Source organism: Lynx canadensis, chromosome F1 (assembly GCF_007474595.2).
Source record: "Lynx canadensis isolate LIC74 chromosome F1, mLynCan4.pri.v2, whole genome shotgun sequence".
Lineage (NCBI taxonomy): Eukaryota > Metazoa > Chordata > Mammalia > Carnivora > Felidae > Lynx > Lynx canadensis.
The window spans coordinates 65,555,158-65,627,246 of NC_044319.2; the positions used below are offsets into that span (position 1 = coordinate 65,555,158).

General features: G+C 41.8%; 4 protein-coding genes across 4 annotated transcripts; 2 read left to right on the plus strand and 2 right to left on the minus strand.

Moving 5' to 3' along the window:
• Positions 1-17,859: 17,859 nt before the first annotated feature.
• On the minus strand, positions 17,860-18,803 carry LOC115504879 (olfactory receptor 10R2-like). Its single transcript, XM_030302076.1, is given in 3 exon segments — positions 17,860-18,627; positions 18,629-18,706; positions 18,708-18,803. Coding segments are annotated over 3 exon segments (942 nt in total).
• A 6,695-nt stretch (positions 18,804-25,498) lies between these two features.
• On the minus strand, positions 25,499-26,440 carry LOC115505524 (olfactory receptor 10K1). Its single transcript, XM_030303167.1, has one exon. It carries the CDS (start codon positions 26,438-26,440, stop codon positions 25,499-25,501), a length of 942 nt encoding a protein of 313 aa, XP_030159027.1.
• Positions 26,441-42,567: 16,127 nt separating this feature from the next.
• Positions 42,568-43,512, plus strand: LOC115505714 (olfactory receptor 10T2-like). Its single transcript, XM_030303473.1, has one exon. It carries the CDS (start codon positions 42,568-42,570, stop codon positions 43,510-43,512), a length of 945 nt encoding a protein of 314 aa, XP_030159333.1.
• Positions 43,513-56,998: 13,486 nt separating this feature from the next.
• On the plus strand, positions 56,999-57,943 carry LOC115505593 (olfactory receptor 10K2-like). Its single transcript, XM_030303249.1, has one exon. The coding sequence runs from the start codon at positions 56,999-57,001 to the stop codon at positions 57,941-57,943; it is 945 nt and encodes a 314-aa protein (XP_030159109.1).
• The last annotated feature ends 14,146 nt before the right edge of the window (positions 57,944-72,089 follow it).

Here is a 72,089-nt window from a genome sequence, read left to right on the forward strand (position 1 = left end):
GTAATAAAGAAACGTCCAGACCAACCAAATAATTGAAAATAATAAAAGCACAGAATAGATTGCAAAACGACATTCTTTAGCTAATGTAGCTCAATTCCAGAGCCCGGCTGACTGTTGATCCCACACCTCTGGGGGATCGTGCCTTCACCCACGTCAGCTCTGAGTGCATTCGTGTTGGGTTCCCTTGCTTTCACGAGAGCACTGGAAGTGCGAGTGTCCGCTTTATTTTTCCATCTATGATTCTGGATCCTCAAAACCCTTTATGCATCACCTGATGGCTAACAAAAGATCACCACCAGGGTCTTCCCTGAGGAACGTAACTCATCTACCTCCTCAGTTCCCATCTCTGAGGCTTAGATGCTTTGTCCACACAACATTTGGGTGGTGAGGTCTAAAGACAGCAGAAGGTCTGTAAGGAAAGACGTCTCAGACACTTGCTTCTTTCACTCTTTGGTCACCCATTAGGCTTTTCTGGTATACCACTGTCGCTAGAGAATAGTTTCATGAGACATTTGAGAATGGAAGCTGAATGAACTAAATGTTGAGTGATGCCCTATTTTATTTTCTCTCCCCAAAGCCCTATACCGTCCTCCATTTTTCCAAACTACCACACATGTGCGTCCCTTACTCTCCTCACATGCTCTTTGTAACCCTCACTAACGAGACAGACAGACTGAAGCTCATGGGATCGTTAGGACTTTTCTAAAATTATCGCTGGTGCCTGGCACTTGTCTATCACTGGACCCAAACACTATCTTCACTTGATTCCCCACGTAAAGTAACCCAACGGGGGTTATTTCCCTTTGCTCCCTTAGCACACAGCGAGTAGAATCCAGTAACACCCAGATATCTCATCAAAGGAGACTAAAAAAATTAATGTTGCTATAATTGTTTCTATCCTGAAATGGCTTTATCCTCTTCCTTTCTACTACGGACATCTCCATGCGCCAAACTGTGTACTCCTACTTCCTCTACTGAGAATTCTGGGAAGTATCCCCTGAAGCATCATAGAAGAACTTTTCTTTTGTCTCTCATTAGCTGTGGTTCCGACATGCTGGTTTATATTTATACTTTCCCAAGCTCCTGGGAGCCATTATTACAATTTTATTTTTGGCACGGTTCCAATCCTTACAATGAGGAAAGAGGATGCAGGCAACCCCGTGGACTCAAATCTCACAGGGCCAGTTGGATAAAAAGAGAACAGGAAACAAACCCTGACGATGGCAATTAGTTGGCAGTTAGTCCCAGGTTGCCTCGTAGCTCATTAGGAGCTGAAAGCCGTGGCAGGTGAAGGACAGAGACGTGCATGTGAAAACCCATATGGTAGGAGGCGACGCAGGGCTGTCTCTTCCGGGGTCTTTCGCGTGAGGGAGAAGCCCCTTCCTTGGACATCCCCAGGACAAATCAAGTCTTGTTCTGGCGTTGCAAAAGAAGAAACAAAGCTCTCTCTGTCAGTCAAGGTTCCTCTGAACCTCTCAAATTACATTTCTGCACCAAGGAGAGGGTGTGGGAGCACGGCGTGGTGTCTTAGCTGGCAGAACTGAGACCTCCACGAGCAGCAGTGAGGAGTAGATTTGAGGACCAAGGGAAGGGGTGGGGTGTTTACACGCAGGTCACATATGTGACACCACACTTTTCCTAGCTTCCTGGAGATGACAAGGTCTCCAATCAGTGTCAGCCCCAAGGGTAGGGAATAGGACCAAAACCTGTGGGTAATACCTTCCAGGGCTTGGCGAGCCCAGTGGTCTTCATTCTTCCCTGTAACTCTCTCTCTTTTTTTTAAATGTATTTTTTTATTTTGAGAGAGAGAGAGAGAGAGAGACAGAGAGAAAGGGAGACAGAGAATCCAAGCAGGGTCCACATCGTCAGCACAGAGCCCGACGTGGGGCTTGAACTCACCAACGGTGAGATCGTGACCTGAGCCGAATGACCAGAAATCAAGAGTCGACGCTTAACGGTCTAAGCCCACCCAGGCACCCCATCTTCCCTGTGATTCTCTGATAGCCTGACCCAAGACAGACAAGTTCCTTGGGAATCATTATTCTTTCTCTTCAGTGACATAATATAAAAATTCCACCGTCTGTACCTTCCCTCATGAATCATGACTGAGTCACACAGGGATGTCTGAGAGCACTGAGTGCACTTGACAGGGAGTGTTGCTGCAGGTTCAGGAGTGGCCCTGGGCAGAGATGTTCCTATTGGCAGGTCCCAGCCTGCAGAGCAGCAGAAATTCCTAAGTGAGCTCATTCCTGACTCAGACTCCTCGTCTTTCCAGTTAGATCATTTTCAGAGGCTACCAGCTGAGATCTGACAACAGCTACTGCTGCTTCCAGTAATCGTCAAATGTGCACATGAGCCCCTGGCAAGAGCTGCTGAATCCCAGGGTTCCTGGGACATCTGGTCCGCTCAGTGCATCTTCCTGAATAAACGTTTCTGCACAGGGACGGGGGCCTCGCTGCGGCACAACACCTGTTCAAAGACCTCCAAGGTTTCCAAGCGGGAAGAAATCTGAAAAATACCGCAGTTAGTCACATTTCCGGGGTCAGTTTTGGACACAGTTATGGATTTAGTCCCTCCTTCAGGCACTGGAAGATACGTTTTCAGGAAGTTAAAATTAGCCGTTATTTTTTATTAGAGCTTAAACTCAGGTTTCCAGCAAACGTAGAGGAAACATACTCCATCTCAAATATTTCAGTATGGTCCATGCATGCAATCAAAGCAATAGCCCTGGACAGGCTAGTTGCACATTCACAGGAAAGATTATCAACTAAATTCAAATGGAGACACTTCGTCTTGAGGAAAGTTTTGTTTGCAAGTGCTGTGTATCACCCCCACTGACTTCATCCCCAAGGCTCTAGATCCTCGCGACTACAATGGTGGCTTTCGTGGCCATGGAGACACTGTTATCAGGCACCAATCCCAAGTTTGAACAATGTGAACATAGGAAGCATAGGTTTCAGTTATATTTTCCAGCAACTGCTGTAGGAAATTACTTCTAATTTTTATATTTACATTCTTTAGGATTCTGTGAGACGAAAGCTCTCAAGAATCTGCATTTCTGTTGCTTCTCTCTCTGCACCTTGCCTTGTATTAAAGTAAAGGGAAAAGATACTAAGTGAAGAAAAAGAGGATAGTATATAACAAAGGTACAATTTAAAATCTTTTTAAAATATGGGATCTCAAAGAAGAAAAAGTAAAATGAGAATTTCTTTTTTTTTTAATTTTTTTTTATAATGTTTATTTATTTTTGAGACAGAGAGAGACAGAGCATGAACAGGGGAGGAGCAGAGAGAGAGGGAGACACAGAATCTGAAACAGGCTCCAGGCTCTGAGCTGTCAGCACAGAGCCCGACGCGGGGCTCGAACTCACGGACCGTGAGATCATGACCTGAGCCGAAGTCGGACGCTTAACCGACCAAGCCACCCAGGTGCCCCAAAATGAGAATTTCTAATACATAAAGTTGTAAACAGTTTTGAACTAAGAAAGACATCTGTGTTTTATATAATAAAAGCAGCTGTTAGAAGAAGCTGTTAAACTTTTTTTTAATTTTTACTTTTTTAATGTTTATTTATTTGAGAGAGAGAGCGTGTGAACACACATGAGTGGGGGAGGGGCAGAGAGAGAAGAGACACAGAATACAAAACAGGCTCCAGGCTCTGAGCCATCAGCACAGAGCCTGATGTCGATGCGGGGCTTGAACTCATGAATAATGAGAGCATGACCTGAGCTGAAGTGGGACGCCTAACTGGCTGAGCCATTCGGGTTCCCCAAAGCTGTTAAACTTTAAAATTACTATGTAATATAAAAACTAACAGGATATGATGGTTACTTTTTTCTATGTAAATTTGACTGGGCCACGTGGTACCCAGATATTTAGTTGTATATTATTCTGGGTGGGTCTGTGAGTTTTTTTCTGGATGAGAATAACATTTGAGTCAGTAGACTGAGAAAAACAGATTGCACTCCCCTACGTGGGTGGGCCTCAACTAGTCAGGTGAACGTCTGAATTGAACAAAAAGGCTGAGTAGAAGAGGTTTCTTTCTCTGAGCCTGGCTACCATAGAGCTAGGACATTAGTCTCCAGCCTTAGCATCTGCACATGGACTGGAATTCACACCACTGGCTTTCCTGGTTCTCAGATGTTCAGACTTGTACTGGAATGATACCACTGGTTCTCTTGGTTTTCCAATCTGCTGACTGAAGATCTTGGGAATTCTCAGCCTCCATAATTGCTTCAGCCAAATCCTTATAATAAATACCTACGTATTCATCTATTTGATGCATCTAGATGATCTATCTATATAAGATATATGGATATTCTACTGATTCTGTTCCTCTGGAGACTCCAGACCAATGCACAAAACAGGCTATGCACATAAATCATAGAAATAAAAATAGAAAGAAAAAAGAAAAAAATCTTTCAAACTACACTATAAAAAGAAGACTGTGTTATGTTAGTACCTTTGGCTTTCAAGAGAAAGAAGTAAAACATGATTTAGCATAAGGAAAGGGAATCTGTTAGCTTAAACAATGGGGAAGTTCATGACAAACCTGATCAGATATGGCTCAATTCGGGAACTTGCATTATGGGTTATTCTGAGTCTTGACTCAGAGGCCAACCTCAGAGAAATGTCTTTATCCATAATTTACTTCTCTTTAGCGTGTCCCACAATTTATGATTATTGTCTATTAAATAGACAATATAATGTCTGTGATTATATCTCTCTTTTCCAACCCTGTGGGGATCTCTCCCTCTGTTCTACTAAATGTTTAAACTCCATATCTAAGATATTGCCTGATACACAATAGACATTCAATAAATATTTGTTGAGTGAATGCATTTTGATTGAAAAAATCTTTTTCCCATTCTCTTTCACTTGACCTAGCTTTACTCCTTGTGCTAGATTTCTTTAAAAAAATTTAATGTTTATTTATTTTGAGAGAGAGAGAGAGAGCTAGGGAGGGGCAGAGAGAGCTGGGGAAGGGCGTAGAGAGAGGGAGAGAAAGAATCCCAAGCAGCACAGAGCCTGATATTGGGCTCAAACTCACAAACCGTGAGATCTTGACCCAAGTCAAATCAAGAGTCAGATGCTTAACTGACTGAAGCACCCAGGTGCCCCTTTGTGCTAGATTTCTTACTCCGTGAGCTGGCTTTATCCAAATAACAGGATAACAATGGAGACAAAAGTCTTAAACCTCCATTTTTAGTGATGCAATTCAAAAGACTGAGAGATTCAGTCTACACAGCTATATATGGAATTTAATCAATGTTCCTCCTCTATAGAAGAGAAGGCGGGACACTGTGTGATCGATTTCATGGACCTTTTTAACCAGCCCTATGCTGAGGAATGGAGGGGGTAGGGTTTGTCTCAACAGGAACTCTTGAAATGGTTCCTAGATAAATTGTTTTGTTGTACTGAAAAAAGTGAAAAATAAAATCCAATTTAAATTGGATTCACTACATAAAAACGAAGAACCATCCATCACACCCATATCTGAACATACATCAGCACATCAGGAGATTAGCTCAGGCAAACTGTGAGTCACAGACCATGATGTCATCAGACCGTGAAGTCATCAGAACTCAGTCTGTTTTCCTAGCTCTCCTTTTTTCTCTATTTCAACTTCACCCTCCCTGGGGTTTTCCTCATTATACTGAAAACGGGAGGCAAAACTGAGGCCATCTTTCTTTTATATTGCTTGTACAGAGAAGCAAAATAGTAAGAATCTGAGTATATTGTAGGAATTAGATTCAGTTTCTGCTCCCAAGTGTTGTACTCAGAGAAAGCAGTTAAATAGTGACAGCAGCATTTCCTTGGCTACAGATTGCAGCTATTGTCCTGTGTCCTTGAATCAATGATGCCAGTGACAGACTCCTGACCTTTTCAAACATTCCGATCACTTATAGTTTTTTAATTAAATTTTCTTCTAACAACACTTACATAATTTCCTATTTCCTGCGTTAATTTCCAACTGAATCACTGATTAAGTAGTAATTAGGGAATAATTTTATTACATAAAAACATTTCATTTCTATTATGAGGTTAAAACTTTCTTAAAAGTAAAGGCAAGCAGCAATTCTGCTTCTGGTCTCACTGAGTAAGTCCCTACAAGACCAACCCTCCTGAAGACAATTACTACAAAATCTGGAAAAAACACAAAGGGCAACTAGCTGAAGGCACTAAAGACAGGATAACAGCAGGCAGATCCAGAGTGTAGTCAACACTTGGAAGTAGGTAAGTACACAGCGTAAGTTTTCAGTTTTAATGAAGGCCACAGTCAGCACTGTTTGTGAAAAGATTAAGGCTCAAAAAGGAAACCAACAGGTTTCCCAGCACAAAGAACCAGGGGATAGCGTTTGGGGTAACCAGAATGCTTGGAGGTGAAGATAAAATCCTGGAAATGGGAGAACCAGAGAGAGAGCTTCCTTCCACATATATGTTCTGCCCAAATGTCTAGCTGGTCCCTGAAGTCCGTATGTGTGGGAAAGACTCAAAGCAGCCCAGAGTCTGAAAGGATTAAACAGAGATTTGGACCACCACCCCAGAGAACAAGTGTTGAGTTTTAGTCCAACCAAGTTACTTGCCTCCTAAAACTAAAAACACCAGCAATTGTCAAACTATTTTAGCCGAGTCTCTACAACATAATATTCATCAGGTCACGCTTCATAAAAAATTTAATATTTATTTGTTTTTGAAAGGGAGAGAGACAGAGCATGAGCGGGGAAGAGGCAGAAAGAGAGACACAGAAACTGAAGCAGGCTCCAGGCTCTGAGTTGTCAGCACAGAGCCTGACGCGGGGCTTGAACGCAAGAACCGCGAGATCATGACCTGAGCTGAAATCAAGAGTCAGACACTTAACCGACTGAGCCATGCAAGCATCCAATCACAGAGTTATTTCTATCACTCAGTAATAATGTTCACTGCTTCCTTCCTCTGTTACCTCCATTCTGATGTTAATTTCATCCTTTGAATTTTTTTTTTCTTTTTTTCAGATAATGTATTTTCAGTTCTACCTTTTTTTTGGGGGGGGTCTTTTTTTTGTAGTTTCTGTTTTTCCTCTGAGACTTGTTGGATGGTCAACATCACAAGAACATTTTATGTACGTTACTGGACATAGTTATCATAGCTGATTTAAAATCCTGGCCTACTAATTTCAACACTGAGTTACATCTCAGTAAGTCTATATTGATTGTCTTCTTTCTCAAGAATGGCCATATTTTCCTGGTCTTGTATATGGAAAGTAATTTTGGATTTAAAGTGTGACTTGATGGGGGCGCCTGGGTGGCTCAGTTGGTTAAGCGTCCAACTTTGGCTCAGGTCATGATCTCACAGTTCTTGAGTTCAAGCCCCAGGTTAGGCTCCTCACTGACATCACAGAACCTGCTTGGCATTCTCTGTCTCCTTCTCTCTCTCTGCCCCTCCTCCCCTGCTCATACTCTCTCTCAAAATAAATGAAAAAAAAAAAATGACTCAGTGCAAACAAGACAAGAAAACAATGAAAACAGACACACAGAACCCCAAGCATATGGGGAACCACACAGATCAGTCTGACTCATGTGTAATTCGCATTCTAGAAAAGAATGAGCTAGAGAATAAGGCAGAAAAATTATTTGAAAAAAATAAAGGCCAGAAATTCCACAAATATTTTTCAAGACATGAATTTACAGATTCAAGAATCCCAACAAATCTCAAGCAGGATAAATATGAAGAAATCCATACCTTGGTGCATCAGAGCCAAACTGTGGCAGCAGAGAGGGGGGGAAGCATATCTTGAAAGCCAATCCCTCCTCCCACCCAAAAAAAAATTAGGGCCAGAAAACAGTGGAACAGAAACGTAAAAATGGTAAGAGAAAAAAAATTAATAAAACTACTAGTTTGGAATTATATTTCCATTGAAAATACTCTTTAGGACTGAAGGTAAAATAAAGACATGTTTACATAATGGGAAAATAAGAGAATTTGTCCCAATAAGCTTGGATTGGGCTAGCTTAAATACAGAAGGAAGGTTTTCAAGCTAAAGGGAAATTGTACAAGACAGAAACTCAAGTAGCGGGTGTTAGAAAGTACATATGTGAATTTTCCCTCTGTGAATAAACCTGGCACCTAGCTTGAGGGACAAGGCTTGAAATCTAGAATATGCTAAATAATTAGTGACAGATTGGCCTTCTTGGAAGTATGTGTTTCCCGACCTTGGAACTGGGTGTTCATCTTCCAAAGGACTGCAAATAACAAGGGAACAAATGTTCTTCTCCCTCTGTTAGGTTGGGAGGGTAAGAACTGTTCCACTCCAAATAAGCTCCCAGATTCCTAACTTCAGGGTTATTCCTATGCAGTACAGACCTTAATGTGTGTTCGTCAACATCTGGCTCTCATCACACAACCCAGAAGGATTAGGTCAATAGGAAACTCGTCAGTTAGTGCTGTAAGTAATCATCTATTCACCCTCCAAAACTTCCTAAAGGATAATATGAACAAATATAGATATTAAAGATCTATCATCAAAAAGAAATCAATATTACAATTATAAATATTTGAGTAAACACAAAAGATGATTTTTTTCTTCTTAATGTCTTTAGAATACTTATGAATAAAGCAAAAATTACTACATTTTCCTATGAGTTTTTAATGCACACAGAAGTAATAGACTAGCATAAGGGATGGGGTGGGGATAAATGGATCCAAGTAATTCCAAAGCTTCTCCATTTCAAGTGTAGCCACACCATTAACTCTAGTGGGCTGTGAAAATTATGGATGGAATTGTGTTTCAGCTCTAAAACTTCCTCTAATTGCTCTCATTGTGATACTGGAACACTTCTCCCTTGTCAGCCAACATGACACTAAGTTTTGTCAGTAGAAGACGCTGAGGGGACAGCAGCACTAGATGGGGACCCTGTCCCTGGTTCTGCTGTGCTCTCTTTAGCTTGGAGGCCTACAGTGCAAGGGACACCCAGTGGTATTCCCTCCCACCATTTCAGCTGCACTGTCCCCACCAGCAATTCTCCCAGAAATTTCCATAGCGAGGCACTTCACATGAGTGGCTTCTGCAGTGCCACCAACAGTGGCTCCCCAGCAGGTTCAGAGGTATAGCCCTTCCCATGGATGGCTTCCCTGAGAAACCTGGAGGGCAGGATCCAGAGGGAATTGCACTGATTCCAAAGCTACCTCTAAAAAGACAGTTTGGTATTAATAAATTTAGGCAAACAGATCCAAATAGAGTGTCCAGAAATGGATCCACGTTTGTGTAGGCAATTAATATTCTGCAAGACTGCCAGGAATTCAGTTCAATAATCTTTCCAACAATGATGCATTTGGATAGAGAAAGAATCTTGCCATCTTCTCTTACCATATAAACATTTAACTGGAAATGAATCATACCCTGCCTGGAAGAGCTGATATTATAAAACTTATAAAAAAATCACATGGGAAAAAAATCTTAGTGAAATTGGGTTTTGTAAACATTTCTTAAATAAGACTCAAAACATATGAGCTATAAAATTCAAAATCAATAAATTAGACCTTATCAAAACAAAACTCTGTTCTTCAAAAGATACTGGTAAAAAAAATGAAAATAGGGGTGCCTGGGTGGCTCAGTCGGTTGAGTGACTGACTTCGGCTCAGGTCATGATCTCAGGGTTGGTGAGTTCAAGCCCTGCGTCGGGCTCTGTGCTGACAGCTCGGAGCCTGGAGCCTGCTTCGGATTCTGTGTCTCCCTCTCTCTCTGCCCCTCCCCCACTCATGCTCTGTCTCTCTCTGTCTCAGAAATAAATAAACACTAAAAAATTTTTTTAATTAAAAAAAATGAAAAGTAAACCACAACATGACTGAAATATTTTGATAATACATATGTGACCAAACAAAGTACGTGGAAAATAGAAAGAACTTGCACAATTCAATTAGGAGACAAGGAATCCAATCCAAAAATTGGAAAGGCAGATGCGTTCCAGTTCAGAAATGAGTACAAGATGTTAGAAAGAGGCTCAACTAAAGAAAACACAGAAATAGCCGATGGACACACAAAAAGATATTCGGCATCATTAGTCGTGAAGGAAATTCAAATTCAGCCACAGCCAGTTCCATTACGGATCTACCCGATGGATGAAATTAAGACCGATCCATTGTGTTGAGTGTGACGGGCAGCTGGTACCTCTCACACATTGCTGTGGAGAAAGTCGGACGGCAAACTTCTTTGCCTAATTGTTGGGCAATCTTTTAGAAAGCTAACTTATATGTGCTACATGACTCGGCAATTCCACGCCTAGATATTTGTTCCACAGAATAAAAACATCCCATATGTTATGGAAATGTGTGAAAATTGAGAAGGTCACCATGATCGGGTGCCTGCACAGACACTCTGCAGTGTATTTACACAAAGGAGCAGAAACAATGAACTCCTAGGTCACACACAGTGTGGCTACATTTCAAAAAATGTGCTTCATGGAAGAGACCAAAAAAGCAAAAAAGTATGCACTATGTGATTCCATTCATATGAAATTCTAGTATCAGCAAATGCAGTGGTGTCTAGGAGACTGACCAGGAGGGGGCATGAGGGACAATGTTGGGGTGACGGAATGTTTCCTATGGATCATGCCAGTGGTTACATGGTATATATATTTGTCAAAACACCTAAAACCATACACTTAAAGTGCGTGTCTTTTATTATACATAAATTATGTCTCAATATCTTTGGTTAAGAGATGGAACATAAATGAACCCAACACCATGTATAAAAGCTCATGGTAGAAACTTGCTACCAGCAAATGCAAGAGGAGTTTTCCCCAACCTTGGTTTAGGAAAATGTTTTTTAGACAAGACCCAAGAAGCACTAAAAATGAAAGAATAAATTTATGAGTAAATTTAAGCAAAATGAAAAAGCTCACTTGCATTCAAAACATTACTGAGAAAATAGAAATGCTGGCTACAGACTTGTTTAGAATATTCACAATACACGTATCTTACAAAAAAAAAAACTTTAACCCAGTGTCTGTCAATAACTCCTGGAACTCAATAATTAAAAAGCCAGTCTACGCCTGGGTGGCGCAGTCGGTTAAGCGTCCGACATCAGCCAGGTCACGATCTCGCGGTCCGTGAGTTCGAGCCCCGCGTCGGGCTCTGGGCTGATGGCTCAGAGCCTGGAGCCTGTTTCCGATTCTGTGTCTCCCTCTCTCTCTGCCCCTCCCCCGTTCATGCTCTGTCTCTCTCTGTACCAAAAATAAATAAACGTTGAAAAAAAAAATTAAAAAAAAAATAAAATAAAATAAAAAGCCAGTCTTATCAACATAGAAGTCTAGAAAAATGTACTAAAAATATATATAAATAGCTAATCAGAAAATGGAAAAAAAAAGCATTCAACATAATTAGATATCAAGGTGATACAAAATAAAACTAAATGAGATGGTACTTGCCCCACTAAAACTACCTATGTTTAGAAAAACAAAACAAGAGCAAAACAAAACCCATGTCAATACCAAAAGTTGGAAAGAATGTGAAGCAACTGGTAGGGGTATCACGTGCCACACCCACTTTGAAAAACACTGGGCAACATCTTATAAAATTAAATATATATCTACCCAGACATAAGAGAGAGGAAAAAAGGGAATATCCACCAAAGACTTTTACAAAATATGTTCATGGCAGGTTTATTCATAATAGCAAGAAGAGGCAACAACCTAAATGTCTACCAACAGATAAATGGATAAACCTCTTCTGGCATATTCTTACCACAGAATTCTAAACAGCAATGAATGCCATGAGATTTTTTTTCAGCAATGAAAAAGGAGATCCTGCCATTTACAACAATGTGGATGGATCTTGAGGACATTACACTAAATAAAGTCAGACAGAGACAAGTACCATATGGCCTCACTTGTATGTGGAATCCCAAAAAGCTGAGGTAACAGAGTCAGAGAGTAGGAGGGTGGGAGCCAGGGGCAGGAGGGTGGGGAGGAGGGAGTTGTTGGTCAAAGGACGCACCCCTGCAGTTATGGGTAAGTTCTAGGGTCCAAGGTACAGCTTGATGACCTTAATTAACACCGCTGTATTATATACTTGAAAGTCACTGAGAGAGTTGATCTTAAATGTTTTCACCACAAAAAAAAAAGTAATTTGTGAGGTGATGGAGGCGTTAGCTAATCTGACGGTGGTAAGCATTTCTCAATATACACGTATATATCATTGCATTATATACCTTTACCTTACACAATGCTGCATGTCAACACAGCTCAATAAAGCTGGAAAAAACAACATCACTACTCTGCTGTCGCAGGGCAGGAAGCCAGTTGGAAAACGGCATGGAATAACGTTGAGGGTGACAGATCTGTCCTATTTCTTGGTTGCTCTGGTGGTTAAGTGGGTGGATGTATTTGCAAAAATTCATAAATAACTTTACACTTAAAATATTTGCATTTTATTTATGTAAATTATTCCTCAATTTAAAAGTAAGTTAAGGGAAAAGTGAATGCAAAAGGACGTTAAAACTCCCATGACCACATTTTAAAAAACTCAACCCACAAAATATACTCAAGAAACTCAAAATACAGCATCAAAATTTTTGAAACAGCAGAGGAAAAGAATGATTGTGGGGTTTTTTTGTTGTTGTTTTTTGTTTGTTTCTGGTAGTCCTAGTATCGTGAGAACAAGAACAAAAAACAGCCACCAATTGTAAGAACCTAAAAACCAACTGGCCAACGTGAAAACATGATACCAAACAAGGAAAGCTTATTGCTGTGTTAACAGTTGGATCCTTTGCGATGGCAGCACAGAAGGAGCTCTTGTTATAAGACTAGGAGGATAATGGCGGCCCAGCCTCCCCTTTGGGAGGGCAGGTAAACCAGTCTCACACCAATGAACTCAGACAAAGATCACACGGAAAAACCCAGCAGAACAACATCCCTGGAGGCATCAGCGGAGTGCCTGTGTAGTGACAACCCAGATGCAGATTCTCCTCCAACTAAAGGTTTGTAGAGATGACCCGGATGCAGATTCCCCTCCAACTAAAGGCTTGTAGGGGTGACCCGGATGCAGATTCTCTCCACAAAGGCTTGGTGCCCCGGGTGAGGGCCGTGCTGTGGTGGGCAGACTTCAGCTGTGTGCCTCTCCGGGCATTTCATCAGCAGCTTAGACACCTCACCCTAAGTAACAACGTCTCCGGCAGCAACGCACAGCCAAACCCTGACTGATGTGGGTTCATAAAGTCCTGGCCATCTTGGCCCAATGCAGGGGGCCCCCCTTGCATGGCCATTGTACCACAGAGTTCACACACACACACACACACACACACACACTCCCAGGGATGGCTGACGCTGTCACTGGGAGTCCCCCAGCCTGACCTCTTCCTCAGCCCAAGAGTCCCATCCCACAGGTGTTAATTCCATGCGTTTACTAATAAGCATCATACATGGCCGCACCCTTTCCCAGTGTGCTTCCTGGGGAACTCGCCGTGCAAGAGCCTGGACGTCCACAGAACGGATGGAGACTTACACCCAATATTTCAGAATACGCTGGAAAGAATTAAAGAAGTAATAGAATGTGCAAAATAATAGTCAAGATCGGCATTTAAAAGAATTCCATTACGGGTGACTGGAGGAAGAGAAGTCTTGGAAAGCGAAAGGACAGATTAGGAAGCAGCTAGAAATGAATGAAAAACCACTTCATAAATGAGGTCTAACCTTGAAAGGGCATACACGTGAATGAACGTGACGGATGGGGCCATAACCGGAAAAGCAGATGTGAAAGAGGGAAAACTAGAGAAAGGATGAAAAGAAGTGTAGAGACCGCATCCTCTAAATTCTATCCTTATAAAGTGTGAAGCCAGGCAAACCCTGAGGCTGGGAAGAGAAGCCACAGAAGGTGTTTCTCGTGGAGAAGGCAGGGCAACCAGATGTTTGCGATGGTCTATTTTTGACCTGTGTAGGTTCACTCTGAAAATGCGTTGATGTGCCAATCGCGATTTGTACGTTTTTTTCTGTTAGTGAGTTTTGTTTCTGTAAAAAGTGAACATGATACACCGTCCTTTCATGAATGCAATATGTTTTATATAGAGGTGTCAGTGTTAATATTTTTTGGTCCTGTGCACTTTTAGATTTCCTCTGAAAATGTTTTGCTCTTCTGTTTTGACCTCTGTGTTTCACGTTCAAGCCTTCTTCAAATGTCTGGCAAGCCTTGGATGTTGAAATCTACTCTGGGCTGTGGCACCAAAAAGCTTCTAGAAGCTCTCCGTGTGTGGGCGAAACTAAGACTGGGGGGGTGCCCAGCAGGAGAGCCAGGCAGAGCAGAGTCACTCATTTATTTTGAGCTAAGTGATAACATCCAGTCACCTTGGGCGGAAAGAAATCGTCCCGTTTCTTAAGGGACTTGTTTAGGATAGCTGTCACCTTCTGGGAGTTGAGGGAGGAGAGGCCGGCGACACCCTGTGCTGTGATCACACTCGGGCTCACGCTCACCGCGGCTTCAAGTGGAGCTCCTCGAGTGAGGCCTGGTGTCTCTGCTCCGGAAGGGAAACCTTCCCGTCTGACCTTGGCACGGAACAGAAAGGACTAGAGGCCAACACTCTCAGGTGAAGCGTCTGCAGTCTAGTCCCTGAGCTCTTTGTTACCAACTCGTGGTGAGACGGGTATGAAATGCGACAGGTTGGGCAACTGTTCCAGAACGTGATATCACTGAGACATCCCATCAGTGGACACACCTTTCAGGAGACAGAACGGGACACTCAGATGTTTTCCCTTTCATTTTTCAAGTACTTTGTTTTTACTGTGTTCACTGAAGTATCAGCTGGTGATGATATGGACCAAGGAAAGAAACCGGTCCTTCCTGCAGATCCTCTGAGCCGCATCGGCTGAGAAGCCGCTCTCCTTCCTGGGACATGAACCAATCTTGCTCTTTCCCGAAGCACCAGGGAGGCCTGATTGCGAGGAGAGAGTCCGCACACAGGTCTGTGCTGTCACTGGTTGCTCTCCGACGGTTTCCCACCTTCTGCAGGTTTCCCACCACCTTTCTGCTTAGAACCGCTGTTTCTTTGGCCTCTATCACTTTTTTACCCCTCGTGTATATTATTCTCTCTCCTGTTTGCTTCTCGACGAGTGCTTTCGTGTTTACCATTCTAGTGGGTTCTGGAATAGAATATATACGTTGGATTCCAAAAGGTCTACTTAGCATTCGAAACACACAGATTCCAGGGGTGTCTGGGTGGCTCGGTAGGTAGAGCATCTGACTCTTGATTTCAGTTGAGGTCATGATCCCAGGGTCGTGAGATCAAGCCCCATGTCAGGCTCTGTGCTGGGTGTGAGGCCTACTTAAGATTCTCCCTCCCTGTCCCCTGCTTGCACTCTGTCTCTCACAAAAGTTTTGTGAATTTAAAATGAAAATAAAAAACAGATTCTGTAACAAAATCCCCAAGTCAGTATCGCTAGAAATAGAATAGGGAAGTATTTGAAATCAGCCCAATGAAACCATGACAAATCGTATACACACACAGCAAATAATGATTTTGCATACTAAAAGGGTTTAATTACAAAATTAAGATAACACCCATACTATGCATCCTATTTCAACCTAAATAAAAATACTTCATAGGGAATAATTCAGAAAAAAACTAATAATAAAACACAATGAATTGTAAACATAGAACTTAATACCAGTCACATGGTCTCACATAACACACACAAAAGCTAAAAATAAATAACAGAAGTTATTTAAATATTAGCCAGGACATATCTATAATAAATTAGCAAATATTCCATTTGTAAATAATATTTGGTCAATCAATGACAGTTGCAAATGTGTTAGGAAGAAAAGAAAAAAGAATGGCATGAAATAACAGAGACAGACCATCCCATACTTAGGGATATGTTGTGCTTTAAAGGCCTTGGTTATTTAACTAGTAAGAATGAAAATAATACAAGACCTAATCCAAAACCTGAAAAATGGGAAACAAAACCAGGGAGAGAGGTAGTAATTTTGAAATAGAATTATTGATGATTATACACTCTAATTTGAAAGTCTAAGTAAACTTAACAAGAGAGAACACAGTTAACGTTTCACCTGAAAATGCAGTCACACGTGAACTATGAACGTCACTTTCATTCGGTATGCTTTAAAGAGAATACTGATAAGCTGCTGTGTGCCCAGAAGCCTGCACCCAAGGAGGCATGGTGTCTGAAATTCAGGTGGGCAGTGGGAAATGTCCCGATTGTAACTATCTCCAACATCTGGGAGCCAAGATTGGACTCGGGGTATGACACGAGAGACAGAGAACGTGAAAATCATAGAAAGGTGAGTATCCACTACAACGATGAGGAAACAACAGGTACCCAGTCAGTGCAGGCTTGGTTCCCCAGGAGGTACTGGGTTCCCCAGGAGGTACTGAGGAAGGACCTCTGAACAGGTGAGACGTAGGACACGATGGCTACCCAAGTCATTCTCTTGAAGTACATAGTCTGATGACAACTTTGACACTGGGTAGCTTCCTCTCCTTAATGGATTCAGTGTGCAAGGCCACATAGACCCCTCTCCTCCAACTTCTTCATGGAACTGGATGGTTGACTGTTTTTTCCACGCATTTACATAGCACTTCTATGCTAAATAAGAAATGGTTCAAAGGGGTGGTCAAAAAACCTGTGAAGTTGGGGCGCCTGGGTGGCGCAGTCGGTTAAGCGGCCGACTTCAGCCAGGTCACGATCTCGCGGTCCATGAGTTCGAGCCCCGCGTCAGGCTCTGGGCTGATGGCTCAGAGCCTGGAACCTGTTTCCGATTCTGTGTCTCCCTCTCTCTCTGCCCCTCCCCCGTTCATGCTCTGTCTCTCCCTGTCCCAAAAATAAATAAACGTTGAAAAAAAAAAAAAAAAAAAAACCTGTGAAGTAGAAGAGGAAAATTATCTTTATTTTCCATATTTTAAAATTTAGAGGGGCGCCTGGGTGGCGCAGTCGGTTAAGCGTCCGACTTCAGCCAGGTCACGATCTCGCGGTCCGTGAGTTCGAGCCCCGCGTCGGGCTCTGGGCTGATGGCTCAGAGCCTGGAGCCTGTTTCCGATGCTGTGTCTCCCTCTCTCTCTGCCCCTCCCCCGTTCATGCTCTGTATCTCTCTGTCCCAAAAATAAATAAACGTTGAAAAAAAAAATTAAAAAAAAAATTTAGATTCAGAAAACAATCATAACTTTCTTTTTTTTAAGTTTTTTTTAATGTTTTTATTTATTTTTGAGACAGAGAGAGAGCATGAGCAGGAGAGGGGCAGAGAGAGGGGGAGACACAGAATCGGAAGCGGGCTCCAGGCTCTGAGCTGTCAGCAGAGCCCGACGCGGGGCTCGAACTCACAGAGTGTGAGATCATGACCTGAGCCAGAATCGGAAGCTCAACCGACTGAGCCGCCCGGGCGCCCCAATAATCACAACCTTCTTAGAGTCGCGACTTAACCAGTGTCAGGCTGAAACCTTATAATTCCTAGTACAGTAAATGATTTCCCCAACATGTCACACCCCCACATCTAAGCCGCCTTCAAACCCAAGCACCTTGTTTTAAGCTAGACATAACCTTAAACAAAGAGTATAATCAGAGCTTTGGGGCAAACAAGCCAAAGAGAGAAGAGGTAAAGGTTTCTAGGAGCCTTTGAGAACTGTAAATTGGAAGAAAGAACAGGAGGAGGAGACTTAACCTCTAGCGACACACACTGTGCTGTCTCCAGTAATCTTTCCAACCACCTTGAGAGGCATAGATTACCATGCCTGCTTTACATAAGAGAACAGATAGGCCCTGCAACGTCAAACAACTCGACCAAAACCACACACTTATATAGGTGAATATTACTAGAAACTTTATGACTCAGTGGCACATTTGGCCCAAATGTGGTCGTACCGTATAAAACATTCCAATTATAAAGTCTTAAGAGAAAACCCCGTCTTTGCGATCATTTCCCGAATGTCCAGCTGCACACCTCTGTTCCTAAGGCTGTACACCATAGGGTTCAACAGTGGGGTGACGATGGTGTAGGTCACTGTCACTAGTCTGTCTTTGCCTGATGAGTATTTGGCTGAGGGCCGCAGGTAGACAGAGGAGGCACAGCCATGGTGGACGATGACCACAGTGAGGTGGGAGGCACAGGTGGGGAGGGCTTTCCGCTTGCCGTCAGCTGACGGGATCTTCAGGATGGTGTGGACAACGAAGCCGTAAGAGGTGTGGAAGAAGAGCAAGGGTACAACTAACACCAAGGCGCCACAGATGAAGAAGACCAGCTCATTGGTGTACGTTTCAGCACAGGCAAGTCGGATGACTGGTGAGATGTCGCAAAAGTAGTAGTTGACCTTGTTGGAGCCACAGAGAGGGAGGCTGAAGACCAAAGTTGTTCCCACCAGAGATACTAGGAAGCCACTAACAATACAGATTGCTGCCCGCTGGGCACATACCCTCCAGTTCACGAGAACCAGGTAGCGCAAAGGCTGGCAGATGGCGGCATAGCAGTCATAACCCATAACTCCCAGAAGCAGGCAGTTGGTGACGGCAAAGCCAAGGAAGAAGAACGTCTGGGTGGCACAGCCCACGAAGGAGAGTGTCCTGAGGACAGAGAGCAGGTTGATAAGCATCCTGGGCAGGGTAACAATGGTGTAGAAGACCTCTGAGGTTGAAAGGACACAGAGGAAAAAAGGACATGGGGGTGTGGAGGCTGCGGTCCAGCCGGATGACGGACAAGAGGGTGCGGTTCCCACTCGGGATGATCAAATTAGAGGCCGAGAAAGAGGACAAACAGGACAGGCTGAAATTCGCCGAGGCTGGAGAAACCCAGCAGCAGGAATTCAGTGACCCGGGAGGAATTGGCCATGGAGAGCAGACGCCACAGCCAGTGTAATCAGGTCCAGAGACCCTTGGGATGGAGGAACCAGGGAGACTTACCCTTCATACCGTAGCCAGCACCAGTCTGGGGCGAATGGGAAACAACTGGCAAGAAAGAGCGAGAAAAGATTGTAAGTCAACCAAAAATTATCCTAAACAGATATGCACCCACAGCGCTGTTTTTCTGCCAGTGGTTTTGGCAGTGAATCTGCGAACAAGTGTCCACATGAAGGCACAGACATTTGCTCCAATAAAGCCTATCCTATAGCCCCCCGCCCCCCGACTCTGCTCTTGCAGACTTATGTAGTTTCCACTTGATTTTTTGGTAATCTAATATTCCAAAGAAACTTCCCGCTAGCTATGGTTTCAAGTGGTCGCCATTTCATCCATATTACTAATCCATGGATTCCACCAGCAATGGTACCAATGTCTGAGGGTCCACCTCTCACCTGCCTCTAACACATTCCTCAGCTGAGGAAGCACTCTTGCCTGTCTTTGTGTGGTTGGCCTCTGAAGAATACAGTTCCTTTTCATGAGTAGCCTCTTACTCTCTTTCCATGCAGTTATTCATTAAAAGTTAATTTGATTGAGGGGCACTTAGGTGGCTCAGTTGGTTAAGCGGCCTACTTCGTCTCAGGTCGCGGTCTCACAGTTCGCGGGTTCGAGCCCCGCGTCAGGCTCTATGCGGACAGCTTGGAGCCTGGAGTCTGCTTCTGATTCTGTGACTCTGTCTCTCTCTCCTTCAAAAATAAACATTAAAAAAAAATTGTTAATTTGGTGTAGAACCACTGTTGCCGTCTCAGAAATAGCTTTATGATTCTTCCACACACTCTTGTAGGACAGTAGGGGCTGATTTCCCTAGCAGAAAATATGCAGCTGGAAGAATTTAGTTTTGCTTCAACATTCACATTCACTGGTGGCACATTTGGTTGCACATCTTACCCTGCTACACCTAACTTGGAGACTCAACAGACCAACGTTCCCCGGATGTCCCTGAATTCCTAGTAGGGAGGCTTAGATACTTCCCCTGATGCTTCTGATAACTTATTGTCACTGATGCTAGATTACATACATTTCATTAAATATTCTTGCCCTTTCCCCTCTCTCTCCCAGATCTGGTCCTTCACCTGGATCCTGTATCTCAATAATGAGTTTCAAAATCCTGCTAATCACATCCGCTGTGGATTTGTGAGACATGTTGAAACACGTAACTTTTCTCCTCGGCCACATCCAATCTATTTTTGTTCTGCAATACTTCTAGGATCCATTTCTTCCTTTCTTTAGGAACTTACCACCTGTCTGGACTGCTCCAAGGACATGATAAACCGACCCTCTGGATTTTATCTTGTTCCGCTCTAAGCCATCCTCCACTATGGCCCCAGAGTTGTCTTCATACAGGACAAATCCTAACCTCTTACCAAAATTAGATGACCCCCAATTATCTATGAAGTTAAGACAATCATATTCTGTCTCTCATACTTTTCCCAAATGTAAATTTCCACTCGTAACTGCCACCGTATTCCCCCACATGCACTTCAGCATTGAGGAACTTTGAACAATCAGGTCATTTTTCAATCTACCTTCTAAATCTGGAAATCGTGCATACTTTATGTTTGTGGGGATTGTTTTCTTCTTCTTTTAATTGTATGAAATTCTCAGTTAAAGTAACATGCACACATTGACTTCTCCCTACAACTTCCTAGTCATGCTTTATTATCACTTTGTCTTTGTCTCTTCAGCTATCCCTAGAACCTGATTGTCACCACCGTTATGAGGTCATCTTTGATTTCACAAACTGCAACTTATCAGAGACCAGAACTTGCCTCTCTATGCATACAGCAATGTCTAGTTTACAGCAGGGGCTTGAGAGCTTACTCAAAAAATAAATAGTCATGATCCCAGGTTTTCTTCTGAATTATTTCAGAATGCCCAGGAGGTTTGATTTCAGGCGTCTTCCAAACTTGTTCCCTTAATATTGATTTAACATATATTATTAACCTTCGGCTTCAACATTTTGGGATGAAAAATGTCTCTGAAGCCATTCTCTAAATGCAGAGACAAAAGAGCCATTAAAAATTGTTGCTTTTTGGTTTATCAAGTGATTTTTCCCATTATCTCAATTAGCTAAACGTTTTGATTTTCATTTAAATAACACTTAGTCTTGAAGATCTTTTCAAATACTAAAATTTCTATCATGGTTTGCTCTTTTGCTTAGACACAGTGGCAAAAATTTGAAACGGGACTAAAATCAGGAGCTTTCACTGGAACAAAGTCCAGTCAAAAGTGAAATGTCAATTCCACTTTTCCAATGCCCAGGCTCCATTCTTTAGTGCTTTCTCTTTTATGGGACCATCCCCAGGAAGAGCAGTGACTAGTTAGCCGAAGACGGTTGGGGTTCTGAAAGGAACAAAAGGCCACATTACTGGGTGACCATGCCAAGACCCTCCCCCGTAGCACTCACAAGACATCATCTGCTTTTTCAGACTCATCCTTGGAACCTATGCCTGAACTGAAATTTGAAAATAAATTCACTATAAAAAACTTCATTTCTCTTTATCCTGGTTGGTGATGCAGCATATAATATTTGATAAATAAAAGACAGCGCCCTGAGCTTGGAAAGAAGGATGCTATGAGTTCAGAGAAGAGCATTGGGAAGATAAGGAGTGTGGGGGGTGGCAATAAATACAAGGAAGAAGTGGGTAATTCAATTGTATTCTTAACAAGTGGAAAAGGTGAATTGATTTTTCATTACTTTGTTCAAGGACTTCATCAGTGTCGGTGAAGCCAATTCCTTGAGCGGGTTAAAAAGACAGCTAATTCTCCACTCTTAATTCCATTTACAGCCTCCTTTTCTAAATTTCCATCACACAGGAATTAACTGACATACTTACAGTTTTCTATATACACTTTTGCGTTTCAAGACTTTATGCTGAGACAGTGGGTGTGTAAGACATAGAAACAAAGAGGGAGGGAAGGAGAGAGAGAGAGAAAGAAGGAAATCTCAGCCTCTAATATTCTCTCACCTTCATCTGTGGCCCTCCCATCATTCATTTTTTTTTTTTCAACGTTTATTTATTTTTGGGACAGAGAGAGACAGAGCATGAACGGGGGAGGGGCAGAGAGAGAGGGAGACACAGAATCGGAAACAGGCTCCAGGCTCTGAGCCATCAGCCCAGAGCCTGATGCGGGGCTCGAACTCACGGACCGCGAGATCGTGACCTGGCTGAAGTCGGACGCTTAACCGACTGCGCCACCCAGGCGCCCCTCATATTTTTTAAAGTCACTGAACTTCCTCTAATATATATAGGGAGAGTTTGCTGTTTCTACTATATTTAATATTTAGTATATTTCAAGCTTGTTTCCTGTGTCTTTATCAAAATACTCAACCTGTTATATCCAAACTATTTCATCTTGATTTTGTCTCCAGTAGATTTGAAACCCTCAGGGATAAGGACCATGCCTTATTCCTTCTGTATCCTTGAAACTTAACCCAATATTTAAATGAGACATAAGTGCCTGATGAATAAATAAATTGAATAGTCCATTAATGAACTGTTTCCCTGTTGACCTCCACCTTTATCCCCAGTTTCCACTATCCACTTATCCTTTCTGTCATTTGATCACATTTCCTACTACTGATGATGGGGAAAACTCGGTCAAAGATTCATGAGACAATGCCACGATTTAAATATTTACATATAAGAAATGACCGGCGTGTCACTGCTCTTTTCAATAAGGAAGTCGAGGTCTCTAAATAAAGATAAAAATTTTACAATCCCTCAAGTCAGAGGGCTCTTTCCCAGTGACATCCTGGTGTCTTCATTCTCAGACACTTCCTTGAAATGTCTATAAAGGTTTCTAGGTGAAATTTGCCAAAACTATCTTCTCTGTCATAATGTGCCAGAGGTCTTCTTCCATTTTCCATAAACTCTCTGGACCAACATGAGAAGACTCTCTACCTGACTCCACAGAAAAATATAACCTTTGCCTCTTCTCTGTGGGTAGTTTAGCTAATGCCTCAATGAGTATCACCGATGGTCTTTTCTTTCTACATTGGCCTCAGTGCCTTGGTGGTAATTAAGATCCTCTCCTCCACAGGGAGCTAATTACCACGTTGTGCCCGATGCTTGTCCATAATTTCCCCCATTAGCAACTATAGTAATACACTATGAGAGTTTGTTGGCCAAAGAGAAGGTCTTTTCTAATACCCCATAGGGATTAGTCAGTTTCCTCTTAGAAATTCTCGGGGGACTTATTGAAAGCTGGAAGTTTTCTGGGAGCCATTTGTTAAAACAAACATCAATGGAATGGCTTCCATGGAGGTTCCTTCTCTAATGACTCTAAATTTTCATTCTTAGGTGGAATAAAAATGTAAATTTTACATTTTCATTTCTGACATCTGTAAGAGTTGAAGAGAGATACAAATTAAGGACAATATTGGAACGGAAGAGGTAACATAAGTGTTTCAGACACCTGTTAAACATACGTGTTCCTAGAATACAATGTGAACATGATCAGTATTTGTTCAATAAATAAATTAATTAAATTTGGTTTACGGAGAAGAATGTGGTAGTGCCCTGGTGTAGGTAGGTTTTTGTTAAGACGTCTCCTTTGGTAGAACTTCCTCCTAATTTCAGATTGCATATTTATTCCCTCTGCCAGTGAGTCCGAACACTTGGGCTAGAAATAGGGCCCATGCTAGAGACTGACGAAAGTGATTCAGAAAGACTAAAAATACAGAGTTAAGAAATCATGTACAGCACTCACAAACAAAACAAGCAAGAGAGGTATCTCCACGTTTGACAATTTAAGGTTCAGGCTGGGAGTATTAAATTAACAACGAAAGAGAGTAATAAAACAAAACAAAAATACTTTTAATGCCAGCAAGTACAATTCACAGTGAAATTGTAATAGATGTGAATTTATGTCCTCTCCAAAAAACACTGATGCAAACTTCATAAGAAAGAAACTGTACAATGTTTACAAGGACACACACTAATAATGGGTAACTTTCATATACCACTCTATTCAAACAGGTCAGGAAGAAAAATGTAGCTAAGAATTTAGAAGGCCTAAGCAGCAAATTAGTGAAGTACATCTGAAGAGCATTTATTGTACTTTATGTTCTAATGAAAAAGTACACATGTTCATTTCAAGCACATGAAGTGAGTAGGTATATTGGCTGTGTATTAAGCCACAATAAAACCTTGAACGAGGGTCATAAAGTGGTAAGAATACAAACAATATTCCTTAATCCCAGCATAATACTCTGTTAACGAAAAACAAAGTTAAAAGCCTCTTCCATCTGAGAATTTAAAAATCTATTAAATAATTATTGGTCAAAAGGGAAATACAAAGCAAAAGGAAATAAGGTCCCATAAATAATACCAACTACATACTGTTTAGTAGAATACATGGGTTAACTTTAAATGTTTTTTTAACATTTTACTTACTTATTTTTGAGAGAGAGGGAGAGAGACAGAGCACAAGCAGGGGAGGGGCGGGGGGTGGGGGTCGAGGGACACAGAATCCAAAGCAGACTTCAGGCTCTGAGCTGTCAGCACAGAGCCCAATGTGGGACTTGAACTCACAGACCACAAGATCATGACCTGAGCTGAAGTCAGATATTTAACCGACTGAGCCACCCAGGCGCCCCTACATGGGTTAAGTTTAAAGCAGTGATAAGAGGAAATTTCACAGCCTAATTATATATAAAAAATAAATCAAAAAATAAAAGTACATAGAAAGGATCAGAAAGTTAGAAATAAAACAACAATTTACAGGAAAATTCAAAAGAATAATAATACAAATAAAATTTCAAATAACGATATGGGGGGAGAAACAACCCTAGAATTCATCCATTTATTCACACATACATTAGCTCTTTGAAAACAATACACAAAACTTACAAACTACTATATGAACCAGAAAAAAAAAAAATTAAACCCAAATATACATAGTATAAAATGACACAGAAAATAACCATTTCTAAGATATTTTCAAAAGTCAGAACATTTGTGCACAAATTTTATAATTTTCAAAGCCTAGCTGAGATGAATAATTTTGTAGAAAACTGAATTCCAGATGTGATCCGCTCAAAATAAAAATGGCCTTAGAGGTCAATTTTCTTACAAGGAATATGACTATGGCGCTTTCCCTCAGAAAAGACACTCTACCTGTATCTTTCACAGAATTTCAACAAACGTTCAAACATGAGGTGATCTCAGCTAACATACAATAACAATTCAATAAATACTTCTTTAACAAACAGGGAAAACCCCGTTTTAATTTTCAACTTATGTAATGCTAAAAAATCTTGTGGATATGTCAGTAAAATGCAAAAAGCTAAATGCTTAGAAACAATACATATCACTGAATGAAAAACTTGGAAACTAAGCTTAAAGATAATGACAGATTCTCAGAGTAGCAAGTAACCGAAACTTTGACTGTAAAATGAAAAATGTCCTTGAAACAAAAGCACGATGGAAAATATTAGAGAACCAACAAATGAAAAATTCCTCAAAAATAATTAAAATGTGAATACAAACTTATTACAAGCTGATGGATAAAATGACTAGAACTGTAAAGTATGAAATGATTCTAGGCATCCCATTTATAAAATAAAAGTTGCACAAAAGGCATACAATTCACTGAACAGTTCAAATTTAATTTTAATGAAATAGTTTAGTTAATAGGATATGAAGTATGGCCCATTACCCTTCGAAGGGCTGACTTGAACTCCTGATTTCTCAGACTGTAAATCATTGGATTGAATAGCGGAGTCAGGATGGTGTAGGACACAGATATGAGGGTGTCTTGACTTGAGGAGTAGCTGGACTTGGGCCTTAAGTAGATGAAAGAGGCACAACCATAATGAACAGTTACCACGATGAGATGAGAGGCACAGGTGGAGAAAGCCTTGTACCTGCCGGTGGAGGATGGGATCTTCAGAATGGCGGAAATGATACGAATGTAGGAGATCAGGATAAGTAGCAGGGGAACGACCAAGACAAACACACCAATCATGAATATGATCAACTGGCTGAGGCGTGAGTGGTGCGATGCCACCGCGAGGACAGGGGCGATGTCACAAAAGTAGTGACGGAGCTGGTTGGAGGCGCGGAAGGGCAGGTGGAATACCATGGACGTGATAATCTGTGCAATGGTAAAGCCACAGGCACAGGCAGCAGCCACGAGTCCCACACACACCCCGTGTCCCATGAGCTCCGTGTAGCGCAGAGGGTTACAGATGGCCACGTAGCGGTCATACCCCATGGCCGCCAGCAGGAAGGAGTGAGAGCAGCCGAGGAAGAGGAAGGTGAACATCTGGATGGCACAGCCCAGGAAGGAGATGGTCTTCTTCTGGGCCAGGAGGTCAACCAGCATCTTGGGTATGATGACGAAGGTGTAGCAGGTCTCAGAGCAGGAGAGGACAGCGAGGAAGAAGTACATGGGGGTGTGAAGGGCTCTGTCTAACACGATGGTGGAAACGATGATGGCATTGGTGCCCAGAGTGAACAGGTAGAGGGGCAGGAAGGCAACAAAGAGCAGCCGCTGCAGCCCGGCCAGAGAAGAGAAGCCGAGGAAGACGAACTCTGTCACCAGGGTCCCGTTGCCCCGCTCCATGGACAGCACCTGCAGAAAGGAGAGTCATGGACAGAGACAGAGGCCAGGATCCGGGAAATGTATGGGAAGCTCAGCACAAAGTCTGCAGGCAGCAAGAACTTCATTCCTCCTCGGAAAGCTCTGCTAAGAAAAGGATTAAGGCGAAATATACAACCAACCAACTGACGGCCAACTAGGAAGCATTCTCTAAGACTAAGACCATGTTATCTCTCTAGCCAAGGATTAAGGAACTGTCTGTTTCCTTTTGCATCTTCCTTAGGGATTATTGTGTTTCTCTTGCCCACTCCAAGCCCAAGGAAACTAGCTCTCCAAAAGGAAAAACTAAGTTTAACTTCAGCCATCTGAACTTGGAATGTGGAATGAAGGAATGAGTGGCGTTGGGACACAGCGTACGAACCTCAGTTTATCCAACCATAGGCAGGGAGAGGATGTCCAGCAAACGTGTGAGGGGAATTGTGTTTGTTGATGACTTACTATATGCTAGGATATGTGGTAAGCACTGCATATATCCATGTCGATTATTCATTACAACAATCTATGGCAGTACCCCAAACAATAAGGAAAGAAACACCTTTAGTGTTATCTCTGGCAGACTAAGCCAGCGATTACGGACATTACTGGAGGCTCCACACTGGACCCCTGAGCCAAGGGGGGAACAGAAGACAGCACTGCTTTAAAGAAGGTCTCCTTTCCTAGGAAGAGAAGAGTCACCAGGGTGGTGAAAAGAGATTCACTACCTTTGTGGCATTTGCAGCTCGCCTCCCTTTTCCCATTTTCCATGCCTCAGAGAAACTCAGAGAAGAGAGTTCTCCCCAAAATGGTGCAGAGCTTGTCACAGAGCATGAAAAAGAATGCAACAATTGGTCTGTTTTCCAGGTTCCTGTGTCCCATCATAACTCACAGGCTTTATGTCTTTTATATATTATTGTCAACAAGATTCCTTTTGAATATTTAGCTACTAAACATGGTCTGCAAACTACTAGAAAGGAGCATTTCTAAAGTCATTTTTAGCGCTTATATCAATTCATTTTTTACTGGGTGTATTTCCCAACTTTCTAAGCCTAGTGAGTGAAGAAAGTGTTCTCAGGAAGCAAAATCACCTAGCCTTTATTTAGATTGCATCCAATCTTTATTTACACACCTTTCGGTGTATTTATATACTTTTAGGTTGAGGAATTATTTCCATCTGCCACCAGAATTGTTTGTTTTTGTGTTCTTTTAGCCAAGAGAAAACCTTAGATTCTTAGATTTTAAGGTAAATGATGGGAAATTTCTGAAACTCATTGTATCTATGCCTAGAATTTAGAGATAATACATTTTTGTTCTTTCTTACATGATAGAAACTGGTTCTAAACTTCAATAGATATAATCATTCATTCATTTGAAGTTAGTATTAGGATACTCACATATGCTGGTTTTAAATTTCTTTAACAAATAATAGGAATTTTTAATTCTGCAATTATAAGGATATTTCTGTTAAATAAAATATGAAATATGTATATACCCCATCTATCCCCACTATATACATATGTATGTAATAGCTATATGTTTACTATACTAAGAAAAACAAAACAATGAGACGATATCTGTACATGACACCCTCACCAGGACAAATGGATTTCCATCTATTTCAAGACACTGAGGCAAATCTGAATTTATGCTCATTAGTTATCCTTGTCTTAGCCCCTTTCAAAGATCTTTCTGGATCTTCTTTCACCTAATCCATGCTGAATTCCCACTATACCCTCACTCCACTCATATGATATGTAGAATTCCGGAGGCTTGAATTTCCTTGATTGTGAAAGGGTACCCAATACCAAAATATTCAATACCAAATACCCAGTACCCAATACCAAATAATCTGCCTAATTACAAATAACGAGATAATTTTTGGTATCTACCCAACACCAAAATAATATTTTGGGTTATTCGTCACTCAGACCCATGAGAACAGCTGATTTCAGTCAAGTGGACTTTTCTTATATACTATGAATATAACTGCACCATCTAAGTGAGTTGTGTGATCAGTATATATGCCCTTTTTGTGGTGTCTGGGGACCCAGAGGCACAGTCCATCTGAGAAAGCAGTGCTCGTCCGCCCAAGAAAACATCAGAGACCACCACAGTGAGTTAGGTCTATACTATGGATGGAAAGATATAAGAGTAGAAAAATTTTAAGAAGGTTTTCCAGCCCAATACCAGCACGCTATAAAATTAAGGTAAAAGATCCTTCCATTTGATGTGAGAAGACCTATATGTTAGGTCTAGCTTTGTGTGACTTTGGGCAAGGCACGTCATTTGGATATTTGGTCTCTTTAAAATTAAAGGGGCTGGAGTAAGCAGTCACTGTAATGAACTGTCAGGATGCATGGAAAAGTATTTAAGCAGAAATTCCTTGAACAGTGTCTTGCAGAAGGACTTTTGACTTAAGGTGAGAGTGGAGTACCAACCCCTAAGAGTCCTTTCCACTCAGGGAATCCAAGATTCTCTCAATGGTGATCCCTAAAGTGCCCTTATATTCTAGAACTTATGGATGGAATTCAGGTTATGATTCTAGGATATGACACTCGCACAGCTTATCTTTCTAACTCCTTAGATGCCTCCTTGGGATATTATGTAACTTGGATTTAAATAGTGACTCGACACATGAGGGTACTGGATACCTGAAAAAAAGAGGACAATTCTACATAAAGTTTGGACGCAAAACTTTTGAGACATTCAGATATTTATTTTAGGAAAAGCCCCAATGAATAAACTGAGAGAAACTATGGAGGCAGCATCAGATAGTAAAGAAGTAAGATTTTATCTTCTTAGATACACATGAAAAACCTGAACTTGCCCTATTAAAATGTAGTCTAAGCATCAGATTTCCAATATAGCCAACAACAGTCATCCATGAGTACACAGCAGAGAGACAAGTGGAGGCTCAGTATCTGTTTCTTTTAATCCATGAACCGTCCAATCGAAAAGAAAGGAAAAGAAAATCTAGCTAGGAACAAGACTGACCCAGTCTGGTCATTAAGAAAATTCAGAGAACTTTATGGAGCATACTGAATCACTCTTAGGACTTTGAGTTAAAAGTAGCCCCTGATTCTCCTTCTCAAGCCTGCCACTTACAGGAGCTGCCATCACTTGATCTCCTTTGTCAGGGGTGGGGTTGATGTTCACAAGCACCACTCATCACTCAGGTTCATGCACCACAAAGCCCCAGACTACGTCAACATCCCCGCTGTTCAGTAAGTACCTACATTGCCCTCTTCCTTTCAATTCAGACAGAAGGAGCTGTTCGGTATGTGGGAACCCTTGACAACTAGATCCTAAGCCAAAGATTAGAATCTGAAGAAAGGAAAGCAGAGAGAGTGAACCTGCCCTACGTAGAAGCTCTTATCTGCATCAATATAGGAAGCCTCTTTCACCCATCAGGACCCTCGACCTCTCCAGCCAAAGTCACTCTCTGTAGACATTCTGGTGACCAGCAGGCAGTGTGGTTATTAGCAACATGTACTGTGATTGTTGGACTCCTGAGGCTGTATCTACTACTGGAGACATCGTCTTGGGGTTAATTAGAACATCAAGCCTGTTTGGGAAAACTAATGTCACCAATTTCTTAAAGGTACCCTTTGCCGAGGAACCTGGGGAGAAGGAGCCATGAGCAAAATTAGCCCGTGTCTTCATTGGAAGTTCAGTCCATCTGTGATAGATTGTGAAGGAGAAACCACCATAATAAAACATGTATTGCAGGGACCATGTGGAAATGTTTCATTGAATTTCTGTCAGGGAAAAGAGTATCTTATGTTGGGAATAACAGTATATAAAGTTACTTCTCAACTTTAGTGTTTGTAAGAGTCAAAATAGGACTTAATTACAAATTCATCTTCTCGGGTTCTTGCCCATAGATATTCTAATTAGAGACATTGAGATATTCTGCCAAAACCTAAGTTTTTGGCACGTGTCTTCAGCGTACTTGAGTTCTATCATTAAATTGTTTGCTGTCTACAAATGTTTTTTTACTGGAGTGACTAAACAAAGTTGTCACTTTCAACCAAGTGAATCCAAAGTGAGTATAGTTCCAGGCAAACTCCCAGCACGAACTGTGAAGGTAGACTGACCATCAAAGTTCTAAGGTTTACCACGGAAGAATAAGACACTGTTGAGAAACGACGGGTAATATGGAGGCTCACCCTTCCCAGGAGTAAGCCGCCTTAGAAATAAAAAGAGCGTGCTGTGGGACAGGAAGAAACCAATAATACAGAGACCCAGAGAGGACCGCTCAGGAATTAATGTGTGCATATTTGAAAGTCGGGCTTTGACAGAAGTGACCTCTCACGTCAGTAAGAAAACGGTGATTATTTAGTGAATCATACTGGCAAGCAGGCTCCCTCTCTGTACCCCACCACTCAAAGGAGGTGTCCTGGTAGAACAAAGAAGTGGCTTCCTGCAGCCTCACTAGCAGCACCAACAGTGTGACCACCCTGGATGGAGTTGTGAGTCTCTTCCGAACTCGCAAACAACGTACTGTGCCCCTGGGCCAGCAGCCAGCACGTGTGAGTCTGGGAATCCGTGTGAGAGGCGACGGAAAGAGTTCCTTCCTTTGCACCCTGACCGACACCCATAAGGTTGGGCTTTGTAGTTCAGAGCTATGATTTCTCCCAGGAGTGTTACCTGTGCCAGGAAACTCGAGACGGGAAATTGAGACTTGCCCTTGGCCGCTTCAGTCCGCTTTGGTCTACAAACGATCTAGAGGCAGAAAGGGGTTTATTCCTCTAGCTAGGGTAATTGGTCCGATTTCCTTATGCTTGCCACAGAATCGATTTTATTTTTCGGGACGCGTTTCCTCAATCTAAGAATTTAAACTTAGCTTATCTATCTGTAAGTTACAGGTAGATGATTTTTGCGAGTATCCTTTAGCAGAGGAACATAGCTACATATTTCAATGAATATGTAGATTTTTTGAAAGATACACTCCTCAGTGTTTAGGCTTATCAGTTCCAGAGGTTACCTGTCATTTGTTTCCCCCATGACAGAAACAATAGGTATTTTTTCTCTCTTTAAAACATTTTTAATCTATTTTCACTTTTGATTTGGAAACTTTTTCTAACTTCACAAAAAACTGTACGTATTTAAGATATACAATATGATGCCTTGATATACGTATACACTGTGAAATGGTTATCACAATAAAGCCCCTTAACATATCAGTCACGTCACATAGTTACAACCTGTGTGTGTGGTGAGAACACTTGTGATTAGCATATACAATATATATTTTTTCTTCATATATATATATATATCTGTATATATATACACACACATATGTTTTCTTCACCTATTCATCCATTGATAATATAATTTAGCTGTGGGCTTTTCATCTATGGCCTTTATTATGTCCTAGTAAATTCCTACTCTACCCAATTTGTTGAGAGTTTTAATCATGAATGGATGTTGTACTTTGTCAAATGCTTTCTCCGCATTTTTGTTTTGATCATGTTTTTTCTCTCCTTTTGTTAGTGTGGTCTATCACACTGATTGGTGCACTTTGAACTTACTGCATTTCAAGAGTAAATCTCACTTGATCATAATGTGTAATAATTGTAATGGTCCTTGCATTCAGTTTCCCAGGAAACTGAATTGCTGAGGACTTCTGCATCTGTGTTTATCAGAGATACTGGCCCATGATATTTCTGTGCTGTCTTTGCCTTTGGTGTCAGGGTAATATTACCCTCATGAAAAGAGTTTGAAATTGTTCCCTCTTCTCTTTTTTGGAAGAGATTAAAAGGATTGGTGTTAATTTTTCGTCACACGTTTGGTAGAAAGTACCCGTGATACTATCTGGTCTGGGCTTTTCCTTGCTGGGAAATTTTTGATTACAGATCAATTTCTTTATTTGTAATTGGGCTTGTCAAGCTTTCTGTTTCTTCTTGATACAATTTCGGTGGGTTATATGTTTTTAGGAATTTATCCAATTTGTAGCAGTACGATTGTTCATAATAGCCCCCTATGATCCTTTCTGATTCTCAGGCATACGTTGTGCATGTCTCTTCTTTCATTTTTTATTTTATTTATTTGAGTCTTCTGTCTTTTACTTCAATTACTCTGGTGAAAGTTTTGTCAATTTTGTTTTTATTTTTGTTTTCAAAAAGAGTAGACTTGGTTTGGTTGATCATTCTTTTATACTGGCTTTCTAGTATCCTTTTGGTGTGTTTCTTCTCTAATAATTATTATTCCACTCCTGTTAACTTTGGGCTTAGTTTGTTCTCTTTTTTCTTCTTCCTAAAAGTATAGTGTCAGTTTGTTTATTTGAGATCTGTACTTCTTTAGGCATTTATGGCTACAAACTTTCCTCTTAATTCTACTTATGCTGCATCCTATACACCCTACTATGTTGTATTTTCATTTTTTGTTTGTCTCAAGATATTCTTTAAATGCTCTTTTAAATTCCTCTTTGCCCCAGTGATTATCAAGAGTGTGCTCGTTTAGTTTCCATCTATTTGTGAATTTTCGCATGTTCTTGCTGTCAGTGATTTCTGATTTCATTCCATTGTAGTCAGAAAAGTTACTTGGAATGACGTTGATTTTGAATTTGTTGAGACTCGTTTTGTGTCCTAGCATGTGATCTATCCTGGAGGATGTCCTGTGTGCACTTGAAAAGGCAATGCATTCTTCTGCAATTGGATGGAGAGTTCTGTATATGTCTGTTAGATCCATTTGTTCTATACTGTTGTTCCATTCTTCGTTTTCTTGACCAACTTTCTGTCTGAATGATCCTTTTATGGAAGGTGACATTTTGAAATCTCCTCCTATTATTGGATTGCTATTGTTTCTCCCTTCAGAGCTGTCAATATTTGTTTTACATATTTAGGTGCTTTGATGTAGGATGCATATATATCCATAATTGTTATATCTTCCTATTAAATTGGCACTTTTATCATTATGTAACGATAATGATACAATAGGTATTTTTTGTCTCTTGTAGCAGTTTTGACTTCAGTGTATCTTGTCTGATATGAAGAGAGCCACCCCTGTTCTTTTTCTGTTTACCATTTTCATGGAATATCTTTTTTCCATCCCTCACTTTCAGCCTATATGTGTCCTAAAAAGCTAAAGCGAGTCATTTGCAGGCAAGACATTATTGGATCTTGTGTTTTTATTTATTCAGTCATTCTGTCTCTTATTTGGAGAATTTACTCCATTGACATTTAAAGTGACTAGTGAAGGACTTACTCTTCCCATTTTGTTCGTTGTCTTCTGATTGTCTTGTGGTTTGTTTCTTTCTTCCTTTCTTCCTCGCTCGCTGTCTTCCTTTATGGCTACTGTTTTTTAAGGAACACTACTAAGGCAGGGAAGAGTGTGTCTGGAATCTAGGAGAGAAGATAGGGCATCTTTTATTACTTCATATACAAATTTTGATTGAAACAACCTAAATTAGGCAAAGTCACAATGGCTAGTTTGTTTGGAAATGTTGAGGTGTTGGCTAAGTTCAAAAGACTGTTCAATAGGTGAAAGAAAAAAATCATAAATAACTATGACAGTCTTGTGATAAATTCCAGAAATGAGGGTTGCAGTAGCTGTGTTTTATTTTCTTGCTTGCCTAATGATGTATATATCTGTATATGTTAACCATACTCCCCCTTTTCTTAATAGACTAGTATGTATAAGGTGTGCTGCTGGTGATAAACATCATAATTCAATATTTAAAACAAGGCCATCAGGGAATACTTAACCAGTGGCACCATGTCCCCTTTTTTTGAAGATGAATGTGGGCATACTATGTGAGGTATATTTGCATCACATTAGTTACTACTGTTTGGAAATGGAAACAAGAAAAGAAGGTTATGTATGGATGTTGAATATCCAAAAGGAAAAATTGGGCTGGTTATATTTTGTTGATACTTCATATCATAGTTATAATTCTAGGCTCTCTTTACTGTACTCTTCTAGAAGGACAGAAATCCTCAAATTCCTGGAGTCTGTCCAGATTCTTTGGGTCAAGGAGCAAGAATTCCTATACCTCAAAGGTCCTTCTAACTGGACTAAAGAATTGACATGAGATAGATTAACAGGAGAAAATCAATTGAAATTAATAGGTATACATATGGAGAATCCCCAAAGACATGGAAATTCCAAAGACAGTTAGGCAAAATGAGGTCTATAATGTCATTCCCAACTAAGGAGAAGGGGTAGGGGTCTGGGATTTCAGAAAAAAGGAATGCACTTCAGAAGGAAATAAAAAGAGCAGATGTTTGGTAATTACATGTTTGCCCTACCAGGTAGATGGGTCACTCAGATCAAATTTATCTGTTAATAACCTTTATTTGGGGGAATCACCACCAGTTTAGATTCTTCTGTGTGGTTAAGGCAGGACAAAAGTTTCTATTGAGCCCACAAGGTCTCAAGTGCCTTCAGCTCAAAATAACTCACATGCCAAAGTGGTACATTCTGGGGGAGTGAAGGGAAGGGGGAGACTGCCCTGAATCCCTTCACTTGCCAGGAGAATTTGAGACACATTTAGAGCTGTATAGATAATGGAAGAGAAGGAAAGGCAGTGTTTTCTGGGAACATGTTATGCCAGCAGATGGTAGGTACAGGCTTTTGCCCTTGGCATTTGGATTTCCTGAGAATCACTCTCTAGGGCTGCATCAGCCAAAACCATAGGTGGGGCCTCCCTATAATCCTTTTAAATGCTGAAAGTCAAGAACAACCCTCCTGACATTCCTTCTCTTGGCCTTCAACAGATATATATCTCTAAGTCCTCTATCAAATCTTTCATTACTTTAAATACCTCAAGTGGATTTGCTCTCAGAAAACAGCTATGTATGATCTGACATCAATCTTTGCAGTAGATGCGGGAGCTTTATAATATTGTTATAAATGTATACTTTCACTAATTATCTGTGGACAAGTCAATTTCTCCATGATATACATATATATATGTATATATATATATATATATATACACACACACATATATATGTATATACATATACATATGCATGTACCCATATACATATGCATATATACATATACATATATGTATATACATATATATATATATATAATGCTTTTTTTAACCTTTCAGTTCTAGTCAAGATGAAAGATAAAAATGTTATTTGCCTCTTTTGACATTCCTTTGATTACATCTTAGTAGGGGTAAAACATTTCACAAAAATTTATCAGGTATTCCTTCAACTTTTGGAATTTTTCTACTTATAACACTTTCTTATTTTTCCTTTGCTTTTGGTCTTTATGGATTTGTAAGACTACATGGTTCACAAATTACATTTCGACTTTGAATTAAAAGGGTTCCAACTAGTTTTTAAATTTTTATTAAAATATTTTCTGCCATTGAAAACTAACCTTACAGAGATTCCTTTATATGCCATAAAATGTTTCCAATTTAAATGTACAGTTTGGTGAGTTTTGAAAGATGCATACACCCAAGCAATAACCACCCCATCAAGATATAAAACATTTCTACAACCCCCAAAAGTTCCTTCCCATCTGTTTATGGTCAATTCCACTCAACCCACGCCTGTAGAAAAACACTAAACTTGTTTTTATTGATATGGTTTGATCTTTTCCATAATTTCATAAAAATGAAATCAAATAGTATGTTCATTTTTGTGTCTTCTATCTTTCACTGAGCGTAAGGTTTTTGAGACTCACTTATTTTGTTGCATTTATCGTTTTCTGTTTATTGCTTAACAGCATTCCATTTACAAATACACCACAATTTATTCATTTGTTGAACTGTTGGAGGACATTTGGCTTATTTCCAGTTTGAGGCTAATCAGAGTAAAACTCTTATGAAATGAGTCTCCAATTCATTATGCAGACATATATGTTCATTTGTCTTTGGTAAGTATCTACGAGGGGGATGGCTGTGCCAGCTGGTAGAGGTAAATCTAACCATTTATAAAGTGTCAAACTGTTTTCCAGAAAGGCTATATGGTGACTAATTTCTACCAGCAAGGCAGGAGAGCTCCAGCACCCTCACATCCTGTCTGCTTCTTCTACTGTTCATCTTTTCAACAGCCCACAAGGGTAGTGACATTTCACGGTACCTTGATTATGCATGTACTTGAAGATTAAGTGTGCTGGGCAGTTTTTCATGTGCTTCTGGCTATTTGTAATTTCTTGTGAACCAAGTACGTGTTCAATCCTTTGACTGAATTTTCATTAATTGGTCTGCCTTTCTATTTTTTCTTCTGTAAGAGATACGTTTGTATTCTGGATAAGAGTCTATTATTAGATATAGATTTTGCAAATATGTTCTCCTACTATGTGGTTTACCTTTCAATTTCATTGATTATGCCTTTGCTATACTAGTCTTAATGAAATGTAATTTGTAGAGGCGCCTGGGTGGCTCAATCGGTTAAGCCTCTGACTTCAGCTCAGGTCATGATCTCACAGTTCGTGAGTTCGAGCCCCGCGTCAGGCTCTGTGCTACTAGCTCAGAGACTGGAGCCTGCTTTGGATTCTGTGTCTCCCTCTCCGTCTCTTCCCCCACCCCCCAGTTTCCTCTCTGTCTCTCTCTCAAAAAATAAATTAAAAAACAATAAAAAAATTTTAAATAATATAAAAAAGAACTATAACTTGCAAGCCATTTTATTTACAGCTTTAAAGTACACAGCTCAGTAGTTGACCATATAATCAGAGTTTTGCAACCATCAACATTATCTAATTTTGGAATAGCAACATTTTTGATGTAGGTGTAGTTCAATTCATCACTTTTTTTTCCTTTCGTGATTCATGTTTTCTATCTTCTGTCGATCTAATTATTTGTCTACTCAAAGTTGCAGAATTTCTGAGTTTTTCCCCCCAAATTTGCATACCTTTGATATTTGTAGGTTAAATTGTGTATGACTTTTGGTAAAGGTCAAGGTTTGTATTTTTTAATATGTACATCCAATATTTCCATCACAGTGCATTAAAAAGACTGTCTTTTCTTCATTGAAAAACCTTAGCATTTTGCCGAAAATCAGTTGGGCATATGTGCATGGTGCCATTTCTACAGTTTGCGTCCGTTCCATTGATTCAAGTGTTCAGTCTTATGCCAATATCACATGGTCAGTGTTGCTCAGTAGCTTTTCTTGGTATCTGGGTCCTCTGTTTCTAAATTGTGTTCATCATGTGTGATATTTTAAATTTTTTAATTATTTAGTATCTGGAATATAAAAACAACACAAAACAAACAAACAAACGAAAAGAAACGGAAACAGACTCATACATACAGAGAACAAACTGGAGGCTGCCAGAGGGGAGGGGGTGAGAGAGGGGTGAAATAAGTGAAACGGATTAAGAGATTCAAGCTTCCAGTTATGAAATAAGTAATTCATAAGGATGAAAAGCACAGCATGGGGAAGAGAGTCGGCCCTACTGCAATAGCCCTGTAGGGTGACAGGGGGTGACTACACTTGCCCTAAACTGGCCCATCTCTCTGGTATCCTCCCTTCAGAGGACAGATGCTTGACCTTCTCAAGCTTTTCTTACTTTGCTTCAATTTACACTCGTCAGCTCAGCAGGACCACCGTGCTCTCCTTGGGTTCCTTCGGTAAATGCACATAATATGGTCTCAACCGATGAGCTCATTATTGAGCTCAATGCACTGATGAATGGATACCGATGCTTGCCTAGTAGATGCGCAGAAAGGTGCTCATAATATCGGAGCTGCAGTATGGAAATTAGTGGAAAGAAAGCCTTGCTGGTACAGTCCTTCACCCCTCTCTCTCTGAAATGACCTATGAATTTAAACAATTCTTACCTTTTTTTAAATTTTTGTTTAATGTTTATTTATTTTTGAGAGAGGGAGAGACAGAGTGCAAGCTGGGGAGGGGCAGAGAGAGAGAGGGAGACGCAGAATCCGCAGCAGGCTCCAGGCTTCGAGCTGTCCGCACAGAGCCTGACGCGGGGCTCGAACTCACAGACTGTGAGATCATGACCTGAGCCGAAGCCGGCCGCTCAACCGACTGAGCCACCCAGGCGCCCCAACAATTCTTCCTTTTAGACTCTTACTTGTAGTAGCCCGATTTCTTTCTTTCTTTTTTCATGTTTATTTAATTTTGAGAGAGCGTGCAAGCAGGGAGAGGGGGACAGAGAATCTGGAACCGTCTCTGTGTTGACAGCAGTGAGCCCATTGTGGGGCTCGAACCCATGAACCACAAAATCATGACCTGAGCTGAAGTCAGACGCTCAATCGACTGAGCCACCCAGGCACCCCTCTCATTTGTATTAACCCATAGCACACATCTATCAATGAGAACCTCATATTTCTCAGAATTAAAAACTAAAACATGAGAGAGAAATCCATGATTTCTTCCCTCCTTAAATAGCACAAAAATCCTGAGTCCTTCAGAAAGAGATGTGTTGTCAGGGAGAGACGCGGAAGAGGAACGTGAGGAGTTGGAGACCCCAAGCATGAGTAAGGATCCAGTGCAGTGTCCTGAGAGCACCTCAGGCTTAGCCCTCTTTGCCTCACTTCTACATCTGCCCTTCTAAACACCAACCTCTTTTCAGACACAGAGCTGTAGCTCTAAACTTAAGAATGATAGAGATCCCTGGAGCCAATTTCAAGAGTCCCAGCACCTACCCCAAAGAGTCCTCACTCAGAGGATCCTGGGTACAATCCCGCGATAGGTGGCCTGTAAACCACCACCATCGTGGACTCCTCCATTCCCTACTTTGTGAAGCCCTCCCCACCGGAACAATGGAAACAATCACCAGAGTGCCTGGAACGACATCAGTACTCAATGTGTAAGGATTAAAGCAACGAACTGATGGATGCGTAAAAGGAGGTCTGCATTCACTCATGTATTTGAAAAGATTGATCTAGCAGAGAAGCGTCGCAAAGGTTAGAATTTCCGCCCCTTTGGGTTGCAGGCGTAGCTGAGATGCACTGAAGCAGCAGAGACACGGGAACAATTATCTGGTTTGTTCAACTAGCATCCTTGAAGGAGGAAGAAACCATATGAGATTTGTCAAGGATGGCATTTATGTAACCCCTTAAAGCAGTTCATCTCTATCTAGACTCTACAAGGCCAGTGATTAAGAGAGTTACAGTTCATTACTTCATTCAGCAAGTGGAACCTTGAGCCAAAATGAATGACCTATGGGGGGGGGGAAATCATAAGATTCAGAGCTCTCCATCCTTTACACAGATCAAGTCAAGCACAGAATGTATTTGATTTTTTTCTCAAGGTTTTAATGCCCACGTTCCCCAAACTACCTCCCCCCGAGGCCTCACCCCCTAGAGTATCTGCTCTACCTTTCTAAGACCCAGGGATTTCACTGGGGTGTCTGCCATCAGGCACACAGAGCTGGTGAAGTCAAGGCTGTCCGCTTGGCTCCCGCCCATCCAGCTCACAAAGCTGTCTTTCCTTTTTAAAGGCTTATAGCCCTGCACTTCCCGCAATCAGTTCTGGGGGGAAAAATTCTGCGGGATGTGTTTACAGTTTACCTATTCGTCTCTCCGTTTATATTTTGCCAGGGTCTAGAAGGGAACCCGGGATTGGGCAGGAACCCTGCCTCTAAATGTAAGTGTTTCTCTTGCATTGGGGCTGCAGCACCAGCCTTCCCTCTGAGCGGCATCGTCCGTCAGTCACACTACAAATGTCCTGGGCACCAAAGAAGGACTCAGAGGCAGCATAGCTGGTGGACGCCATGCACAGGTGAAGCGGGTCAGAGCATCGGGATCCAGGGGGGAGATACAGGGACGAAGACAAAACGGGCCGGGGAATGGGTCCTGCCACCTGAACATGGAGAGAGCAGAGGGAGGGAAGCATTACGAATGTAAACCAGCAAGCTTTCCAAAACAGACTGAAACCAAGATGTAGGAGGAAACATCCTGGATGACAGGACAGATCTACACTTGAGCTGATGGAAAGCATCGGTGGCACCGTAAAGGTGGGAGAACAAGAGGCGGGAGGGGGTGGGGGGCAGGCTACCTTATGGGGCCGCACAGAGTCAGGAACACGCTGATCTGTCTCCTCAGCCACCGGTACGTAGGCACACAGCACAGAGGAGATGGCAAACACAGGACCCAGGTTAATGACAGGACAGAGCCCTGGATGGGGGAGCTCACGATGTGTGACACCCACCCAGTCTCATTTCTGCTGCGAAGCCACCTAGATCTTTACATGGTGCCTCTACGGGCTTCAGCTTCCTGACTTGTCAAGTGAGGCAGGTGGATTAGATAGAGCGGACACTTCCTCAATATTCACTATGAGTCAGGGAATTGATTGTGACCATTTGGTGCTCACGTAACGGTTTCTGCCCTTATCACTGCCATTTCAGATGGAAGCCCGAGGCACGAAGACGGGATTTCCGCGGAGTCACAAAGCCGGTCGGTGTCAGAGCCATGGTCTCAGCCTCACGGCCTAGCTCCTGTGTCTCTTTGCTTCCGTTCCAACCAATGGTCCCAGAACAACTGACAGAGAAGTAGACGTGCACGGTAATCAAAGCCTTCTTAGCCACTCAGAGAAGGCTTTCAGGAGATAAATATGAAGCAGGGGATGAGCGGCCGGGCTAAATATTGACTGCGGGGGGATAAAGGACGGTGGGAAAGGAAATGTGATGTTATTTGTAAAGACGGAGGGACAGAAGTTAGTGATGTGTGATGGCCGTGGGCCAGCCAGCTTGTCTTACAGTTGAGGCCAGAAGTGTGATCTAATGCTCAGGACCAAAGCACCTGAGATGACGATCCAGACAGAGAATTCCAGAAACAACGTCAGGAGAAATAATTGAGAGAACTAGGAGTGTTAGTCAAGAGAATAATAAGACCCGGAAGAGGATTATGATGGCTCTGCTGAAGTAACTAAAGGGCTATCCTTGATGAAAACTGATTAAGCCCCTTGCAAGTGTCTGCAGAGGACACATCCAGACCCACAGGTGGCTGAGTCGAGGAGGAATATCTGGTTCATCTATGAATCCGGAGGTTCTCGACAATTAAGGCGCCTAGCCAGAGAGCAGCCTGCACTGTGGCTGTGGGCTTCTTACAACTGGACCTTGACTGTAGTGACAGGACATACTTCCCAGATTTCCACAAAACATTCACAGAATTGCGTGCAAATTGACCAAGGAGGTTCCCGAGCTTTTTTTTTTTTTTTTTTTTTTTTATATTTTGAGAGAGAGAGAGTGCGCAAGTGGAGGAGAGGGGCAGTGGGAGAGAGAGAGAAAATCTTAAGGAGGCTCCACGCTCGACACAGAGCCCAACTCAGGGCTCGATCCCACGACCCTGGGATCACGATCTGAGCCGAAATCAAGAGGCAGACAGATGCTCAACTGACTGAGCCCCCCTGCCAGGTGCCCCCTGAGCTTTCTCTGACATAAAGACTGTCTGTCTGGTTGTCTCACGTTTCAGTACTATGTGCTCTTAGATCGAACGACAGGTCTACCCCCAAATAATGGTGAGAGCTGTTCTTAGAACATTCTGGAGGCAATAGAGACCAAGGCAGCGCTGGAGGAATGGAGGCTTCATCACCCTCTGTGCAGAGTATGAGCTGTATACTTAGGCTCTTAATCCCAAATTCCCATGCACTCGTGACAAGGAAAACACCAGTATGTGGGATCATTCTAAGCCCATCCCAAAGGTTTCGCAGTTGATTATTTATCATCAATAAATCTCTACACTTCTAAATAAATGAGAAATATCACATGTAAGCAAACAGTATTTGAGCTAAACATCTGAGGGACTGGACAGAACTCTTTTCATTGGTTTTTGGGTTTTTTTCTGAATCAGATCCTCATAAGATGATTCTTCAGGTAAGTGATTTTTTCGAAGGCTATTGCTCTCATGTGGGTTAAGTAAATGGCTTAATCTTTTCGAGCCTCGATTTCTTCTTCCATAAAATGACAGGATTAGGTGAGATGAGCTCTCAATCATCACCTCTTGATTTAACACGCTGTGTGTGAACCGTCAGATGTCCTTGATGTGGGACATCTTAGGTCACTTCTCCTCACACCTCCTGCTTTCCCCGACCCCATGATCAGTGTGATTAGGGTTTGTTACTCGTTTTTCCAAACTAGTGTTTTCAGCTTTGTGCAGAAACGCATCGTCTCTTTGGGGGCATTTCTCTTTTGTTGAATTCTTTGTTCACAATTTCAGGACGTCTGGATCAGATTCCCACTGACCGATGAAGAGACAGAACCAGAGCATGACCACTGAGTTCATCCTCGTAGGCTTCTCAAATCAGGGGAATCTGCAGATCCTTCTCTTCTTCGTCTTCCTCCTGGTTTACCTGACCACTCTGATGGCCAATGCCACCATCATGATCATCATTCGTCTGGACAGGACTCTGCACACCCCAATGTACTTCTTTCTCTTTGTCCTCTCCTGCTCTGAAACCTGCTACACCTTGGTCATTGTACCAAAAATGCTGACCAACCTGCTTTCCGCAAGCCAGACTATTTCTTTCTCCGGATGTGCTGCTCAGCTCTACTTCTTCGTGGGCTTTGCCTGTACCAACTGTTTTCTAATTGCTGTCATGGGCTATGATCGCTACGTTGCCATCTGCAACCCTCTCAACTACGCACTGGTTGTCGGCCGAGCCACCTGCATTCAGCTGGTCCTCGCCTCCGGCTTCTGTGGCTTCCTCATCTCTGCGGTGGTCAATGCCTTGGTGTTTAGCGTGCCTTTCTGTGCCTCCCATCGGATCAACCACTTTTTCTGTGACATTTCCCCGGTCATAAAACTAGGCTGCACGGACACCAACCGAAAGGAGATGGTCATCTTCTTCCTCAGTATTCTGGTATTGCTGGTTCCCTCTGTGCTGATCTTCATCTCCTACGTCCTGATCGTCTCCACCATCCTCAAGATGGCCTCGGCTGAGGGCCGGAAGAAGACCTTTGCCACCTGCGCCTCCCACCTCACGGTGGTCGTCGTCCACTACGGCTGCGCCTCCTTTATCTACCTGAGGCCCACGTCCCTGTACTCCTCAGATAAGGACCGGCTCGTGGCAGTGACCTACACTGTGATCACCCCACTGCTCAATCCTCTTGTGTACGCACTGAGAAATAAAGAAGTAAAGATGTCTCTGAGTAAAGTTCTCAGCAGGTACTCATTTCCCAAAACTGTATGAGTTGGTAAATCAGGAAAGTTATATTCGTGAAAGTGTCCTGGACAGAAATTTAACTTCATAAACAGATCCGTCACTCTCCTTGGTCAAACAAAACAGGAACAGATAAACCAAAAGACAAAAAAAGGAAGAAATGAGGACTTCAAGGTACCTTGATTCTTTATTGGAAAGTCCTTCTTCATGGTTAGCCTCTATCCACTGTGGAGGTTATGCCAATCGGTCCCCAGAAAGTTATGTGAATGTGGAAACTCTTAAGCACTCAAGTCATGCAACTTTTGTGCACTGGAAATGTCGGTTTTCTTGGCTTTCACGACAAATGATACATTATCCTTCTGAGAATGCCCAGCCTTGTGATATTCTCCTCACACTGAAGGAACCAGTGGCAAAGGTCTTTTAAGTTTCTGGATGCTTTTCTATCTATTTGGGGGTTTACAGAGAAAAATTTATAGGTGAAAAGAAATGAATTCACTTATAGATAAATGAGAAAGGAATTCAAGTTCTAAAAGACCAATGGTAGAGTAGAAAACACAGCCTTTGGACTCACAAAATCCTGGATTTGAATCTTGATTTGGATAATTTTCCAGCTAAATGCCCTGAGGCAGGTTTAACCTCTCTTATGGTCATTTATCCCCTGGGTAACATGAGACGCCTAGCACCTCTTCAGTGGGGCATTTTAAGAACTCAATAAATTAAAAATGCAAAGCAATCCCATGCTTGTCTGATAGAAGGCATGGGTATTCACATTTTTCCTTCCCTTTCACCTCTCCTTCCTTTTCCTTTCTTACTTCCATAAACTATGATTGTACTAAATGTCAGATACAGTGGGAATTTTAGTTGAACACTCAAAAGCTCTGTAGGGGCACCTGGGTGGCTCAGTCGGTTGAGTGTCCACTTCGGCTCAGGTCAGGTCACAGTCTCACGACTCGTGAGTTCAAGCCCCGCGTCGGGCTCTGTGCTGACAGCTCAGAGCCTGGAGCCTGCTTTGGGTTCTGTGTCCCCCCCCCCCCCCTCTGCCCCTTCCCCACTCGTGCTCTGTCTCTGTCTTTGTCTCTCAAAAATGAAGAAACATTTAAAAAATTTTTTTAAATGAAATGAAAGCTCTGTTGATGCACCTGCTACTGTGTGCAAAGCAGTAAAGTGTTGTGGGCAAAGAATGAGGTGCACCCTTCTTTCCTTCATGTCCTATTATAGGAAGTGACCAACTTTCAGTCACCTGTTTCAGTACCTCATACATATTCCACTGAATTTACTGTGGTTTTGGTTGAAGGCGAGTTTCAATAAAACAAGTGAATTCTATTTAATAATTTCACAAATTTTCATTTCTCAGCCTTTCACTTGAGCACACACTAGGCTTTCAAAAATGTTTATTCAATTAATAAACGATAGTAACAGGCAGGTCATTGAGGTCTTCTAATTTACCTGTAAATATAAATAATCGCATCACTGAATGGATTTTTTTCCGGATCTTCAGTAGTACCTTTACTATTGATTTAATGAGATACTGAATAAAGATTCATTATATACGCTAGACTCAGAATGTGTTTTCTACTTTCATTCATTTATCAAACAATGAATTATTTGGCATCTGCCACTCAATAGGCACAGTGAGGGTAATCAAGACAGAGAGGTGAAAAACATTGTAGACAAAAAAAAGAGAATTACAGCGCGGTGCGATAATTACTTGGGACGCAGTGGCTGCATATGTGTGAAGATCTAACTCAATCTTGGAGAAATAAAAATACAAATAATAATAAGATCTAACTCAATCTTGGAGTAAGTACTATTGAAATTGAGGCCTGAAAAATAAGTAAAAACTAAGGAAGTGAAGAGTGGCAACGAGTGTTTTGGGCCGGTGCACAGACTCAGAGAAGGATTGTATAGCTTAGATGAGTACATTTATGTGTTCCGTGTGCCAGAAATAGACCTCCAAGGTGACAGACCGAGGTGACAAAAATAAGGCAGAAATGGAATCCTATTAGGAAGGACTTTGCAGATTAAATTAAGGCAGCCATATTGAACCCAATTATATGAACAAATGGGGTTTATCCAAAGGTTGCTTGACTTAACATACTTTACATTTCAAAATGACTACATTCATACCAAAAAAGGACCAACAGAATGGTAGATTTATTGATTAAATTAGATAGGTATATAGAACAGATAGGAGTAGATACAGGATATAAGTTGTATATATGTAATTTTTTGTGTTTGTCAAGGCAATTCTATATATAATTTATTTTAAAATATGATTTGCATATTTATGATATAATTGGAGAGATGCAGAAAAATTCAATAGCAGTTAACATGCAATTATAAATAAAAATATATAAAACTAAAAACAGACTTTCTTAATCTGATGATGTTTAAAAATTGATAACAAATTTCATTTTTAATGATGAAAGAGGAGGAAATGTGCCTTTGATTTCACAAATAAAACAACAATGCCCACTCTCTCTACTTCTAGTCAATACTGTACTAGAGGTCTTTCCTAGTGTAAGGGAAACAAATAAAATAATAGTAGTTTGAAAGGAAGAAATTAAAGTGTGCATCGAAAATATTCTTAGGAACATAGAAATTACATAAGAATATACAGATGAAAATGAGAATTAATAAATGAACCTATTTACAAGGTTACCTGCTACAAAGTCAATCATACAAAAAAATAATAATTGTATTTCTCTGAATCAGCAGAAAAGAAAATCCCTATACCTAGGAATATGAAATACAGAAATGCAAAAGAACAAAAAGTCGAAGCAATCGTTAAAAAGCACTGGTCTAGAAGACTTACATTTCCAATGAACAAACCTATATAATAATGTTGCAGTGATAAAGATAGTCTAACGCTGGTGCAAAAACACATGCCTTGAACAATGGAAGAGAAAAGATCACTCAGAAATAAGCCCATATCTATATATTCATCCTATGATGGCAAAGGTGATATGGCAAAAGTTCAAGTGCATCCTCTCATATCTGGAATGAAAGATGATCTTTGCAAAAATAGTGCAGGATCGGTGGATAGCCACAGAAAAAGAGAATCTGTGTCACGTATCGTACACAAAGTCAATTCCACATGCATATTAGAAGTAAGTGTTTAAGGTTAAGCGGTACATTTTCTAGAATATTTAAAAATATATTTATATTTAAAAATATATTTATGATCTTGTGGGTGGGAGAGGGTGAACGGGATGAGCGAAAGGGGTGAAGCGGGGTGAGAGGTATGGCAGGGTCAAGAGAGACAGGAAGTGAGCAGGAATGTTTCCTTTTGTCGTCCCTCACTCCCAGGCCCTGAATAGGTAGTTGAGTGTGAACTGCACAGGCGAGGGTCTGGACAGTCTTAGTCCAGACTCATGACCCAGGTGGGCTGAGATGAAGAAAATACAGTTCCGTTTTTCATTTAGGCTCCAACTCTGAGGTTTTAGGTGTGATATGGCCTCATTGTTTTAAAGACCTTCTTCCATTCTGCTTAGATGTCCAGTAATTAATTATGGCTTTGTTAATATGATCAGTGCCCCCATGTTGGAAACCACAGGGCTCATGTGTTTCATGTCTTGTGAATAACATGATGCTTAGTTATTTTCATCGTCTCTTGAGTGACCCAGTGTAAACTTTGGTGCTTAATTCTGAAACCAAACTTAATACATACATGTGGCCTCAGTGTATACATTTCTGTGTCCTCCTTTCAAATGAGTCCTTAATGACTCCCTCTCGCCAATTCACTTTATTAATGTGTTATTATTTTATTTTTGCCCTAATTTCTTATATGTTAATATAGCTATGCCTGCCTGAATAGCACATACTTAAGTCATCTCAACTCCATCCGGGAATGTGACAAGGTCTTATAATTTAAGATCTTTGGGTTATAAATAAAAAGTAATCCAACTCAAACTAATATTAATGAAAAATAAACCTATTGGCTCAGGTAAGTTGAAAAGTCCAGTGTCGCAATGCTGTCGGGCACAGGCTGGCGCAGAGTTCCAGAAGGTCGTCCTCAAACTGTCTTCAAGATGTGTCTCAGAGCTCTGCTTCTTCAGACGTGGCTTCATTTTTAGCCTAAACTCAAGTCTCCCGACACCTCCAGCTCATAGTTCCCCACAGGAACTTTAAAATGAAGCAAATGAATGAAAGTGAGGCCAAAATTTGAAAAACTAAAGGTAGTAACAGTGGCCATTAAAATATCTTGTCTGGAGAAATGTCTATTCAGGTCCTTGACCCATTTTTTAATGAAGTTATTTGGCTTTTGGTGTTTTGCTTTTGAGTTGTATGAGTTCTTTATGCATTTTGATTAATCGCTTATCAGATACATTGTTTGCAAAAATTTTCTCCTAGTCTGTAAATCGCCCTTTGGTGCTGTGGATTATTTCTTTGCTGTGCAGAAGCTTTTTAGTTTGATATATCTGATTTTTGTTTTTGCTGCTTGTGCTTTTGGTGTCATACCCAAAAAATTATTGCCAAGATCAATACCAAGATAATATTCTCCCTGTTTTCTTTGAGAAGTTTAGAGTTTCAGGTTTTATGTTTACGTTTTGAATCCATTTTGAGTTGGTCAATGTGTGTGGTGTTATATATGGGTTCAATTTCATTCTTTCATATATAGATAGCCAGTTTTTCTCAACACCATTTTTTTTAACGTTTATTTATTTTTGAGACAGAGAGAGACAGAGCATGAACAGGGGAGGGGCAGAGAGAGAGGGAGACACAGAATCGGAAACAGGCTCCAGGCTCTGAGCCATCAGCCTAGAGCCCGACGCGGGGCTCGAAATCACAGACCGCGAGATCGTGACCTGAGCCGAAGTCGGACGCTCAACCGACTGAGCCACCCAGGCGCCCCTCAACACCATCTTTTTTAAGTTTATTTATTTATTTGGAGGAGGGGGGCAGAGAAAGGAGAGAAAGAATCCCAAGCAGGCTTGGCGCCATCTGTGTGGAGCCCAACATGGGGCTCAAACCCATGAACCGTGAAATCATGACCTGAGCCAAAGTCAAGAGTTAGATGCTTAACTGACGGAGCCACCCAGGGGCCCCTCTTAACACCATCTTTTGAAGAGACTATCCTTTTCCCATTTTGAAGATACACAAAAAAGTCAATAGGTGTATGAAAAATTGCTCAACATTACTAATCATCAGGGAAATGCAAATTAAAAGCATGATGAGATATCACCTCACACCTAAACTAAATGTCTAAAAGAATGAATTTTACCAAAAAGACAAAAGATAAGTACTGGCAAGGATGTGGAGAAAAAGGAACTCTGGTACACTGTTGGCAGGATGTTACTTGGTATAGCCATTGCAAAAAGCAGAATAGAGGTTCCTCAAAAAATTAAAAACAGAGCAATCATATGGTCCAGCAATCCCGCTTCTGAGTATTTATCCAAAGGAATCAAACTGGGGATATCAAAGAGATACTGCACTCCCATATTCATTGCAGCACTATTCATAAGAATCAAGATATGAAAACTAAAGGTCCACATGGAAGGATGAATGGATAAAGCAAATATAGCATATATGTACAATGGAATATTATTCAGCCTTAAAAAGGAAGGAAATCCTGTCATTTGCAACAACCCAGATGGGCCTAGAGGACATTATGGTAAGTGAAATCAACCAGTCACGGAAGGACAAATACCGTAATTTCCTTATAAGGGAGTCTAAAGTAGTCAAACTCATAGAAGAGAGTAGAGAGCAAACGGATGGTAGCCAGGGGCTAGGGGGAGGAGGAAAAGTGGAGATGTTGCCCAAAGGGTACAAAAGTTCAGTTATGCAAGATGAGTTCTGGACGTCTACCATGCCACACAGTGCTACAACTCACAATACTATATTGATACTTAAAGCTGGCTAAGAGGCTAGACCTTATGTTAGCTCTGTTTACCACAAAATGATGATGACGACGACAACGACGATAATAATAGTGACGGGAGGAAATTCGGGAGCTGAAGGTCTACCGCCTTGGTGGTGGTGATGCTTTCACGGATGGATACTTATCCCCAAAGTCACTGAGGTGTCCACATTAAATATATACAGCTTTTCACATGTCAATAATACGTTGATAAAGTAGTTTCTTCAAAGTCATGGAAGTGAACAGTAGGCATCGATAACCAAAAAAGTTCAGCATTCAAATTCAGAGATACTGAATTCCACTTTTCTTACTTCCTACTTCTTCCTGGGCATTATTTCTTGTTCCCAGCTATTTCTTGCCCTCCCTGTTGTCCTCCGTATCCTTATTTCCTCATCTACCAGATACTCGATGGGTCCTGCTCTGTGCCGTGTCATTGTTTGGGGTTTCCAACATCCATCCACATGTGGTTGGAAAGTGAGGCTGAACTCACCCTCATTCCCAGCATGGCCACAAGTCTGGGGGAAACCAGAGATTTGGGAGATCAGAAAATACTTCTAGGTATTTTTGTGTAAACGGAGAAGTCGTTGTGCCATTGGGGTGGCACTTTTTGTGACCATCGATTCACCCAACACTCAGCACATATCGCTTCAATATCCCCTACGTACAACAGTGCACTATATCAGTTTCTGGGTTATGGAGGAGAGAGGCAGGAAATAGGAACGTGGTTGGAGGGGTGAAACACATCTCCTCTCAGCTCACTCCTACCAGGGCCTTCACTATAAAAAGCAACATTGCTCAATCCACCCTCTCAGCCTGACAGGAAAAGACTTCCCTAATTTTAAGTACAAAAGCACATTTTAGGCAAAACAAACATGTTTTATAATGTACCTATCATCATGGATTCTCTGCATAAATTTCCCCTTTGCCCTTTCAGTAATGTGTAAAATGGAGAAATCAACTTAAAATTAGCCAAATTTTCTAAAATTGCTGCATGCTGCATCTGTGAGTGGCCGGGAGCCTCCTGTTCCCCAAGCCCTAATGCCTGGCCGCAATTTTGAGCAATTTGGCATTTAGTGACTTGCCTCTATTTTCCACAATCAACTCATCCGTTAATTGAACCCAGTGCAACGTTGCCATGACGACGACTCTGGCGTCAGGAGACCCAGTGAAGAGAAACCCGCCGCCAATAAATACAATGAAAGTGCCAACTCTCCAGTGGCCACCGTTCGATGTGGGCTGTGGACTTTGGTCAAGTGGCACAAATGGCGGGAGGAAACTGGTTACATTTGGTCGGGGTCTAAGTCCCCAGACCATCTTCCCATCCCTGCCCCTGAGTAGAGATCAGTAGCCTCGGCCCCATTTTGACCTTTCCTCTTTCTCCACTTTGCTTGGGTTCTGTCGCTGGCAGGCTCTGTGCCTCTCTTCCTCTGAGGAAGAGGGAAGGCAGACGGGAGCCCATCAACGAATAACAGACATCCTCTTGGACAGAACACCCATCACGCTGAGAAACCGGACAATGGACAGGAAGTGAGAGTAAGTGGGACCCATGGTTTTACATCTCAGGTAAGACACAGAGAAGGGCGATGGGCCCACGCTGGTGCAGTGCCAATAGAAACAGACACTGTCACAAGGAAGGATGTGAACTCCAAATAATGTTAACCGGGATGATTCAGGCCTTAAAATGAATTTCTGTAAAGCTATGCATGTACATTTTATAGATATTCTAAATCGACTGACTCACTGGTGTTTCTTAGATTTACACAGACACTGCCTCGGTGCTGATTTAATTCAGTAGGGCACTCAACAATATTTTAATCACACAATCTCTGTTCTTTACAGCAGGAACACTTAACAGGAGATCTACCCTCTTCATAAATGTTAAGCACAGAATACCGTAGTGTTAAGTACACGCATGACGCTGTACAGGAGATCTCTAGAACATACTCCTCTTGTATGGCTGAAATCCATACCTATTGAACAACCACTCCCCACTTCTCCTCCCCCAGGCCCTGGGAATCTCCATTCTGCTGTTTGTAGGAGTTTGACTCTTCAGCTCCCTCCTGAGAGTAGGCTTTTCTCTGTTGTGACTGGCTTACTTCACGTCGCATAATGTCCTCCAGGCCCATGTTGTTGCAAGTGGCAGGATTTCCATTTTTTAAGGCTGAATAACAATCCATGGCGTACGCGCACGTGTGTGTGTGTGTGTGTGTGTGTGTGTGTGTTTATGTATACAAAGTCTTCAGTAACCACCTTTTTCAGAAATGGTTGTATAAAGTGGGGTCTAGGTACAGGTTCTAGAACTTAGTAAGTGCCCTGCAAACAATGATGGTTGACAGAGATGAAGACACAGAAACCTCCAGGAATACAAAGTCAGACCCAGTCAGAAACACGGACTACAGCACAAGCTCCTGGAGACCAGGTGGGTCAGGAACAGAACACGGAACTAACTCCTATACACACAGATACACAAAGAGCAAGTTAGTACCTACATAATAAGCATGTTGAGGAGGCTTCGTAACACTGTGAGAATCACATTCTGAAAGGCAGAAGACCTCTCTTCTGCTGCTAACACAGACACTCAGGTGCCTTCTGGTCTTGGGGACTTCGCAGCATTCTCTGAAGCTCGATTCCTTCATCTCTCAGATGAGACGGCTGGTAGGGGGCTTCAAGATCCCCAGGGACTATGACATTTATGACTCTGACTTCCTGCAGATGCTCCTGGGTAAGAGACAGGGTTAATACAGCATATCTTTCCCTCTCCCGTGAAGGGAAACCACCTTTACCCTATTAAACCTTTTCTGATGCCGGTGGAGTGGGCCAGGCAGTTATCAAAGTCACAGTCTCAAAACCATCTGCCCCATTTTGATTCTAAATGATAATTACAGAATAAATATCTGCATAATACTTAGCCACTGCAACGGTATTTTCTCGCTCAGTTTGGAGAAACCTTGAAAGGTAAGTTGGCTGATTGTCAGAGTGAACCCCATACAAAGATGAGTAAATTGATTCAAACACATCAAAGTCTCAAAGCTAATATGTGGTGGGGTCAGGACTGGAGCCCACAGCAAAAGGGTAACAGAAATCCTGTCTTTAAGTACTTTCATATGGAAGGAGGGTGACAGAATACTGCTCTGCTGTTCTCACCAGCCCATGTGCGGGTGCACACACACACACACACACACACACGCACACATGTGCAATACCCCTACGCCAATCAGGAGATCTCTAGCCTAGTGTTAGTTCTACTGGCTGTGTGAACTTGAGAGGATTCCTCAAACTCTTTGCTTATCATTTATAATGGAGATGTTAAAAATAATATCTACTCATGGGTTCCTTATGAATACCAAATAGGACTGCATATATTTATATTACATATAAAACACTATTTGCACTCTAGAAGATGGAGAACATGCAAATGTTAGTTCGTATTATATCGCTAAAAGATGGCTCTGAATTTTAGTTGATAAACTATTACCCAAATTATGTTCTATTTTTTTCTGCCTGGAAATGTGAGAAGGAATACTGTCGACTAATGATTGGGATGACGGTCCGCCAAGGAACTAACTGAAGTAGACTTTGGGTGGGGTTCATTTGTGACCCCATGGTGAAATTTATGGTACAGAAACAGAAGAAAGGCACAGACCTGTATACACATAGGCATTTCCTTTGGAAACAGGAAGTCTGCGTCTGTTTATACAACAGAACGGCACACGTTTGTTCAAAAATTCTAAAGGGCCGGTCAACATTAAGGGAAACATTCAGCTCAATCACAGTGTTTACCTGAGTAATTCCAGTAATGCCCATATTTTTATCAAAATGCTTACAGGTGATATTCAAATACAGTTTGTTCTTCAAAGCCTTCCAGAAATTGCTTGTTTTTTCCTCAGTATTTTCAGGACATTTTGCTTGTACGTCTTTCATAATGTTTATGATGATCTGTCTTATAATACGCCTACTGTGTGATTCTCTCTCCCCAGAGAAAGGAACAATGACTTCACTCATGTTTACATTAAAAAAAAATTTTTTTAATGTTTATTTATTTTTGAGAGAGAGTGAGCAGGAGAGGGGCAGAGAGAGAAGGAGATACAGAGTCAGAAACAGGCTCCAGGCTCTGAGCGGTCAGCACAGAGCCCGGCGCTGGGCTCAAACTCGTGAACCGTGAGATCATGACCTGAGCCGAAGTCGGACGCTTAACTGACTGAGCCACCCAGGTGCGCCCCACATTCATGTTTACGTCTGCAGTGCTTAGGACATAATAGAAATCATGACATCATAAAGCATGAGAATTATGGAACAATGTATTCCAGTCTTTAGGAGCTCAATAAGTAGTTGAGTTTAATACCGAGATACACAGTTATCTAAAAACGCATATAAGATGTGCATTATTGATAATTATAAAACATCCATAAGGAGAAATTCCTGAGTTTATATTCATATGGGACAAAGATTAACTACAATTTATCTTCTAAGCTGGTCTCATACTGCCCCCCAACAAAATAGAAAATTTAGGAAACCTCCTTTGCTTTCTACTAGGCGTAAATAACCCGCATGGATGACTCTGGCTACAGAGCACCCAGACACCGAAGGACTGGCATCGTCCTTCAAGGTCTAGCCCTGGCTTCCTCCAGCACAGGGCAGGACTGCGTAGAAAACCAGATTACCTTCAGTCAGGCTTGGGGAGCCTCAGGGGAATGATAATCCCTCTTTAATCGTCCCTCCCTTGGAAAGTATAGAAAAGGCAATGTCGCCAACTTGCCATGAGTTAAATGCTCATGATCTCACTGATGAAAATATCTCTGGTCCCAACCCCCATCAAACAACCATAAAGTAATGAAAGGGAAGTATTTGTCGAGCATTCCTATCTACTAAATTAGACCCTTTCATACACATAATTTCAATGAATGTTCACTGCAGCCCTGGGAGGCAGGAATTGCTTTTCTCACCATACATGTGAGAAAATGAGACTTAGAGAATTTAAGATCTTGCCACTAGAATATGCCAGAGTCAGGATTAAAGTCCACAGCTGTTTAAGTTCCAAACACACTTTATTCCTACATTACTCAACTTTACATGTGCTTATAAGAGATCATACCCATGGAAATTCATTAGTAGCCCTGAGAATCGGGGATCCTGCAATTAGATAAGAGTATATTAGTAATAAATAAACCTTCTATCAATAAGAACCCTTGTGTCAGGCAGCGAACAAAGAACCAGGGGAATACCGTAGAGGAAGAGAAGGTCTGATTCGGGGGAGGGGGGAAGGGTTACTATGGAAACAGGAAACTTCAGGGGCAGGTCGGAAAACTGTGCTTCCTCGAACTATTTGTACATCTGGACGAAAATGATAAAAACTCATGATACTTCTCCAAGAATGCTGTAGTTCAACATTTCTGTTACAGATATAAAGAAACCCAGAAATAAGCACAAAAAATATTCTTTTCCAAGGATGTACAAAAGATTTGTCCCCTCGGTGCTTTCAGTCACAGGGGCGTATCTGTCATTTCAATCACTACATCATTTTATAATAATCTCTTCTTCTGCAAACGTCTCACCCTGAACCATGAGGTCTTGGACTGGATCTCATTCATATGTGTGTCCCTAACACACAGCATCTGGTCATAATCACATTGCTTAACACTTGTTGTATAGCACCTGAAATTCTTGATTTGGGAGTTCTTGGGTAAGGTAGGGTACACTGCCATTAATCTTTATCATTAGTATTAGCTAAGATAATAATTTTGAATGATATGCTTCTTTTTTTTTTTTAATTTTTTTTTCAACGTTTATTTATTTTTGGGACAGAGAGAGACAGAGCATGAACAGGGGAGGGGCAGAGAGAGAGGGAGACACAGAATCGGAAACAGGCTCCAGGCTCTGAGCCGTCAGCACAGAGCCCGACGCGGGGCTCGAACTCACGGACCGCGAGATCGTGACCTGGCTGAAGTCGGACGCTTAACCGACTGCGCCACCCAGGCGCCCCAATGATAAGCTTCTTTAAGTGGGATAAACACAAGTCTACCTTATAATTCCCCTCCCATTTATTTACATTCCAGTATGCTCTAGAGAGTAACAAATGTCCAAGGGATTGGGAATACATAGAATTCTAATGATGCTCTCTTCAGTACTATATTCCTATTGTAAACTGAGATTTCTCTTTTTGGCTTGAAAGATAAAACTTAGCTCCTGTAGCACAGAAATCCTTAGGCATTATTGGTCTTGTACAATCCTCATGCCCAGGATGAAAGAATGGTGAGGATTCTTACTCTGCAAGTTCTAGGAAGGAAGGCTTTCTGACATCATGAGGTAAGTAACAACATGTCAAGTGAACTTTTTAATTTGTATGACTAGGAATTATTGAGAAGCCGTTAGGTACCAAATACAGTTCTACATACTGAGGAGAATTCAGGTGAAAATACATACAATTTACATCATCCCCTCAAGGGTACAAAATCCAATGGAAAAGAGAGATGAGAAAAATGCAATACAATATTTCAAAAGTAAGTAAACAACAAATCAGACTGGCAATTAATGTCTTATATGAATTCTGAGACAGAAGCATCTCCTTTATGGGGAGAGATCAAGAAAGTTCGTGATTTGGCTGGGGCTTCGGAGTAATGGTAAAACATTTCTAAATTAAAAAAATGGATAACAAGTTAATATCAGCAAGGAATAGAGGCAGAGAGGATGCAACACATCTGTACGATAGTGAGGCATCACATACAGAGCCATAGATGATCACAAAAACATTTTGGTTTCCAAAACAAGGGGTTGGAGTATAAAGCCATGAGTAAAATTTTGAGGAGGGGAGCAACATGATACCATTTATATTTCAGAAGTTGTACTGGGCATCAGGGGCAAGACGGACTGGAGAGATGTGGGGTGGGATGGGAAGGATGGGTTCAATGGGGTATCTGTAGGCATTAAGAGAAGTGATGGAAATGGACAAGAGTCCCGAGGAAGTTCTCTCTGCAGGAGGAAGGACTCTGAGGTGGGCATTGGAGGATGCAGAGGTATATTCCATCCTGGAAAACTTGTTCCAGATTGGAGAACAGAATGAAGGCTTGGAAGCAAGAGTCCGAGTAATCAGAGTACAAGAAGGTGGAGGCAATGACCACACCAGAGAGTGTGGCCAACGGGGGCGGGGAGAATGCAGGTGCAGGTCGTGGGGAGGTGGGAGCTAAACGTCGGAGTGTAAGAAGAATGCTAAGGGGAAGGTGCTGAGAGTCATAGACAAATTCACCTCTCCGTGTAGTGTGTTCAGATGATTCACTTTGCAACTGACGGTATGGGAGAGGGTGGGGACAAGAAGCCGATGGCAAGGTCTGTGGGATAAACAGAGCGCGGAGTTACGAATGTGCATAACAGCCGCAACCTGCAAGAGAAGACGGAGGGAGAGCTGGGTCTGAGAAATGTCAAGAATGGTTTGCCTATGCTGTTAGGATGACTCTGGACACTCACCTGGTTGTCCACGTGGCTGATTTTAGGCACCTTTTTGTCTTAAAATTAAACCGCATGGAGGGGGAATCATGAATTTAGAGCACGGATCTTAACACCTGCTCTATCGTGGCCAATTTCTTGTGATTCTACTTGTTTTCAGAGGTCTCTCTTGACACTATCTCCGCCTCTCTTGGATTGTCTCTGAATGATGTACCTTCCATGGAGCAGGGCAACGGGACCCTGGTGACAGAGTTCGTCTTCCTCGGCTTCTCTTCTCTGGCCGGGCTGCAGCGGCTGCTCTTTGTTGCCTTCCTGCCCCTCTACCTGTTCACTCTGGGCACCAATGCCATCATCGTTTCCACCATCGTGCTAGACAGAGCCCTTCACACCCCCATGTACTTCTTCCTCGCTGTCCTCTCCTGCTCTGAGACCTGCTACACCTTCGTCATCGTACCCAAGATGCTGGTTGACCTCCTGGCCCAGAAGAAGACCATCTCCTTCCTGGGCTGTGCCATCCAGATGTTCACCTTCCTCTTCCTCGGCTGCTCTCACTCCTTCCTGCTGGCGGCCATGGGGTATGACCGCTACGTGGCCATCTGTAACCCTCTGCGCTACACGGTGCTCATGGGACACGGGGTGTGTGTGGGACTCGTGGCTGCTGCCTGTGCCTGTGGCTTTACTATTGCACAGATTATCACCTCCGTGGTATTCCATCTGCCCTTCCGCGCCTCCAACCAGCTCCATCATTTCTTCTGTGACATCGCCCCTGTCCTCACGGTGGCATCTCATCATACCTACCTGAGTCAGATTGTCATCGTCATGCTCTGTGCACTGGTCCTGGTTATCCCCCTGTCACTGATTTTGGTGTCCTATATTCACATCATCTCTGCCATACTCCAGTTTCCTTCCACATTGGGCAGGTACAAAGCCTTCTCCACCTGTGCGTCCCACCTCATTGTTGTCACCATCCATTATGGCTGTGCCTCCTTTATCTACTTACGGCTCAAGTCCAACTACTCCTCAAGCCGAGATGCTCTCATATCAGTCTCCTACACCATCCTGACTCCCTTGTTCAATCCGCTGATTTACAGCTTGAGAAATAAGGAGTTCAAGTCAGCTCTTCGTAGAGCTGCGGGAAAAACCATTTCCCTGCCACGATGTTAACCGAGCTCCTGCTCTTCCCAAGCCATTAAAGCACAAGGCAAAGCAGGAAAAATTCCCAGAGCAGAAATGATTGAGCAAGTGAGCACAGTTTTCAAGAGCAGAGATCATTTCCTTCATTTCCAAGTATAAAATTCAGAAAAACGCATCTTGTTGCTGTGATCACATTAAGTATTGCTCACTGAAGTTTTTTCAGCTGAGGGAAAAATAATAGATGGCGATTATAGGAAAACTTGGGTGTGTCCAGAACTCTAGGCTATGGCAAATACTGTCATTCAGTCTCAGCCAGATGAGAAGCCGACCTGAAAAATACTGCGTAGCCCTGGTTCTCTGTTTCAGGGACGCGGAAGTTCCTGTTTCCATATTTCTCCCTTTCTGGGTATTTCCTGAATTTCGGTTTTTCAATATCGGCAGACCACAATGTTTCAATGAGGTAATGTTTGCACAGTGAGCGGGACCATGTTCAGCGTCTAAGATGCATCCAACTAAAGTTCAAGAAAATTCTGCAAGAAGTGATCTGTTTCTGTGTTTCTGATGTATTATGGGAGCTGACTTTTTTCTAATTTTCTATGCACTGACACAAGCGTAAACTTGGTTAGTATCTCTTGAAGATACCATTGGAAGCGTGGGTTAAAGAGAACACCTAAAATGTCACAGCGTGGCCAACAAAAGGAGGCTAACCTTCAACCTTTTTCACTAACTCTTCGGCAAATAGAAATCCCTGTGTAACGAGCAAACAGTTCCTGTTCTCCCTGCAGCTCAGGAGTCTGCATGTGCACTGGAGACCAGAACTTGCCTGGGACATTTTGGTTTTCTCTCCTTCCTGCAGGAGTGAGAGCAAACAGGGCTCTCGGCTCTGGGCAGAAAGCTGCCTTCTGGCTTTAGGTGTTGAGATGCACCTGTCAATTGAGGTCTTCTAACTGAGTTATCTGTTTCCGCATTTTTCCTTTTCCTTCCACCAGATGCTCATCCATGACATATCCCTGCCCGGGCTTGAAGCAGGAGGGAGGGGACCCGGATGTCTCATTTGCAGTTCCCGGTTTGTTGCGGGATGATGAGCTTGCCTGCAGGGCTGTTAGGTCAACTTCGCTTCTTCCATTTCTTGAGGGTGGGGCCTGAAAAGCACAGAGACTAAAGCGAAGTTCATTTCTTTGGCCATCAGGTTCTCTCTCCCTTGGGTCTGTTGTGCAACCAAGGCCCAGCCTATCAAGTGACTCGCGCAAAAGGAAATAAACTGGTAACCCCCAGGAGTCAGCCTCGTGCATTAATTGTTCAAACCTGCAGGGTGCGCTGCTGTTTCAAGGTTGTTACTCGGTGTGCACTTGGGGCAGCCCAGAGGTCACGCGGTAGGATCTGTACTTTGTAGGTAAGAAACCAGCTGTCGGAGAATTAAAACGTCTTGCCCCCTGGTGAGTAGGGCCAATGCTGAGCCCCCATCATCTGCCTCCTTTAATGGCTCGCCTTCAGTGCTCTCACGTGACCCCTGGCGAAGAAGGACCTTTTTAATTAATTAGTACACGGTAAAATGCGTTAAGTATTCGTCTTCCGCAGCAGCAGACGACACCATGTGGCGTAAGACGAACTCTCACGGATGGGATAAATGGCCTGCACATCACACTGTGTGGCGAATCCCCTTCCTAAAACGCAAGGGGATTTGAGTATAGGTGGGGGGTGGGGGCGTGGCATAAGAAAACCTCTCCCGCTTTCCTCTGGTCTTGTCCAAGACTCGTGGACACTGAAACTTGGAGTCAGATAGCAGAACCCTGATAAGTGGGTAGAAAGGTCACGTGTCTTAGAATGACTCTTTTCCTGGGATAATTTGCTAGCACATTATCCCTATATAATCCTATATAATTTTTCGTCCTTACTTTTTTTTTTATGTGACCAGAGAATTCATTTGACTTTGGGCCTGACCTCATGGGTTAGAACTGAACATCCTGCTCTCCTTCCTCCTCTTTCACACATATACTCACATGGGCACTCACACACACACGCACACACACACACGTGCACACACACACACAGATGCCTGTGTGCACACTCATGTGCACACATATATACACGTGCACACGTGGTGTATAAACACATGCGCACGTGTGTCCACTCTCACACACCCATGCACACACAGATAGATGCATGCACACACGTGCACACACTCATACACATGCACATATGCACACACGGATGTATACGCGCGCACACACACACAGACGCTCCTGGTTAATTGCAGCTCCTCTCTGTAGTCCTGTGTAACTTGCAGGAAAGTGGTAAGATCTTCAGATCTGGGGTTGGCCTTAGTGAGAAACAAAGCTCCTTAGGCCTTCAGATTAAGCTGTTATTCGAGCTGAGCGCATTAGTTCAGCCAGTAATAATAAATTCATGGGGTGTTTTTTCCTATTCAGGATTGTCATCCATGAATACATCATGGGGAAGGCTAAACCAAGGCAGAATTAGGGATCAGGGAATTTCTGTGACCTTGGCGGTAAGACAATATATAGCAATACGATTGGATTTGTGGCCTCTCGGCTGGCCTCGTGTATTAAGACTGATTTTCTTTTTTAACTTTTCTGTTTTTTAAATTTTTGAGAGAGAGAAGGCGCAAGTGAGCGAGGGAGCAGAGAGAAGAGGAGAGAGAGACAACCCCACGAGGGGCAGAGAGGGAGGGAGAGAGAAGCGGCCTCACCCTAGCGGGACTCGAGCTCACAAACTGTGAGATCATGACCTGAGCCAAAGTCCAATGCTTAACTGATTGAGCCACCCAGGCGCCCCAAGACTGATTTTTAAGATCCTGAGTAGCACTAAGCAGGCCAATGACAATTCAATTCACAATTCAATTCACAACTCAAGAAAATACAACTTTAAGCATGTCAACCTAAAGTATTTACAGATTAGAAAGAAAGATTAGAGGAGAGTGAATTACAGCTGGAGGCAAGACAGCGGTTAAACCCCCACCACAGAGGCATCCACACTGAGGAGGGTGAGTTAGTGTGAGCCCCGCCAACAAGATTCTCCCACCTCATGGAGTTCTGTTCCATATAAGCCAGTGAAAGATTATTTTTACATGCAATTTTAGTTTTCCTACTCATTGATCTATAACAATATTAACATTCACAAGGATCGAGAATTGATCAGATTGACTGGGTATTTACACTCAGAGAAAAAATTCAACACTAAACTCCTGATCCTTTTCTCATCTCCCTTGATGATTTTAATGAGGTATCACAAGTGCACACATTTTCAGAAAACCAGCCATTGTGAAATTAAAGATGGGATTCTGTGTGGCCCAGGTCAGTTCTGCACGTCTCCATAGGACATCTTTCCTTTGAGAAGACAATTGCTCAGAAAAGCGTCCTGCACACTCCCGAGCCGTGAATCCCTCCTCCTGCTCTCCTGGCGATTAAAATGTGGCCATGGCCCAAGTGCACCAGTCTGAGTGAGGGGTTGAGCCCAGTGACCAGACATACAGGCAACATCTGTCTAACAGGATGAGAGAGACCATCTCACGGCAAAAACAGGGTTCCAGAAATGCCCATCTCCTAGCACATTATCCCTATGCCTTGTGCACCTGCTCAACTTCTGTTTATTAATTCAAACTCGCTCAGCGCTCCATGACATGACTTCCTCTATCTTTTCCCCCCCAAAAACATCTGCACTTCCTGAGATGACTTTCCGCACTATTTCCTTGAACTATTCCACTTAATCTTGACCTTGCCAAAAGGAAAACCTTTCGGAACATGATTTTGCTGTTTGCTTTTTCCCTCCGGTGTCTCCGTCAAGAAAGTTGCTCATTCCCCCTGATGAATCTTTATTAGCAAGGTGGAAAGGACTTTGATGCAGGAATCTTTCCCAGGGGGTGTGATAGCACAACAACAGGGCAGACGTTGTGTCTGTGCTGGGCAAGAGACAGAGAGACGTCGCTGGCAGCTACCGGGGGAGCAGCCACTCAGGATGAATTTATAGGAGGAGTGAACTCTGCAGAGGGGATACGCCGGGGTTGGGGGGCGGGGGAGAGTCGATGGCTGCACTGGGTGCGTCCACAGGGCTCTGAAGGGTTAAGAGCAAATCCTTAAACACCATGCATCCTGGAGACCAAGAGGAAAGGGTCAGGTCTGGGATACATGTGTCCCTCTGGGAGCTCAAAACAGCTGTGTGAGAAGGTCAACAGGTGTTGGCAAAAAATGGGAACGATAAATTATTGATCTTGCAAAACGTCTCGCAATATATTTAGCAATTTCTAGTCGAGCTCTAGTAAAATAAAATTTTTATTTTATTAGAATATAAAGAAAGACTCTTTTCTGAGGGATACAGAATAAAACCTGTGTAAATATGTACACTTTGTACCAGGATAAGGTGTCTCAATTCTGTAGAGATACCAAGTCATCCTTTTTGCATCTTTAACTTCAAATCGATGCCGATATCTCTTTTTCGATAGTGTGATAAACACCCCTGCATCTCTAATGAAAGGCTAATGGCAGATGATGGTACAAACTGCCCTGCTGAAAGTAAAATGCACCATAAAAGGACAATCATTAATTTAGTGTGACAGTAAAGCAAACCGGACCCACGGATCAAAGCACAGAACGGAAAATCCAAAAGTCACATTATTATGCAGCCAAATAATTGAGGAAGGGTTATCTTTAAAAGAAACGGAGCTATGCACATCATTTAATATTAAAAGAATGCCAATAAGATTTTATTTCACACTTTTTTATTCCAAAAATTGATCAGCTATCACAACATTTTACAATATGGTGAATTTAAAAGAAAACTTAAGTAAATACAGTCAATCTTGAGGAGCTCTCTAAACATGAAAACGGAAATAGTAAACAGGAAATTATTTTAACATATAAATGATTTATACAATATCGCTTAGCTGTTAATTAAAATAAAGGACAGGGGCACCTGGGTGGCTCAGCCAGTTAAGCATCCAACTCTTGGTTTCGGCTGAGGTCACGATCTTGGGGTTTCGTGAGTTCAAGCCCGGCATCGGGCTCTGTGCTAGCTGCTTGGGATTCTCTCTCTCTCTCCCTGTCTCTCCATCTCCCTGTCTCTCACTCACCCTGTCTCTGTCTGTCTCAAAAAAAATAATAAACTTGAAAAGATGTTTTGACATAAAATAAAGGGCCAAATGAGCAAAACTATTTAAGCACTTATAAAAGCAATCACTCATTCATAGCAATATAAATATAGAAAAAATTTAAAGGTCATAAACATAAAGCCAAACAATTCAAAAAATAAAATATATGAGTGAACAAGCAATTCAAAAAAAAGAAAACCTAGCACTCTATGAAACCCATTTAGGAAGACGTGCAAGTGAGTAAGGAACTGAATTAGCACCGAATTAGCACCGAGGACGGTCACGAGGATTACGTGACACGACAAGGGCGAAGTTGTTCGTAATCTCCTGACCCATGGCAGCCAGCAGACGACAGCCGGTGTTCTGCACGCCCCGCACCCCCAGAGTGGCCGGGGTTCCTGCAGCCGGGCTGCTGAGTGCAGGAACAGGGTCATCGAGGTCTGAGGGAGCTGATGATGCCAGACTGACTCCAGAGAAGTGTCACCTGGCCCCACCCCCAGCAACAGGCGAGAGTCAAGGCTCAGCGTCCCTGCCGGAAATGAAAAGTAGCAGCTGCTACTTTCGCCAGTAAAAGGCAGAAGATATTTAGTCTATATTGTTGCTATTACTCATGTCCTGTTCTGCTGGCCTTTTCCGCCTAGAGATTGACTATTCTTGTGTGTGTTCGCAATCTTGCACTGTCTCACTAGCTCATACTTTCCTTTTTCTTCGGTTTTCTTCTCGCGCGTGCGAAGGGGGAACAGTGTACTGGGTAAGGGCGTGGATTCGTAGCCTCACTGAGTCTAGCTCCTTCACTCGCGGCTGTGTGACCGTAGGCAAATTACTTCATCTTTCTGTTCATCGCCTTCCTCATCCGTTAAATTGTGACATGATATTATTTGTATGATCAACTACAGTGAGGATTATATTGCATTAATAAATGTAAGGTTATAACAATGCCTAAATATAGTGCATTCTGTATAAATGCTGTTGGAATTACTCTACACATATTAACCATCTGCCCTACGCGTCACGGCATGACCCACCTGTCACCGGCTGATAGGAAATAGGCTTGACTCAGGTGCTGTGTCCTCACGTGCACCGGGTCTGCCCTGCCTTCCTTTATGTAGCTCCTTCTCCAACCGCTCGTGATGAGATTTTGTAATTGCCCCGTACAGAAGTCTGGCATATGAATTTTTTAAACTTATTTCTATTTTGAGGATTTTGTACATAGCATCTTTCTTTTTTTTTTTTTTTTCAAATCCCTTGTTGCAATGTTTGGAAATGCACGAGATCTGTAATGCAATGTTTTAAAGTTTAACAGAACTGCTAAATATTGTGATTACTTCAAATAAATTCTTGTAAATTATTTTGGACTCCTACACACATAATAACATCATTTGCAAGTAAAGACAATTTGATTCTTCTTTCCCAATCTTTTTTTTTTTTTTTATCCTTTTATTCTGCTCTCTGGAGCCTCCTGTGAAACATTGAATAGAAGTGAGATGGATGGGCTATTGGTATTTATCTCAAAGGAACAACTTCCAACGTGTCGCTATTAAATTTGAAATTTTCTCTAGTTTCTTTGTGTATAAACTTTACCAGATTAAGAGATAGCTTTCTCTTTCTCATTTGATACAAGTTTTTTTTTTTGAATGATTATATTATTGTCCTTTAATTGGTTAAAGTGGGAAATTTTATTACAATTTTCCTAATGTCAAAAAAGAGCCCCTTGCATTTTGGAGCTAAACTCACTGTAGGTCATTTTGTTTTGTCTTTTAAAACATGTGCTAATATTCATTATGTGGTCTTGTGTGTGTGTGTGCATGCATGTGTGTGTGCCCGTGCTGGTGAATGCATGCATGTATGTGTGTATGCATCTATATACACAAGGTATGAATTTCCACTTCTCTTAGGAGTTCCATTTGGCATTATATAATCTATCATTGAGTTTTGATATCAAGATGACACTAGCCTCACAAAATGACTTGGGGAGTATTGTCTCTTCATGTGAGTCATTGAAATTGTGGAGGCTATCTGGGCCTGGATATTTCTTTATTGAATGGCTTATAAATGATTCAATTGTTTAATGTTTAAATGAACACTCGTATTTTCCAGAATGGATCATGTGAAGGTTTATTTTACTGAGACTTCATTGATTTTCATCTAACTTTTGTAGATGTAGATATCACACTCTCCCCAGTGTGCTTTTATTAACATATTATTCCCCACATCATCTGTGGTCATATCCCCTTTATCAATTCTAATAATGTATATTGAATTTGTCTTTTTCTGATCAGGCTTACTGGAGATTTATCACATCGGTTTTGCTCAGAGGAACAATTTTTGACTTTGCTAATTGTCTACATATTAAGTTTCTCTTCTGTTTCACCTATTTCAATTCCTACTTTGACTGTAACCTTTCTTTCCTCTAATGTTTATTTTTAGATCTTTTCTCTAATACATGATTTCAAGGCTGTGCAAGTAGCTTTCAGTCCTTCTTCCTTCCTATTGTAGGTATTTACGGCTGTCGATTCCCTTCTAAGTGCTATGATAGCTGAATCTCACAAGCTCTCAGATGCAATATTTTAAAAATATTTTCTCACTAGAGAATTCTTCTTTAACTAGCAGTTATGTCTACTTCCTAAATTCCCAGCATATGGGGGATTTTCTAGCTATACTTTGTATTTATTTGTTTATTCGGGAAATATTTATTGATTGCTATGTACCATGCATGATTCTAGGACCAGATACAGATCAGAAGCAAAGTGAAGAAACATCCCTGACCTTTGTGGGCTTTATGTTTTTGGCGTTGTTATTGATATGGGCACTGTAGGCTAAAAGTATGCTCTATGTAATGGGAACCCTCTTGCACTGTTGGTGGGAATGCAAACTGGTGCAGCCGCTCTGGAAAAGAGTGTGGAGGTTCCTCAAAAGATTAAAAATAGAACTACCCTATGACTCAGCAGTAGCACTACTAGGAATTTATCCAAAGGGTAGAGGAGTGCTGATTTGAAGGGCAGCACTTTCAGCAAAAGCCAAATTATGGAAGGAACCCAAATGTCCATCAACTGACGAATGGATAAAGAGGATCTATCTGATTTATATATACAATGGAACACTACTCGGCAATGAGAAAGAATGAAATCATGCCATCTGCAGCAATGTGGATGGAACTGGAAGGTATTATGCTGGGTGACATAAGTCAGTCAGAGAAAGACAGATACCATATGTTTTCACTCCTATGTGGATATTGAGAAACTTAACAGAAGACCGTGGGGAAAGGGAAGGGGAAAAAAATAGTTACAAACAGAGAGGGAGGGAGGCAAACCATAAGAGACGCTTAAATACAGAGAACAAACTGAGGGTGGATGGGGGACAGGGGAAAATGGGTGATGGGCATTGAGGAGGGCACTCGTTGGGATGAGCACTGGGTGTTGAATGTAAGGGATGAACCACGGGAATCTAACCCCAAGACCAAGAGCACACTTTACACACTGTATGGTAGCCAATTTGATAATAAATTATATCTTAAAAAATAATAATAAATAAATAAATAAGTAAATAAATAAAAGCATGCTCTATGTGATTTTAATCCTTTGATGTGAGTTGAAATTTTCTTTATTGTCCAGTGTGTAGATATACATTCTGCAATTGTTAGCTGAAGGATTTTGCTATTTTTTCCTAAATAAAAAGCTTTAACATTGTTCAGTGTTTCTGTGTCCTTACTAATCTGTACTCTACTTTTTATATGACTTACCAAGAAAGGGGTATTAAACTCCCCACAATGACTGTGGATTTTCTGTTTCTTCCCTTAAGTCTATTAATATTTATATACATGTTACATAAATATTATAAATATGTATATATATTCAAATTATGGTAGCTTCCTAATAATGAATTAAACCATATTATATATATATATATATATATACATATATATGTGTGTGTGTGTGTATATATATATATATATATATATAAAATAAACCAAACTCCTTTATCATTGGTAATGTTTTTTGCCATAGAGCCTAAATATCACATTTTAATACAGTTAGCACTATATTTCTTTGTTTGGTCTTTGTAAACCTTGAGTATTTCTTTTGCATCATATTAGCCAAATTTTACTAAGTTGAGCTGTAATAATAGACATTTCTAAATTCTAAGTGGTTGACAACTTCAAAGGTTTGTTTCTTGAGCCTGGTGTGTTTGGATACCGGGTGGTTCCACTTTGATATCAGGCTCTGTTTCCCCTTTTCTGTAATCCAGGCTGAAGAAATTGCCCTTATCTGTGGCCAGCCATTCTCGTTGTGGAAGGGAAAGAGGCAGGTAGATCTATGCCGTGGTTCTTAAAGCTTCTGCTAAAATGTGGTCCACGCCAGCTTTTACGTTTCCTAGCCAAAGCAAGTCTCATGGTCAAGCTTGATGTCAATGAGACAGCTAAGTACACTTTCCCCACAGGGAGCACTGCAGATCCAATGGCTTTGCACCGAGGCGTTTATACCGTTACGTGGAAAGCGAAATCTATGGTGAAGATAATGATCTGAAATTTTCTTTCGCTATATTTTCTTTTGTTATTCTTCCCCTTGTCAAGAACAGGAATTAATATCATGCTGGTGTTCAAAATACACCCATTCACTCCAGATCTTTGACCCTACCTTCTTCCCCAGAAAGCTGACTTATCAATTACAGTAATTGGATAAAAGTATGAAGGACATCAAAACTAGGATGCTGCTAATCCCAAGTAACTCCGTTGTCTATGCAATTCTCCTATGCTTCGAACTTCCTCGATTTTAATGTGCCATTTATTTTCCGTTGGGACCTTGACTGATGCAATGACTAGGAACAGAGATGACTAAAAAACATGGGTTTCCAGGATGAAGTTATTTATCTATCTAAGAAGACACAGATAACCTCCTTACTAGTGTGAAAAGGGATGAGTTCATGCTCGGATAAACATCAGTGTGGCACAGTTTGAATTGTGGAGGAAGACCACAGCATCAGGCAGTCATGTGCTTTGGCTCAGATGGCATGCCAGTCACAGTGACTATACAGAATTTTTACGCTCCTGGTATTCTTACAATGATAGAGAGTGAGTGAACACAGACAAGTTATGAGTAATGAATAGACAATTTAAAAGACGTGGAAAATCAGAACGCCCTCTTAACAAATTTGAAGGAGGCCACATCATCTGGAGTCTTACAACAGCCATCACGGAGGGTGAAGTCCGCAGTCTGGATGTGTATTTAGCTTTTAAACATAAACCTGACGAGAGCTCTTATGCTAAAGGAGACATGAGACGTGGGATGAACACATTTCAGATGACCTAAGTGAGGCCGAGGTCTTGATTCTCCAGTTTCCCTGAACCACCCTTGTCTGTTGAAGAAGATACCACCCCAACCCCCACACATCTAAGGGAATCAACCGTCCTCTGCATAAAAGACTCTGTGGTTGCACCTGGGCTAGTTGCCCCTTCACCTAACAGGCCCCCAACAGGATCAAGATCACAACGCGATCTGGGTAGAAGGGTGGAAGGCCAGCTCTGAGGTAGCTTAGACAGAAAAAACAAAAACCTATCAGTCCTGCCAACTTGTATCAGTGGGGGTCAGGAGGCCATGTCCCTATGCAAAAAAAGAACTATGAAGATCTTAGACCAAAGGGGAAGACACATCAATTTCAATCTTGTTACATTCGTCGATACAGGAGCACTCAACTGGGATTCAGAATTTAATAGGTGGACTCATGCCTCCAGAAAAGGCATTGTCTGCTAGAATAACTAATTGAAGCCTGAACTAAATATTGACCTATGGTTAATACATTGGAAAGGGCACAGCTTTTGTAACACACCATAATGAATCCAAAAGCTCTGGGAAATGAATGTGTTGGGATAGAAACACTATAGAAAACTGCCATATACAACACTAACCACCAACACCCAGGGGACCTGGCTGCATTTACAGAATGCAGTAGTGAATATCAACATCCTTAAAGAGTTCTGTGGTGGTTGCTATTATAGACTAGAGGTGATGGGTAATAGTATTCTGGAGAATGGAAGCCTGGGGGTCACACAAAACTGTCAGAGATACGATGTGGACAATAAACAATATAAACTGAAGCATGTGATGATGATTAGTGTTATGAACTGCAAAGATCTGTGGAAACGGCCAGTTGACCATGGGATTTCTGACAACAAAATAGATGAGCAGCCAATCAATGAACTGTTTGATCGTAGTCTATGTCTCATGGATGGCTGTGCAAGTTACCAGTATGGTAATTCATAGCCTCTTACCTAAATTTCAGTACGACACCAATTCCCAAACCTGAAACTCCTCGATTGTAAAAGAAGATGGATAATTTTGAGGAAGGACACACAACATGGCCACAATTGTATCCCGAAAATCTTGACCCAGTAATTCCCAGAGAGATCTCCACCACTTACCAAAGTGCCTGTGCACTGGATAAAGGAAAACATTCAGACCTTGTGGAGGTTCTTAGATACCGTCCGTACGCTTAGGCACATCCCGAGAGACTCAGAATGCCACTATGATCTACTGGTCAGAGTAGAAACCAATGGGGGGTAGATATTAGGTGAAGTCTTGGTTCAGGTCTGCCAGGATTTGAGGCTCTTTGAAACTGGGCTCAGGCTCTGAGAAGGCTGGTGGTCTATTGCTTCTTTGCCTCATTCCTATTATGTTCCTCTTGTGGGTCTCAACTGAAACGCTTGGGGAGTTCACCAGCTCACCACTCCATTGTGGTCTTTTGTCGTCCAACTCCATGAGTCTCAATCTCTTGACTTTTTGGTAGTCTCTTCCAAAACTGCCAGGTTCTCTGGCGAGTGGACGCTCCCCATGTACTAGAACAATCTCTCCAGGTTTCTTGCTTTTCCTGGATTCTGCTCCTTAGGGTCCTGATGTCGCCAAACCAATTTTTCTCCAATATTTTCTTGTAGCTTTTCTGGTTATTCCTGGTGGGTGGGTTGAGTCAAAATTTCCTCATCTATTATTCCCAAAAGAGGAACTCCTATTTTCTTTTGTTAACTACAGTAGATGTTCTAAAGCATAAAGTGCACAGATCAGAAGTTGTATAGTTTGAGGAGTTTTTATAAATTAAACACACCAGGGGCGCCTGGGTGGCTCAGTCGGTTAGGTGTCCGACTTCAGCTCAGGTCATGATCTTACACTCCGTGAGTTCAAGCCCCGCATCGGGCTCTGTGCTGACAGCTCGGAGCCTGGAGCCTGCTTTGGATTCTGTGACTCCTTCTCTCTCTGCCCCTCCGCCTCTCACTCTGTCTCTCTTTCAAAAATAAATAAACATTAAAAAAAAATTAATAATTAATTAATTAAACACACCAGATAAATAAATTATTGTGAGAACTTCATAAGGCTCCATTGTGACTCTTCCCAGGCATTATCGCCCAAACCTAACCTTTACCCTGGCTTCTATCACCATAATTTTCACCCTTTTTTTGGTCATTATACAATGAAATTATGTGTGTCTGGTTAATTTCTCCAGATATCATGTGTGAGAATTTGATGTTTTTATCTTTTCAGAGTATCTTTAGCTTTACAGAAAATAATGCATAAAAACACAGAGTTCCCGTATGTACCCTCCCCAACCAATATACCCAGCATCCCCTATGACTAACATCTTGAAATATTGGACTACATTTGTCAAATTTAGGGTTTTTTTTAATGTTTATTTATTTTGAGAGAGAGAGAGGGAATCCCAGGCAGGCTCTTCACTGACAGCATGGAACCGTGAAATCATGACCCAAGCTGAAATCAAGAATCAGATGCTTAACTGACCGAGCCACCCAGGCAGCCCACATCTGTCGGATTTGTTGAACTACTATCAACACGTTAGTATTAACTGAAGTCTATAGTTGAAATTGAGGTTCACACTTTGTATTGTATATAGGTTCTATAGGTTTTCACAAATGCATAATGTCTCACATCCGCCATTGTAATACCACAGAGAATAGTTTCAGCCCCCTAAAAATCCCCAAGACTCCACCTTTTTATCCCTCTCTACCTTCCCTGAACCCCGGACAACCACCGATCTTTTCACTGTCTCTATAATTTGGTTTTACCCAGAGTGTCAGGTAGTGGAAGTTACACAGTATGTAGCCTTTGCAGACTGGCTTTTTCACTTAGCAATACGCATTTAAGGTTCTTCAATGTCTTTTCATGATAGGATAGCTTCTTTCTTTTTCTATTTATTTATTCCTTCACCAAGACCATGCCGTCTTGATTACTGTTACTTTATAGTAAGTCTTGAAGTCAGGTAGCATCAGTCCTCCCACTTGATTGCTCTCTTTTAACGTGTTTTAAAATGTAGATTCATTTTTATTCAGATAGACCAACAGATCAGGAGCTAATTGCCATTGAAAAGATAGTTTATTACAATTCCTATGACGGGGGTGGGGGTGGGGAGTTACACCATGCCACTCAAGTCAATACACCAAGGAACACTGAGTTGGGTCACAGGCAGAGAGGACAAGGGGAAATGAGAAAGATCTCCCCTCCTGCCCCCCTCCCCACCTTTTTATTTGGTTTTCATGGGAAGGAAAGGGCAAGGCAGGGTAAGCAGGCTAAGCAGGTTTAGGACTGGCCAGTTTGATAATTTCAGGGAGCTCCTGAGTGTGGGGCCATCCCTAGTTGAAACATGGCCTTGGGATAACCAGCAAAGGGAAATGATGTAAAGCCTGAAAAAGCAGACATTTTGAGAGTAAGGGCCCTAGACTCTTCAGTTTGCACATGAAAGTCATGCTCTAAGTAAAGTCATTTGTTATCTCCAGGAATTGGAAGACTTTAACCCTAGGAGGGCAGTCTCTCCCTGGTCAAGGCCCCAAATGTTAAAACAACAGATATAGAAACTAGAAAATGTACTTAACATGCAATACTGTGTTGGCTATCCTGGGTCTTTAGCCTTTCCATATAAACTTTATGGTCAGTTTCTTGATATACCTAAAATAAGTTGCTATGATTTTGATTGGGATTGCCTTGAATTTATAGATCAAGTTGGGGAGAGCTAACATCTTAACAATATTGCGTCTTCCTATCCATGAACATGGACTCTTTTTCCATTGATTGAAAT

What these genes read in the sequence shown, in the direction of transcription:
- LOC115505593 (XM_030303249.1), top strand. Translation starts at nt 56,999, where the DNA reads ATGGAGCAGGGCAACGGGACCCTGGTGACAGAGTTCGTCTTCCTCGGC.
- LOC115505524 (XM_030303167.1), bottom strand. Translation starts at nt 26,440, where the DNA reads ATGGAGCGGGGCAACGGGACCCTGGTGACAGAGTTCGTCTTCCTCGGC.
- LOC115505714 (XM_030303473.1), top strand. Translation starts at nt 42,568, where the DNA reads ATGAAGAGACAGAACCAGAGCATGACCACTGAGTTCATCCTCGTAGGC.